The 72,089-nt window shown below is 42.6% G+C and overlaps 1 protein-coding gene across 11 annotated transcripts; it reads right to left on the bottom strand.

The window, feature by feature from the left end:
- Positions 1–39,995: 39,995 nt before the first annotated feature.
- LOC148032901 (alpha/beta-Hydrolases superfamily protein) lies at positions 39,996–61,403 on the bottom strand. 11 transcript variants are annotated; one of them, XR_015691671.1, is made up of 9 exons: positions 60,847–61,403; positions 60,230–60,274; positions 59,954–60,104; positions 59,773–59,854; positions 53,914–53,962; positions 53,698–53,795; positions 44,389–44,527; positions 41,138–41,392; positions 39,996–40,870 (listed from the first exon to the last, which is right to left on the bottom strand). XR_015691671.1 is itself a non-coding variant. In XM_087683580.1 (9 exons), the coding sequence occupies exons 1-8, from the start codon at positions 61,339–61,341 to the stop codon at positions 41,243–41,245; spliced, it is 1,209 nt and encodes a 402-aa protein (XP_087539706.1). In that variant the 5' UTR covers positions 61,342–61,403; the 3' UTR covers positions 39,996–40,870; positions 41,236–41,242. The 11 variants fall into 11 exon arrangements, 9 of the variants coding, with proteins under 9 accessions (XP_087539706.1, XP_087539707.1, XP_087539708.1 ...); XR_015691672.1 differs by having other exon boundaries at positions 39,996–40,804; XM_087683580.1 differs by having other exon boundaries at positions 41,236–41,392.
- Between the last annotated feature and the right edge of the window lie 10,686 nt (positions 61,404–72,089).

Genomic DNA, 72,089 nt, shown 5'->3' with positions numbered 1-72,089 from the left:
GTCTATCAGCATTTCAGACTCTATGATTGTGCATATTCAAGATGCAAGTACGCCAAAGGAGGCATGGGATACTTTGTCAAAAATGTATAGCACAAATACGCAAGCCAGGAAAATGCAGCTCAAGCAAGAGTTGCATAATGTGCAAAGAGAAAGTATGAGCATCAATGACTACCACATGAAGGTGAAGAAGATTGCAGATGCACTTGCTTCCATTGGGTCGCCAATGGAAGATGATGATTTAGTTTCTGTGACCTTGAATGGTCTAGGAAAGGATTATGCACAGTTCCGAACATCCATTTCCGTCCGTGAAAGATTTCCTGATTTTGAGGAGTTGATTGCTCTTCTAATTTCTGAGGAGCAGAGAAATGGTGGTGCATCTTCTTCAGGAGGAACTTCAAAAGAAGCTGTCTTCTACTCAAATACTGGAAGAGGTAGAGGCAGAGGTAGAGGAGGCCGATTTGGAGGCCGTGGTAGAAATCAGAATACGCAGCAAACTCAAGAAAACCAGTCCTATGAAGGAGGACGTGGTAACTCTAGAGGCAGGGGGAGCCAAAGAGGTCGTGGTGGATGGCAAAGAGGCCAAAATGCAAACAATAATGTTGAATGCTACTATTGTGGTAAAATGGGTCATATGGCTAAAGACTGCTATAAAAAACAGAATGACATCATGAATGGAAAACTGCAACAAGGAAATTATGCATCCTCTAGTAGACAGGGTGATGACAGAAATGAGCATCTGTTTATGGTGCAGCACATGAACAATTCTGTGACAAGTGCAGAAGAAAGCAACGATGTATGGTATGTTGACTCAGGTGCATCAAACCACATGACAGGTCATGCAGAATGGATGGAGGATGCAAGGAAAATGGAAAAACCAGGATTTGTGGAGACTGATGATGATACTGCACATCCTATTGTGCAGATTGGAAAAATTCCCTTGTTTATGCAGGATGGGAAAAAGAAATACCTGTCCGATGTATTTCATGTCCCAAATATCACCAAGAATCTGGTTTCTGTTGGTCAAATGGTTGAGCAGGGCTTGCAGGTCAGATTTAATCCTCATGGATGCTTTGTTGAGGATATGAAAAATAAAGGTCGCTTGATAGCAAAAGGAAAGAAGAAGGGCAGAATGTTTACATTAGATGCAGACATGTCTGAATTGAGTGCAGCAATGTTTGCACATGGGACCGGTGTAGTTGCAGATATTGATATCTGGCATAAACGCATTGGTCATGTTAATGTACATCGACTTAAATCAATGCAAGCCCAAAATATTGTTGCAGGATTGCCCAAATTCAAGGCTGCAGAAATGCATAAGGTATGTGAAGCCTGTCAGTTTGGAAAACAGGCAAGGAAACCATTTCCTAGACATGTTCAAGAGAGTAAGAAGCCATTGGAATTAATCCACTCTGATGTGTGGACTACTAAAGCTGCATCTCTTGGAGGCTGTCATTATTTTGTCACTTTTATTGATGACTATAGCAGAAAAGTTTGGGTGTATTTTATGAAAAAGAAAAGTGAAGTGTTTGGGTATTTCAAAACCCTTAAAGCTATGGTTGAAAAAGAAACAGGCCTGCAAATAAAATGCCTAAGGTCAGATGGAGGGGGAGAGTACCTCTCAAATGAGTTTGCAAGGTTCCTGCAGGAGCATGGCATAAAGCAGCAATATTCATGCAGTCATACCCCACAACAAAATGGAATTGCAGAAAGGAAAAACAGGCATATTGGAGAGGTATCTCATGCCATGCTCAATGAAAAAGACTTGCCAGATTTTTATTGGGCTGAAGCAGTTGCTACAGCAGTCTACATAATGAACAGGACTCCCACTACAGAAATACATGGAATGACTCCAGAGGAGAGGTATACTGGTAGGAAACCAGATATTTCTCATTTGAAAATTTTTGGTTGCATTGCCTATGTACATGTGCCAGATGAGCTGAGATCCAAGTTGGATCCAAAAGCTGAGAAGTGCATCTTTATTGGCTACTCTCTGTAGCAAAAAGGGTATAGATGCTATAACCCTTCTACTCGTAAGTTTATAGTGAGCAGAGATGTTATTTTTTATGAGATGAGTAGCTGGTATAAACCAGTAAATGTGATTGATGATGTAGATACACAAAATGGTAATGCTGCACAAAATTCACAGCAGCAGTCACAAAATATTAGTGGACCTGGAGCGTCCTCTAGCAGTGGTTCACATTCTTCGCCATGGACAGGCAGATTGAGATCAGGAGAATCTTCTCAAAGCAATGCAGATAGTGGTATGCAGGTATCACGAAAAGGAAAAGAGAAGGTTGATCAGCCCATGTTTGATGTGAATGCAGGTCACTCTTATGTGGATGGTGCATCCAGTGGCTCAGAACAGAGCATTGATGATGAGTTGGGTATTCCTTCTATTGTTACACCTGGAGTAAGGAAGACCAGGGATGTTTTGAGAGCACCTGGGAGTGAACCTACTTTGCGCAGGTCTACGAGAGCTAGGTATCCTGTGGATAGGCTGAAATATGATGGATTTACAGCCATTCACTATGCATATATGGTCAAAGTGATACAGGAACCAGAACCCACATCTTTTGAGCAAGCCATGGGAAAAGAAAAATGGGAGAAAGCCATGGATGAAGAAATGGATGCCTTGGAAGAAAATGCTATATGGGAGTTAGTACCTTTGCCTAAAGGTAAGAATGCAATTGGTTGTAAGTGGGTTTATAAGGTGAAGCACAATGCAGATGGTTCTGTGAACAGATACAAGGCAAGATTAGTAGTCAAGGGGTATGCACAAACATATGGCATTGACTATGAAGAAACATTCAGTCCAGTTGCAAGGATGGCAACTGTAAGAGCAGTCATTGCTATGGCTGCATCAAAGGGATGGTCTTTACATCAGATGGATGTAAAGAATGCCTTCTTGCATGGTGATTTGCAAGAAGATTTGATTCACTACTGCATCCATGGTTTCTTGTGGTGGTGGTAGTGGTGGCAACCATGAGGGGCGGGGGCGGTTCCAATTGGGCCTTCCCTTTGCCTTCCACCATTGGTCCTCCAGTCACTTCTGTTGCTGTGGAGCTGGTTCTAGTAGGCGCATCATCTAAGCTCCTTCTGGCTAGCTCTTCAGTGCGGAAGGGTTGCTTGACCAACAACCTAATGGCAAGGGCCATCTGCTCCTCCTTTTCCTCCCTTGTTAGATTTTACTCCTCCTCTTGTGGCTTCTTCCTTCGTTCTTCCTCTGTCCTTCGAGACACTTCTTCTGCCTTTTGCAAGCGTTCCTCCCCTTCTTCCTACTTCTTCTTTTTGCTTGGAATTTTCAGCAAGATTTTCTTTTGCTCCCCTCAGCTTGATGGGACCAAACCCTCCCTACCTTCTTGCTCACTAATGGTCCGCTCGGCTCGACTCCTCCTATTGTTGTTGTGCCTGGAGTTGAGTTTCCTTCTTTCTTGTAGCTCGCTCTGTCTTCTCTTTATGTGGCTCGCTTGCTTCTTTATGTTTGCCTTTCCAGCCTTTGGAGATGTTGATGGGATTTTGGGACTAGGGAGAGATGTTACTCTTGGATGGGAGATCTCTTTGGAGTCTCCCCTACTTGTTCTTCCCTTTTCATTTCTCCCACAACTTCTTGGATGATGGCCGTCTCAGTATCCCTCCGAACACTATCATGGATGCTTTTGATGCAGGTGTTTTCGGTGTGAAATGAATGTGGTGGTTGACAACCCGCCTCTTGCGAGTCTTTGGATCAATGACAATGTGTTGGATGATAATTCAATCCTTTTGCAGACTTAGGCATTTAGATTTACTTCATCCAGGGCCCCTACTACAATAGTTTCAAGCATTGACACTAGGATCCAGGCCATGAGGGTGTTGTATTGATGACTAGAGAACAGGGTGTGCACCATCTTGACCTATAGCTAGACAGTGGGGTCAGGGATATCTGCCAGAATTATCCCATCATTGGTGTGCACCTTTGTCTTCATCATCTTTAGCATGCCATACACATCTCTCTTTGGTCTCTTTACATGTGCGTTGGGCAACCCTAAAGCATTCTCCACTATTTCAGGATTAAGCACAACCTCTATCCTTTTGGGGAAGCCTTCTTTCTTGATGGTTACCATGCTGCTATTCTTCCTTGCGTTGAAATCTCTCAAGAACTTTGTGCATCTGCTATGGTTGAAATTTTTTTTGGCCAACCTTCTCTATGAGATTGCACTAGTTGGCTATTTATCTTGCTACACCTTCCTTGTTTACCAACTCTCCCAAATTGTTGATGCTGCAGTACTTTAGCCGGTTATAGACTTGCATTTCAGTGTGGCCAATTAGTACTAATTGTGCTCTTTCTCTGAGAATGGGAGTTGGCCTGCCCTCTTGAGCTTCTATTATGGTGTAATAGCTTACAATTAGCTCATTTGAGAGCACCTTTTTCAAAAAAGGAAAAGTTTAAGAACAACCACTATGGAATGGTGCGATGTTCTAGTAATAAGGAATGTAAATTTTTATCCTTCAAGTAATCCAAACATTCCAAGCACGAATTCCATTAAAGATTTTCTTCAAGTATAATTTTCCTTTATTCATCCTTTTTTACTTTTGAACATTTTTTGCTTTTGAAATTCGGTTTGAAGTTCTAAAGTTCAAGTCATGTATTATTTTCCACCTTACCCCCTCCCCCTCGGGAATGATGAAAATCCTTCTTAGGATTGGAGGATGAAGGGTTAATGGCATTAAGCACATGCTTGTTGTGCTTTACTTCGTCATGAGCCAATCATAGAAGTTGGGGTTATACTCCAAGTGGGTGTCACAGTCCATGTCATGAGGTCTAATGCCTACATGTGTAATGTAGGTCAAGACATTAGTTAGGAAGTCACCAGAGTTCATCGTGCTAGCGATGTACAATTCTTCCTCGGTCTGGATTCAATCAAAATAGGGGTGTTCCATAACATGTTCCTCTAACTATCAATTGCAACCGATGGCCAGCACTCTGAACGAGGTAGGAGCCACATAGGTTGGATTGTACTTGGAGGTTTTGATCGCCCGTCTTTGCTTAGCATTGGTCATAATTTGGTAGCCCTCTTGTTCCCATCGGAGATAAAGAGCATACCATTTATGCAAAAAAGAAGTCAAAGTCGGCTAGCTTTTTCAGTTCTTCTAGCTCCTAGCTTGCTGTGTAGAGACTTTGTTCCTACTGTAGGATGTGATTAGCCCCGTTATTTGCGAGCTTGCTCGAGAGAGACCTTGTTGGTGATCAATTCCTTTGCTACCATGGGAATCTTGACAAACATGAATTCAGACTCTTCCTAGGTGCATGGCAAGATTGTACATTTGTTGTTAACGGCTCATCTAGGAGACCTAAGTCTAGTTGTTCATAGCTCCTAGCTAGCACTATTATGCATATCCTTTTGCAACTAACCTGGCTTTATACCGTTATAGTGAATCATCTAACTTGCATTTTACTTTGTAGACCCATTTTTAGCCAATCGGTACTTTGCCTTCAGGCAACTTAAACAAATCCCATGTTTCATTTTTAGCCAGTGCTGCATATCTTCATCCATGGCAGCACACCAATTCTCATCTGTACAACTGCATCATCAAACTTCATAGGTTCTTTGAAACATGTTACTTTCGTCTAATGTAGGTGACTAAGTCGTCCCCGTATTTGAGGCTAGGTCTGAGGCCAAGGTAAGGATAGATCTAAGGTCGTAGAAGGGTCCAAGGCCTACGAGAGGTTGGGGTTTGGCTTAGCTGGATTAGTCCACTACTGATGCATGTCTCCTAGGCTATTTAGGGGGCTGTTTATTGACCACTTGTGTGATGGATTGGGTCTTACAACTCAGGCAATGCATTGTGTTCTACTTGCGGAGCAATTGGGACATTAGAAGTATCATGTTGAGTTGGTCTAGGGGTAGCTAGTTGTGGTTTTGGTCGATAGACTCGTTAAGGTTCTATGGGTTTGCTGCTTTTGAGTCAATTGGTTCGTTTTGTGGACAGAGGCTGGAGGGCTTGGATTGAGGGACACGTGTGCCACTCCTGGTCTTGGGCAACTAAATCCAAGTGTTGCCTTCGTGTAGCCTTGAGTGTGCAATAGGGCTTTGGACAACCATCACGGCTTGATGGTTCATCAGCTCTCCTATAATGCCAAATGTGTCTCCTAGGCCTATGGTGTGCAGTTTTGGGATTATGAGTTTGTGCGGATTGGCTTCTAGGCGACTGTGATTGTCATTTGGGCCCCCATTTGAGCTACTACTCCTCAATGGCTTTGGCTGCATGTGATAGTGGTTGCAGCATGTTGGTTGTGGTGGGTCGGGTTGAGTCGTGACCCCTTCTCATTAGGTTTGGCACTAAGTTGCTCTATCAATGGTGTTGCGGTCTTAGATGGAGCCACGCTGCCCTTGCTAAAAGCTATCACTATTCAAACATTAACAATGGCAAGGTGAATGTGTTGTGAGTCATAGTCAACATTGTAGTGTGCCTATTTCTTAAATGCATGTCCTAGCAAACAATTCCTTACTAGCGGCTTTGATGTTAGTAATTACATAGAAGATCATTGGTAGGCTTTCAATCTCAATAGAGACCACTATTTTACACTTTCCCAATAGTGAATGAGACTTCTCCTCAAATGGGCTAAGTTTTGTGTTAATAGGTTGCAATTGGGGCTGACCAATGAGAGTTAGTTGATTGTGCGTAAGGATGTTACAATCACCTCCCTCGTTAATGAGTGCATCAAAGCCATATGTCTTGTGACCAATTATTGATATACATAGGTATGCAAGTGCCACTCCTTCCTCATCCTCTTCCTTAATCTCAATGATGTTGGCTACTCTTACGTTTAAGGTGGGTTCAATATTAGAGGCTCATGTGGTGGTGGGTGTGCTGGTGTTGGTCAATTGCCAGTGCTCTTGGCCATCATGTAGAGTGGCACTGATGGTGGGATCCTACTCTTTAGTCGAAGCTGAGATATTGTGGCTTTCTGGACTTACTGGTTGCCCTTGCAACCTACTTATAATCCTCTTTGTCATTTGAGAACGACGGGTTGATGGTGGCTAATACATGCATCCAATCCTACTCATCCTCCTTCAGGGCAAGGGATATACTTCGTTAGTGGCTCGTAGGAATTGCTGACTTGTGAGTTTCCTTTCAACATAGCAGAGATGCATCTAGGTCGATTGGAGTGGTCTTTCAAGTATCCATCTCAACTCTCATAGCCTTTGATCTGTTGCCTAAGAATATGAGACCATTGCCCCAATCTTCTATCACTCGTGCGTTTCGCATCTAGGGTTGGCCTCACAGGATGTCGTAGTCCATTCCCTTCATGACTATAAAGTTCATTGAGAACTGGACTCTCGCTATCTTCAAGGGCCAAAATTTCAATACCCCAAATGGCCTAACTTTCATTCAGTTGGCCAACGTGTCATTAAATCTTGTGGTTTCCATAGGCGGGTTACCCCAAGCCTGCAGGACTACATGGCTGAGTACATTGACTCGAGCTCCCATATCTACATTTCCCTTCCTTGTAGCATCCCCTAATGCTATGACAAGTAGGACTGTATGTATTTCGGTGCCTTCCCAGAAAGCATTCAGGTGTAAGGACTTAGGTACTGAGTCTAGGGTCAAGCTAGGTATCTATGTGGTTGCAACATGGGGTCGGGTAGGTCGGTTGCAACATGGGGTCGGGTAGGTCGGTTGCTCCAAGTCCATTTGGTCTTTCTACTCACTGTTTTAGCACTTTCCATAAGGTTAGATTTTACCTAAGTAGTTCTCCCAAAGGTAGAGTCACAGGGGCCGATCTCAACCCTGTGAGAAGTTGCCAACTGCTTGCTTTTCATTAGACTCTACACTCTTTTGCTAATGATCTTGGGCTATCTACCCACCTGTGGCGTCTAGGCTCTGTCTATGTGGTACTATGTGGGGTGCAGATGCATCTCTTGATTTTAATTGAGTAGGCGAGATCGGTGTGCTCATGCTAGAGATCTCATCAATCTCGTCTTTGATAATGGTTTCTACATCCTTAAGGTGCTCTTCAGCTTCTCTCACCCACCCCTTGACCTTATCAACTACTTCCAACTGGTGCCGTGGATCATGATATTCTCCAATCTTGGCACTTCCCTTTTTTGTTGTCTTAGGAGTAGATGTCTCTGCTTCTGCATTCGTGACTTGCTTCCCCATTGGTAATGTGGTGGCACTATCCATTTTAAGCATAACCTTCATCTCACCCCTCTTTCTCCTTCTCCTTCTTCTATGGATTTTCTTCCCTATTGAAGCTATGTCAAGGCTGATAGGTCTAGGTAATGAAATACCAACATGCTTTGCCTGTGCTCGGGTCATGACATTCAGTGGAATTGGTGTCACTTCGCCATCAAGTGTCTCAACTCCGAATAGCTTCAATGGTACAAATGACATGATAGCCAAACTAGTGGAAGGTTTTTGCCTAGGGCACTCATCATACAAGTGTGTGATCTCACACTCAAGGCATCTCAAGTCAGCCCTGTCTGGATTGGCTTGCTCCCTTTTGGGGCATCGAGATGAGATGTGCCCTGGATGTGACCACAAGTCTGGCATGGGATGGGTTTGTCCTCCTAGAACTCTATCTCTTTCCTTGCCTAACACCATCATCATGGCGGTAGCAATGGTCTAAAATCCATCAAGATGGAATTACCCTCTTCATCGTAGGAGACATAAGGGTTTACGTATGCTTCATCCTCGTTCGGTGGCTCTACATAATGTATTGGAGCGTCGCTCGATGGATGGGTCACGATGGGTGTCCAGGTGGTCTAAGTATCCTTGTGGAATTGATATCCAATCTAGGGACAACTGGCTTTGAATCATTGGGTGCGGGGAGAGCTAATGGATCTCCCCTTCCAAAAGATAGTGGTCTATTCTCTAGGTTGCATGGCTATGAATATGGCAAACGCCTCTATAGTTGGCAATGCATTGCATCATGGCCATACCTACCACAATTGGTGCAGGTCTGGATCTAGGATCCATGCATTCGACTGGAAGGTGATTTCCTCCATAATGCATGCATTGCACATGAGGTCATGCGGGCCTTCTCATTATCTCTTGAAGCCTAGCCAACTCTAGCTTCACGTTCGCCAGCTCCTAGCTCTGGTCGACACTCTTTCCCTTGTCTTGGGTTCTCTAGCTAGATCTTGCACTATGATGATCATAGCTCTTTCTGAGGTTCTAGAGGCAGTATTGTCTCGGTTTGTGGGTCTAGAGCTCCTATCCTTGACCAAGTCTTCCACTCGTATGGGTTCTTCGAAGACCCTAGCTAGCACGTCTCTTTGTAGGGTTGAATTGCTTACTAAGGCCTTGTAAAGATCTTCACTTCAAATTCCACTTATGAATGGTGGAGACTACTCGTTTGCTAGGTTACTCTATTGGGATTCTCTTAAAGAGACTGCGCACATGGGTGACGTAGTCTCAAATATCCTCCTTGTCCTTTTGACTGACATTCCTTAGCCTATCGATGAGGTTGTCAGAGTATCTTGTCTCAGAGAGTCTCTTGATGAAGAGACTCTTGAGATTATTGAAGTTATTGCATTCATAGACTAGTGTACCACATCTGTCCTTTGTCTCCTAGGCAAAGTCCGAAAGCTTATGCACGTTAAGCAAGGTTTGTGAGGCCGTTCTCCTCGCATACTTGCTCAAACTGTGGGTTGTTATTGAGCTAATACTTGTCGAGTTTTTTAGCAACCACATGCATCTTGGTCTGGCTCTTAGAATTTGGGGTGATTCCTAGTCTTGCTAGTAACAAGGTTACCAAGGCTGATCTACTCTGCTACATCTGTGTTGTCTAGAAGTCGTGCTCATGAGCAACTCACTTAGCCTCTAATGCTCTCTCCCTTTCAGCATTTGATCCTGTCCTATTTCGATTGGCGAGTGCTAAGACACATTGGACTTCATGCATTTCTATGTCATGCCTCAGCTTTTGAGCTCGCTGCTCTTGATTGTAGGTAGCTATGCTACCTTGTAGCATTTCCTTGCCAACTTTCACTCTTTCTTGAGATCGGCTATGATGTCCTCAACTGGTCTACTGTGACGCTCCATTTTAGTTTGCAAGTCGTACCAAGTTATCATTTGTTGGATGTCGATTGGGAATTCTCCCAGGTCAAGCTCGTCATTTTTCAGATTGGTGTTAGTTCCTGATACATTGCCAGTTTCGTGAGAAACTAGGGTGTTGATCATATTGATCAAGTCAGGTAGAGTTGCATCCCTAATCGTGCCTATTGGTGTTGCTCCCTAGTGACTCTCGATGATTCAAGTCTCTCAGTATTCGATGATTGGGGTCCTTGGCCACTGTTCAACGTCTAGGGGTCTCCTACTACTACTAATGGGTTCGTTCAGCTTATCTCATATTGTGTGAATTCATTGTTATTTAAAACAATCCTCAATGTTATGGGCACTCATATGCTAGTAGTTAATAAACCTCAGATGAACAAGGTGAAAAATCTAGAAAATCAAAAGCAAAAGGCAAGGCCAATGAAAAAGTAGAATGGAAGACGAACACAAGAAGTGCATAAAAATCCTAAATCAAGGAGAAAGGTACACAAGAAAAAGATCAATTCAATATTTTTGTAAAAGAGCACGAGGAGCACCGTGATTTATTTTAAGAGCGTTGGGCTCTCACCCGTACAAATTGTGAAGGTAGATGAGCGGTAGGAAGGAAGCTAAGAAGATAGAAGGACAATGGGAAAAAGGGCCATGGCCAGCCATGTAAAAAAGGGGATAAGGGAATGACCACCCAAAAGGGATTTATGGCTTTGTATATAAAGTTCAAAAAGTGAATGAGAGCTCATTCTTGTGTGTGGCCAAAAGTAGCCCTCCTCCTCTTCTTCTTATTCTTCTTATTCTTATTCTTATTCTTCTTCTTCTTGGTTGCTTGAGCTTGTGCTTGAGAGAGGGGGTGTGAGAGTGTGAGGGAGTGAGTGTGTGAGGGTGAGGGACCGTGGTGGAGAGCTCTCCATCTTCTCCTCTCTTCTTCTCTTCTCTTCTCTTCTCTTGCTCACGGCAATGTAGCTTGGAGCATGGAGCTTGAGGATGGAGCTCGCTTGAATCTTGCACTTGGATCGTGGAGCTATCAGAGTGCTTAAGAGAGAAAGAAACTCGATCGGGCATCAAGGTAAGCTCACTACACTCGTAGAGAGGGGTGGTGCGTCAGCTATTTGAGAGGTAGTCATTAGTGCTCTCTTGAAACGCTTGAACAATAAGCGATCCGTGGGTCTTGGTGGTTGAGCTTGGGCTCGCCTCTACATTTTGATTCCGTTGTCGGGACCTCGGATTCAAGCTTGAGTGCTTCAAGCATCGAAGTAAGGGTTTCATCCCTAAACTAGAGCTTGAGGTAGGTAGGAGATTTAGGAGTGTTAATCATCGAAAATAAGTATTTTTGGGGTTTGGATGTGTGGATGAGTAGGCTAAAGAAGCATGAACGATATCTTGTGATTTTTGCTTGCATTAGGTAGGATAGGATCAAAATGTGTGAGCACACCGTAGGGTTTTTTGATGTTGTATAATAGGCTGAAACAAGGATAGGAAGGGAAAAAAATGAAATCTTGGGTTAAATGCTGGTAAGAGGAGCAAGATTAGGGTGAATGCAAACCTGGATAGGGCAATAAGAGGCTAGGAACGGCAAGGGAGAATTCATTTTGCACTTAAGAGATTAAGGAGAGCTTGAGAGAGAGAGAGAGAGACCTGTCGACCAGAGGAGATCGTGGCATTCAATTTTGGAGTTTTTCCTTGGATCTAGGTATGCAAAACCCTTCCTTGCTTGGCATAGATTTGATATGGAAAGCCTTGCAAGCAGTCATGGACCGAGCTTGAAGATATCGACCAAAATCGTAGTGCACGCTCCATCGCTTCATAGTTGAACCACTGTGTCCTAGTCCCGACTCCCAGAATTGGGCAATCAGACCATCCGACTACAAGGGTCCGGACCATACCTTTTGGTCTGATCAAGCCACTCGGCTATCCAGTCGGACAACCTTTCCAGTCGAACCACGTGGTCCGATTGGACCAAAATCCTACGTCCAATCGGACACCCACATCAATCGGGCAACCTTCCCAGTCGAACACTCATGGTTGTGGACTAGTAATCGGACCATCTTAGAAATCAGACCAAGCTGTCCGATTGGACCACTTGTCCGAGTCGGACTAGCTCAGTCGGACCGATTGACTCTATGAGTCAAACCACCGGACAGTCCGATTTCGGGAATCGGACCAACAAACCAAAATAAGAAAATACAGACCCATGACGAGTTCCATGGCTCAGAGCTAGCCAGGATTGAAACCAAAACACCCCGAGAAACCCACCCTGGCTCGTCAAAGCCAGCAACTAGAGGAAACCATATGGCTTAGAGGTAAACTCTATGAACCCGGTCACATAGCCGACTAGACGTGTAGCCCAAAGATTGGCCTGTAGACTATGATTCAGCCTTGATAGAGCATAGAGGGAGCATCATAGACCCCGCAAAAACCTTAGGAGCAAACAGAGATCGCACTTAGAGCCATATTAGGTCATAGAAAAGAAGGGGGGATAGCTAGAATTGCATAATCATTTTGCAGTTGCACCCCATACAATGATTTCTTCCACGTAAGTGCACTGGAAAAGGACAAAAAGCTTGATTTTGCACCATGCACAATAGAGCACCCAGCATTGAACGTACATAAGTTGAGGATTGTTTTCGATAACAAGAAATACATGTAGACTTAATAACTCAAAGGAACCCACCAGTATTAGGAGGAGACCCCAAAACATAGTTGGGTGCCTCAATAGGACCCACAAAGATGGCAGGGGGACTGAAAGGACAACAAGATTGAGGGCAAAGCACTACCAGAGCTGCTCGGATTGATCGACAACCTCATGGAGCAGGAAGCAAGAACAATGTCAGGAGCAAACACAGACCAGAGCTGGACTTGGGTGAATTCCTAGTTGCGATCCAAGACATGGTCAACAAATATGACATGCTAACTAGGACGGTGGTCCACAGAAAGCCAGTGGAGGAGGCAGTGGCAAGCCTGGAGGAAGAGAGGAAAGTGATTAGAAGAGCACTGCATGTCATAGCTGCCTACAACCGCAAGCAGAGAACTAGGAAGCTGCAACAAGACATAGATGTGCACATGAGGCTGACACATGCTAGCCTTAGCCGGCAAAATCAAGGTAGGACCAACCACGGAGAGAGAGAAAGCACTAGAGGCAAACCTCACGCTGAGCGAGCTTGTGACCAAGCATCTCATCGACAACACGGCTACTGAACAGAGAGCGGCAGCACTAGCGACCTCGCTACTCTCAGGCCTAGGAATTACTCTAAGGGGCAAAGAGCCAATCAAAAATCCCTGCAGTAGCTAAGCAACTGGACAAGTACCAGCCTAATAGCGACCTGTACAGTTTCATAGAGTAGTTCAAGTAAGTTTGCGAAGCCAAATGTCTCACGGACCTTGCACAACGCTCCCAAGCTTTCAGACTCTGCTTAAGCAATAAGGGTAGAACATGGTACACCAGCTTAGACATGGCAGAGCAGGCAAACTTTGCTCGACTAAAAGATCTCTTCATTACGAGATTCTCGAAAGCGGGATACTCTGATAACCTCATAGTCCGACTAATGAATGCCGGTCAAAAGGACAAGGAGGACATAAGAGACTATGTCACTCATGTGTGCAGCCTCTTCAAGAGAATCTCCACGCATGAGCGACCAAATGAAAGATCAATCTCCACCATGTTCATGAACAGAATTTGCAGCGAGGAGTTGTACAAGGCTTTGGCAAGTAACTCTAGCTTGCAGCGAGACGTGTTACCTAGGGTCTTCGGCGAAGCAATTAGGGTGGATAACTAGTTGAGAGAGAGAACCTCTCAAAGTTCGAACTGCAACAACTCCAGTTAGAGGACCTCAGAGAGGACCACCACCTCCAATGAGGAATCAACTCCTAACACGCAGGACAGGGGAAAGAGTGTAGATCAAGGCCAGGAGCTAACCGAGGTGAGGATGGAATTAGCACGACTACAGGAATTGGTGAGGAAACCAATGCAATCGCACGTCCAATGCGTGCATTGTGGCGGCAACCACCTCCCGGCCGAGTGCTGGGATCCTAGGTCTAGGCCTTGCATGAACTGTGGCAGATTTGGCCACAATGCCATGTATTGTAGGTTGCCTAGGAGATTCCCCTATATCCAATAGTACAACCCGCCATACCTGGGGAACAAGCCACAAAATTTCCTTGGAAGAGGAGCCGAGCTAGCACTTCCAGCACCAAATGATGCAAAGCCCATCATCCCTAGGATGGAGATCAACCCGACAGGCATAACCCAGCCACTAGGACCCTATATGACCCATCCACCGAGTGATGCTCCAATCCATTACGTGGAGGAGCCTAACGAAGACGAAGCCTATGTAAACCCTTATGTCTTGTATGACGAAGAGAGCAATCCAGTTCTAATGGACTACTGACCAGTACCGATGATGGTGTTAGGTAGAGGTAGGGAAAGAGGATTCGCAGGGCCGACCCAAGATCCAATCTCATGTTGGACTTGCGGTCTCACTTGGGCCACATCTCATCACGCTGTCGAGAGTGAGAATAAGAGAATAAGGAAAAATCCGACCTTAGATGTGTCGAGTGTGGCATCACTCACCTCTTTGCTAATTGCCCTAGACAAAAGCCATCCCCTAGCCTGCCGGCAAACATGCCCTCAATGCCCTTGGGGTTGTTCGGAGTCAAGACATTCAACAGCAAGGACACGCCCATCCCGCTGCATGTCATGATCAGAGCAGTAGGCAGTCATATCACTGCCAGGGCCTTGCAATGTAGATGCAACCTTAATAGGAAAAAAGAGCCGATAGAGAAGGAAGAAAAAGACTGATGCAAAGGTCACTCTTAAGACTGAGGGTGTGACAACGCTAGTGACTGGCAAGAAGGTCGCGGATGTAGAGGTAGAAACTACTACTCCAAAGACGGTAGAGAAATAAAGTGCAAAGGTAGGGAAGTATCCCCACCCTAGGCGCCAACTCCAGGCGATAGCCAAAGTCAAGGAGTGGGTAAAATAAGCCCAAGAGCACCTCAAGGATGCTGAACCTATCTTAGAGGACGAGATCAAGGATCTCTCTAGTATAAGCATGTCAGTCTCACCTGCATGGTCGAGGTCAAGAGATGCACCCATGCCAGAGGTGGTGCCACCTAGGCCAAGTTTAGATGCCACAGGCCAGTCGATCAGGAAAGACTAGTGTCCAAGGAGCACAAACCTAGGAGAGAGACAAACAACTAGCAATCTCCTCGCGACATTAGTGACCACCCAAGTGACCCTGAGTTTAGGAGACCTACTCACACAACACCTCACGCTATGGCAGGAGTTGAAATACTGGGTAGAAGAACCGATGGAGCATGCTACTGCACTGACTTACAGGATCATGATGCAGTCACACAAATACCCAGCTTGACACTACACTCAGTGCCAAAGTCACTACACGTTAATGCCTTTTGGAAAGGCACTGTGACGCACGCACTTTTGCCTATCCTAGCCCTAGGAGATGTCACATAGAAGGAAATCGTAGATACCAGGGTGCGAGTAAGTGTGTTGAGGCATACTGTGCTCTAGGCTTGGGGAAACCCGCCTGTTGAAATAGCTAGGTTCAACGTTATTCTAGCTAACGGAATGAAAGTAAGGCCATTTGGAGTCTTAAAAAATTGGCCAGTGAAGATTGCGGGTGTCGAGTTCTCTGTGAACTTCATGTCAAGATTGTGGGAGAGAAGGAAGGAGTCTCACTTGTAGCTTTCTTCCTTGCACACTGGGGGAATACACACAAGGGTGGAGGCTGAAAACTATTTTCCTATTCTTAGTTGTGTAAGCCAAAAAGAACTCTCATACAAAGAAATAGAAGAACCCTATATATGGGTCTCAAACCAAACTCAACTAACTAAGGTGGCATACTAACTGAACCATGAACTAGAGTAGATAAGGATAGCTGTCATCTAGCTATTATTCATGGGCGATGTACCAACCGCATCTGCAACTAACAAGTCAGTGACATAAATGCACAACGGTCACCCTGGCATATCACGAGTGGAGCTCGATATCTCAACACTCCCCCTCGAGCTCAATCCCAATTCCTGCACACCAAGCAGGTCTCTGAACTTGCGCAGCTTCTCTGCACCCAATGCCTTTGTAAATATGTCAGCTACCTGATCCTCTGTGCCGACATAAACTAGATCAATAAGACCTAGTAAAACCCTCTCCCGCACATAGTGATAATGCACCTCAATGTGCTTTGTTCTAGCATGATAGACTGGGTTATTTTCCAAGTGTATACTACTCATGTTGTCACAATAAATGACAACTGGCCCATCTATAGGCTGATGCATATCATAAAGTAGCTTATGCAACCAAGCTACCTCACATGCAGCCATTGCTGCGCCCCTGTACTCAGCCTCTGTGCTCGACAAGGCAACTGTAGGCTATTTCTTGCTGCTCCAAGTGACTACAGCACTCCCAAAAGAGAACACATATCCACTGGTAGATCGTCTATCAGAAATACTACCAACCCAATCAGCATCAGTGTATCCATGCAACTGTATCTGAACCCTAGTCTCATAAAATAGTCAATACTACAATGTGGACTTCACATATCTGAGTATGCGTCTAGCCGCATCCAAATGTGGTTTCCTTGGAGCCTGCATAAAATGACTTACCAATCCAACAGCATAGCTCAAATCTGGCCTGGTAATAGTCATATAAATCAAACTTCCTACTATGCGTCTGTACATAGTAGGGTCTTCGAGAAGCTCACCTGCATCTGCGCTCAACTTCACATTTTGATCCAAAGGAACTGAAATAGGCTTACAGCCTGTCATCCCATATTTGGACAGCATGTCCAATCCATACTGCCTCTGCAAGAGCCATATCCCACTTGGTGATCTAATTACCTCAATGCCCAAGAAATAACGCAGCTCTCCCAAATCCTTCATCTCAAACTTTTGCTTCAATAGCATTTTCACATGAATGATATCTTCATCACTATCACCTGTGATAATCAAAGCATCAATATAAATGACAAGCAGCATAATACCTTTCTCTGTTTTTCTCACATAAAGTGAGAAATCTGCCTTGGAAATCTGAAAGCCAATAGTGACAAGATACTGTCCTATCTTGTCAGACCATGCTCTAGGTGCTTGCTTCAAGCCATACAAGGCTTTCTTCAACCTGTAAACAAACTCAGGATGAACAACATGCACATAACCTGGTGGCTGCTCCATATAGACCTCTTCTTGCAAATCACCATGCAAGAAGGCATTCTTTACATCCATCTGATGTAAAGACCATCCCTTTGATGCAACCATAGCAATGACTGCTCTTACGGTTGCCATCCTTGCAACCGGACTGAATGTTTCTTCATAGTCAATGCCATATGTTTGTGCATACCCCTTGACTACTAATCTTGCCTTGTATCTGTTCACAGAACCATCTGCGTTGTGCTTCACCTTATAAACCCACTTACAGCCAATTGCATTCTTATCTTTAGGCAAAGGTACCAACTCCCATGTAGCATTTGCTTTCAAGGCATCCATTTCTTCATCCATGGCTTTCTCCCATTTTTCTTTTTCCATGGCTTGCTCAAAAGAAGTGGGTTCTGGTTCCTGTATCACTTTGACTATATGTGCATAGTGAATGGCTGTAAATCCATCATATTTCAGCCTATCCACAAGATACCTAGCTCTGGTAGACCTACGCAAAGTAGGCTCACTTTCAGGTGTTCTCAAAACATCCCTGGTCTTCCTTACTCCAAGTGTAACAATAGAAGGAATACCCAACTCATCATCAATGCTCTGTTCTGAGCCACTGGATTCACCATCCACATAAGAGTGACCTGCATTCACATCAAACATGGGCTGATCTACCTTCTCTTTTCCTTTTCATGATACCTACATACCACTATCTGCATTGCTTTGAGAAGATTCTCCTGATCTCAATCTGCCTGTCCATGGCGAAGAATGTGAACCACTGCTAGAGGACGCTCCAGGTCCACTAATATCTTGTGACTACTGCTGTGAATTCTGTGCAGCATTACCATTTTGTGCATCTACATTATCAATCACATTTACTGGTTTATACCAGCTACTCATCTCATCAAAAACAACATCTCTGCTCACTGTAAACTTACGAGTAGAAGGGTTATAGCGTCTATACCCTTTCTGCTGGAGAGTAACCAATAAAGATGCACTTCTCAGCTTTTGGATCCAACTTGGATCTCAACTCATCTGGCACATGAACATAGGCAATGCAACCAAAAATCTTCAAATGAGAAATATCTGGTTTCCTACCAGTATACCTCTCCTCTGGAGTCATCCCATGTATTGCTGCAGTGGGAGTCATGTTCATCATGTAGACTGTTATAGCAATTGCTTCAGCCTAGTAAAAATCTGGCAAGTCTTTTTTATTTAGCATGGCACGAGATACCTCTCCAATATGCCTGTTTTTCCTTTCTGCAATTCCATTTTGTTATGGGGTATGACTGCATGAATATTGCTGCTTTATGCCATGCTCCTGCAAGAACCTTGCAAACTCATTTGAGATGTACTCTTCCTCTCCATCTAACCTTAGGCATTTTATTCACAGGCCTGTTTCTTTTTCAACAATAGCTTTAAGAGTTTTGAAATGCCCAAAAACTTCACTTTTTTTTCATAAAATACACCCAAACTTTCCTGCTATAGTCATCAATAAAAGTGACAAAATAATGACAACCCCCAAGAGATGCAACTTTAGTAGTCCACACATCAGAGTGAATTAATTCCAATGGCTTCTTACTCTCTTGAACATGTCTAGGAAATGGTTTCCTTGCATGTTTTTCAAATTGGTAGGCTTCACATACCTTATGCATTTCTGCAACCTTGAATTTAGACAATCCTGCAACAATATTTTGGGCCTGCATTGATTTAAGTCATTGTACATTAACATGACCGATGCGTTTATGCCAGATATCAATATCTGCAACTACACCGGTCCCATGTGCAAACATTGATGCACTCAATTCAGACATGTCTGCATCCAACGTAAACATTATGTCCTTCTTCTTTCCTTTTGCTATCAAGCGACCTTTATTTTTCATATCCTCAACAAAGCATCCATGAGGATTAAATCTGACCTGCAAGCCCTGCTCAACCATTTAACCAACAGAAACCAGATTCTTGGTGATATTTGGGACATGAAATACATCGGACAGGTATTTCTTTTTCCCATCCTACATAAACAAGGGAATTTTTCCAATCTGCACAATAGGATGTGCAGTATCATCACCAGTCTCCACAAATCCTGGTTTTTCCATTTTCCTTGCATCCTCCATCCATTCTGCATGACCTGTCATGTGGTTTGATGCACCTGAGTCAGCATACCATACATCGTTGCTTTCTTCTGCACTTGTCACAAAATTGTTCATGTGCTGCACCATAAACAAATGCTCATTTCTGTCATCACCCTATCTACTAGAAGATGCATAATTCCCTTGTTGCAATTTTCCATTCATGATGTCATTCTACTTTTTATAGCAGTCTTTAGCCATATGACCCATTTTACCACAGTAGTAACATTCAACATTACTGTTTGCATTTTGGCCTCTTTGCCATCCACCACGACCTCTTTGGCTCCTCCTGCCTCTAGAGTTACCAGGTCCTCCTCCATAGCACTGGTTTTCTTGAGTTTGCTGCATATTCTGATTTCTAACACGGCCTCCAGATCGGCCTCCTCTACCTCTGCCTCTACCTCTTCTAGCATTTGAGTAGAAGACAGCTTCTTTTGAAGTTCCTCCTGAAGAAGATGCACTACCATTTCTCTGCTCCTCAGAAATTAGAAGAGCAATCAACTCTTCAAAATCACGAAATCTTTCACGAACGGAAATGGATGTTCGAAACTGTACATAATCCTTTCCTAGACCATTCAAGGTCACAGAAACTAAATCATCATCTTCCACTGGCGACCCAATGGAAGCAAGTGCATCTGCAATCTTCTTCACCTTCATGTGGTAGTCATTGATGCTCTTACTTTCTCTTTGCACATTGTGCAACTCTTGCTTGAGCTGCATTTTCTTGGCTTGCGTATTTGTGCTATACATTTTTGACAAAGTATCCCATGCCTCCTTTGGCGTACTTGCATCTTGAATATGCACAATCATAGAGTCTGAAATAGTGATAGATAGCCAGTACATAACTTTCCTGGCTCTCTCATGCCATGCTTTAAATGCCTGCATTTGATGTTGATTGGGAACATCAGAAAGAACTGGTTCTTCTTCATTTCCTGCAACAAATTCCCAATATCCTTTTCCCATAAGGAAATTTGTCATTCTAAACTTCCATGCTTGGAAGTTGTTTTTGTCAAGCTTTTCAGTTACAATCTGTGAAAGAGAATCAGACGCCATTACAGAACACTGCAAAAAATTCTGTCACTGCAAAAAACACGGCTTCACCCTCACAAGGGAAAATCTGCAAAACTGGCGAAAGTGGTATTTGACCACATAGTCACTTCCTAGTGACGATTTTGCATAAACAAGAAACAAGGATGATTCTGTAACTCCCAATGTCTCTGCACACAAGTATACGATGCAATTTCTGTGGTGACTTTTCACCGCGACCTGTAGAGCAGTGGTCGCACAGCATAAAACAGGGCCTTTTCCTGAGTGCGTGCAAAAAACTTACGCCTCCAAAACAGGCCCCGAAATGGCCTCAAATCCAAAAAACAGAGCAACCAAGGGCCAAAGCCCTTTCTCGTAGCATATACTGCCCTCTTGCTACACCACGAAGGGCGTCTCAATCTGAGACAATGCACTCTTACACTTTCTGGCTGTGCTACCTGCAGAGACTTGCTCCCAAAACAGAAAAATGAAAGCAACACTGATCTTCTGACCAAAACACCGCGAACTTGGCTTGCTTTCTTGAGCTCCTTACCACGAACAAGGCTCTGATACCATGTCAAGATTGTGGGAGAGAAGGAAGGAGTCTCACTTGTAGCTTTCTTGCTTGCTTAATGGGGGAATACACACAAGGGTGGAGGCTGAAAACAGTTTTCCTCTTCTTAGTTGTGTAAGCCAAAAAGAACTCTCATACAAAGAAATAGAAGAACCCTATATATGGGTCTCAAACCAAACTCAACTAACTAAGGTGGCATACTAACTGAACCACGAACTAGAGTAGATAAGGATAGCTGTCATCTAGCTATTATTCATGGGCGGTGTACCAATCGCATCTGCAACTAACAAGTCGGTGACATAAATGCACAACGGTCACCCTGACATATCACGAGTGGAGCTCGATATCTCAACACTTCATTGTCATAAAGGGAGTGGACTATGACATTTTGCTAGGATAACCCTGGATGAGGAACACTCGAGTCATTGAAGACTGTGGCAATGGTCTAATGTTCTAGGGAACCCAACAGAAGCGGTAAAGGTCAAGATGGACACTTGGAAGACGACCCTTGTCGACCTGGATGCCATCTCTGCCATGCTGAGGGGCGATACACCAATAAGGAAGTCTCAAGGACCCCTAACCAAATACATCCCTTGTCCTGAGGATGAGCAAGATTGGATGCATGTCCTAGCGACCATCGATCTCCCATTCTCAGACGAGGAGGAGATGTACAAACATGTTGCAAAAACCGCGAGTGTGTTAAGAAGGGAGCCTACATTGCCACTCTGTATGATGGCCAGGAGCTCAAGCTGCCCCGACCTAGACCTATCTCTTCCCATGTTCCTAGCAATAGGCTAGAATTGCACGAGATCCTCAAGTATTTGGCGGGAAAATTGACTAGAAATCCCACTGCTAATCTCAAGCCCCTTAGAGACCTCCTGGATGATCCTAAGTGGAAATGGGCAAAGGTGTATGACCTGAACTTAATGTACAATTGGGCCCTAGTTATCGACAAAGGATAGGAGAGTCTAAGGGATGATGAGTAGACAAGAGAAGCCGATTTTGATTGATGAGTATAAGGACTGCCACTCTAACAATGAGAAAACTGGGGAAGAAGTAGACATTGTAGAATAGGACACTAAAGGAAGGGTGATAGAACATCTCAAAGCAAACTCCAAGCCCCAAAAAGGGAGTACTTACAGGATCAAGAGAGGAGTCATGCGGATGGAATGCGATCGTTCCTAGCTGGAGCATGTGGGAGCAATAGATTACGAACAAGCAGGGATAGCCCAACCACTGGCAACACCCTTGCTTATTAGGATAGACGCACCCACTGAGATCCGACTACCAGGGAAAACTACTTCCTCTAGTGAGGATTGTGAGTTTAATTTTGAATCAAAGGTGAGTACAGAGAGTGACTTGGAGATATCCCAACCTCCGAGGATCAAATGCACCAAGGGGGACCTACCAGTTCACCTAAGGCGCAGGCGATCGAAGGAAAAAAGGAGAGGACAGATGAAGAAAGCAGAGGCGGAGCAGCAAAAGAAACCACAAGACCTACCGCAACACTTTATGAAGTTTAAGAGAGATGATAGAGTAGTGGTCCTGTTGGGAGAAAAACGACAAGGACAGACAACTGAGCCAATTGAGTGACCCGCCAAGGTCAAGGAAGTCAACTTGGTAGGGGAGGGCGAGAAGCCTCGACCGATGTTTATAGCTAATGCCCTGGCCGATGAGGAAGAGGCAAGTCTCATTGTGCTCTTGCAAGAGTTCATGGATGTGTTTGCCTGGTCCTTAGAGAAACTCAAAGGCGTGGATCCTAGAGTGGTGACACATAACATACCAACGGCCCCTAATGTAGTGATGGTAAAACAACGACCGTACCCTATGAATCCAAAACATGCCCAAGCCGTGAGGGAGGAAATCGATAAGCTAATGAGGGCAGGATTCATCTACAAAATAGAGCACACGGACTGGGTATCACTGATTGTGATAGTCATGAAGAAAAATGGGAAGGTAGAGTGTGCATGAACTACAAGAAGGTTAAGGCCGCCAAAAAAAAGGGATAATTATCCATTACCATACACAAAGCACATGCTCAAAAGGGTAGTAGGCAAGGAGGCCTACAGCTTTTTGGACGGCTTCTCAGGATACAACCCAGTGCAAGTACATCCCAACGATAGGCACAAGACTGCATTTGCTACTGAGTGGGGTGTTTTTGCTTACATTCTAATGCCCTTTGGGTTGATGAATGCACCTGCAATTCTTCAATGGCTAATGTGCACCATCTTCAAAGATATGCTTAGACGAGAGCTAGAGGTGTTTGTATATTACCTATGCTTGTACTCTAGTTGGGCAGAATACTTGAAGAAGCTGCGAGCAATCTTTGAACGATGCAGACTTTACAACCTATCGTTGAACCCTTTGAAATGCCAATTCTGGGTCAAAGTTCTAAGTCAAGCATGGATGCATCCTAGGGCATGTGGTGTCCAAGAATGGCATAGTCATTGTCGACTTGCCACCACACCAAAGGACTATAAGGGAGTTCAATCTTTCTTGGGTCACACCAGATACTATCGGTGCTTTGTGTTGAATTACGTATTGATTGCAAGACCATTGTATAAGTTACTGATAGTGTTCCAGTGGACTGATGCGTGCCAATGAGCATATGAGGAGTTGAAGAAGGCTCTTACGACTGCACCAATCTTACAAGCCCCAAACTGGAACATCACCTTTCACATGTATATAGACGCATCTAAATGTGCTATTGGAGTTGACTTGTGCAAGCCTAGGGAGCATAACTTGGACTGCCCTATGAGTTTTTCCAGCAAACAACACACCGACATGGAGATGAACTACTCCACCACAGAAAGGGAAGGGCTAGCCATGGTGTTCGCAGTGAAGAAGTTTCGACACTACCTCATGGCCACGCCTTTCACCTTCTACATATAGACCATCAAGCATTGCTCTATCTCGTAAACAAGCCATGCGCTACGGGATGCATGTCTAGATGGTTGCTTCTTCTTCTAGAATTCGATTTCTCTATGGTGGTATGCAAGGGCAAGCAGCACTACATGGCTGATCACATATTTTGCGAGCATGAAATGCACGACGTGTTGAGTGAATCACATGGAGGGATCGCTGGAGGTCACTTCAGCAGGCATATGATAGCCTACAAGGTGTTGCAATCTCAGTTGTGGTGGCCCACCCTATTCCATGACGTTGCTCAATTCGTGAAGCATTGCGACAAGTACCAAAGGACTAAAGTTCCTACCCGGAAGGATAAGATGGAGTTGACCCCTATCATTGCATGGCAACCCTTTGAGAAATGGGGAATCGACTTCATTGGACCTGTCAGTCACACGGCACAATACTCATAGGCTAGATACATCATCGTCGCAACTGACTATCTTATGAAATGGGCCGAGGCATGAGCCACCAGGAAGAACGACGCTAGGACCACATCAAAGTTCTTGTGGGAGCAAGTTATCTAACGATTTGGTTGCCCTATCAAACTAGTAAGCGACCAAGGCATGGCCCACCTACTCTCAACCTTCTTGGTCATCCATAGGAAATCCTCACCCTACTACCCTCAAGCTAATGGCCAAGCAGAATCCACGAACAAGATCTTAGTCAACGTCCTTACGAATATAGTTTCTACCTCGCAAAGTGACTGGGACAATAAACTTATGGCAGCATTATGGGCTTATCGGATGGCCCATATAACGGTTGTGGGACAGACACCCTTCAAAATGACCTATGGGACTGAGGTAATTTTTCCATTACAATTATTTGTCCCTAGCATGAGGATAGTAGTGCAGGAGAGATGGGAAGGGAAGGAAGCTTGGACCAACCGCCTCATGGAATTAGAACGACTCACTAAGACTCAGCTCCTAGCCACCCACGCCCTAATTTGTGAGAAAGCACGACACAAAATATGGTTCGGCAAGCATATCAGACAACGCAACTTTGAGCAAGAAGACCTTGTTTTTCTCTACTTGGTAAATGGCCACAAGCAAAAAATAAAATTCTGAGGGTTGGGACCTTTCTGAGTGCGCACCATTAGTAGGATGGGCAATGTGGAACTTGAAACCCTTGAAGGTGAGGGCATAGGCTTCTTTAATGGCAATCGCATAAAGAAGTACTACCCTCCCACACACCCACTGGACGAGCCCCCTATGTTGGAAGCCCCTGTCAATGTCCGCATAGCCACCATCATTGAACTAGAGGATGAGGATGAAGGGGTAGTAGCACCAACATACCTACGCATCACGGCCACCGCTCGACGCACGCACCTTTTTGATATCTTGATTGACGAGGGAGATAACTACAATGTCTTGACTCATGCTCATTGGACACTCATTGTTCAACCACAGTTACATCCCACCAACGCTAAACTTAGCCCATTCGGGGGCAAGTCATATACGCTCCTAGGGAAATGCAAGATCGTAGTCTCTATCGAGTCTGAGAGCCTATTAGTCATCTTCTATGTATTGCCAAATACAAAGGATGTAGGTCAAGAATCGTTATTAGGACGCACTTTTAAGAAGCAAGAACAATGCAACGCAACGTTCGAATCATGACAGCTTTCAACAAGGGCAACGAAACTCCACCCAAGCCTACCACACCACCAATAGAGCTACCTAGGACTAAGCCTAAGGAGGGGCATTGTGAGTCATCATGACCCACCCAGACTACAAAACCACTACCAACTAAGGCCATCCCCAAAGCCATCAAGCCTAAACTTAAATGGGTGCCAAAGCACCAAAAATGACCTACTTGTAGCCAATAAACACGTCCCCGCAAGGCTAATAACTATCATTCAAAACCTAAGCGACTGATCCGACACTATCGACATAGACGCACAATCAAGCCACAATGGATCCCCAAATATATGTTGCAAGTACAAGGATACTACGAAGGCAACACTTGGATATGGGTGCCCAAGACGAAATATCCTAGAAGCATGGTCCAACCACAACCATCACTTGCTACCCCATCTCTAGGAAGCCACACTCTTGCTGAGGCAGTGAACACCTAGAAAACTCGAGCGGCCAAGACTACAAAACCCGCAACGATTGCAGTCAAAAATTCCCAACCAATCTATCGACCCAAACAGCTACGTGATACCCCAGAATCATCTAAGTCCGGAGAGCTTGGAACCCCTGGCTACACAAGAAGAGGGCAATACACCATCTATGCTACTGGAGTCACCCTCAACACCCGAAAGTAGCACTTGACACACGGATCAGATTATGGAGCTACCCTTAGAAACACCGCTTTCAAGTCTGCCACCCCTCGAACCATTAGTGTCTAGCTCAATTCCACCCCAACCACCAACAGGTCTTAGGCCTTCCTACGAGCGACATTCATTTCTATCGGTCGCCAAGGACCTTGCTAAGAATACGGGAGATGACTTGTTGACTTGCATCAAGCTCTTGGATAACACCTTTACCACATTCTCTAGGAGCTACAAAAGACTTGACCTCAGCTTGCTTGACGAACCCCTTGCTGCTGAGGTTCATTCCTTATCCTGCACTTGGGAAGAATACGAGTTCATGACCGTAATGTCCCCCAAAGTCTCAAAGGAGTTGATCGATAATGGTGAAATCTCAAAAGAGCACGCATTCATCAGACGACTAATAGCATCATATTGCAAGCCCCAAAGACGTGCGGCGTCAACTATTGAGCTTGAGGAACTTACTCATCTCGTTGACTCTGACACCTCATTCCTACAAAAATGGTGTAATCTACGTCTCCAATGGGAGAAATGGCGTTGCCAAATAATGACTAATTCTGAGCAGCGACGTGCCATCAAAACAACCGAGTATGACCCGACTTACAGAGCACCAACCCCTTTCAGGGTCTTGGCCATCACTCGACACAAACACCTAGATTACCAAGTGTTGACCTACCCGGACATTGATTGCATCCTTACGGAAGAGGAGCTACATGTGGCTAGCCGCATCAACTCCGGTGATTTTCTAACCGCTGTCTTAACTTACATTACCCAAGTATGCATTAGTCCTCGTAATCTCGATCATCATGCCCACTTGTAATACAACCCTGATTTCTATGATTGGCTTCTACAAAGTAAATAGCACCATAGTGTGCTCAAATTTCTAATCCTAGGAAGGATTCTTCTCATTCCCAAAGGGGTAGGGGGTAAGGTGAAGTAAGGTGAAGGGAAAGTAAGGTGGAATCAAGGAAAAGTGTCATAAAATCCTAGAAATGAATAGAAATACTTGAAGGAAGAGTCTATTTTTATGCTTAAAGCATGTTCTTCTTTCCATAAAAGCATGATCAATCCATGTTTATCCTCCAGCAAGAAAATATCTCAAGAATACTAATGGTGAACCATGATACATGATAGGAGCCTAAGATGGCAGGGCAAGATAAAGGTAGCAAGCTTCCATTCACGGAGGAAGAACAAGCTAAGTATGGCTCGATGGTAGAAACGAGGGGCTACAACCAGCTCACATTCAAGCACACCATAAACCTAGAAGACTCCATCATGGAAGAGCTGCCCATAAAACAACTCGTGGATCAGTGTAGCCTACAGAAGTATGTAGAGAAGGTCGGGCAGCAACTACAAAAAGTGTGTAGAATTTTTTAGGAGCTTCAATGCCAAAAGGAATTGTGGCATGGTGACAATCAGGAAAGGGGAAGAAGCCCACCAAGTGGAGGTGGAATTGAGCCATGTGGTGGTGGAGAAGGCCCTAGGTTTGACTAGCAAAATAGAGCGATGGCCAAAGAGAGACGTGTATAGCATGCTAGGGATGAACAAGGCTACCATACACACAGTGGATGGGATAAGCCTAGTAGATATCCCAAATCCTAAGATCAAGCTGCAGGCAAAGATGTTCCACGCTCTCTTTTCTAGTCAAAGGTACAATGCCCTTATGAACAAAATCAGGGTGCCGCTATTGGAGAGCATCGCAGCAGAATCCTTAGATGAAATAGATTGGAATTCCTTCATGCAAAACACTATTGAAAGCTTAACAAAAGCTTTGACCACTGGTAGATCAGTGGCCTTCACAGCAAGACCAGCTCGAAAGAAGTCATCCTCCAAGGCATCCACCATCAGGTTCATTGGAATCCTAACAACCATCATCCAAGAGGCCTTGAAGGACACAAAGGAAGGTGGAAATGGAGTAGGGGAAACCCCTGACCAATTGTCTCACCATGAATAGGTATAGCCAAGTGAAAGGACTATAAGTGATAAGGAAGAGCAAGAGACACGGTCCAACCAAGGAGAGCCGAAGGCACTGACGAAGGGAACCCCATCGAAGCTACAGAAGGAGTCAAAAGAAATAATGACAAGGGAGGAATGGGCCGAGTTGAGGAAGGCCCAAAAAGAGTCCAAGAGGGCCGAAGATGAGAGAAAGAGAAGAGCTGAGAAAGAGGCAGATGAGCTAAGGAGAAAGGAAGATGAAGACATGGCGGAGGCCATGCACAAGTCTGTAGAGGAGACCCACGGCTCCAGAGGAATGCCCACCTTGCGCCCACGGCACGAAGGCGAACCAAGCGGCAGCACTGAAGTAGCCCCAGCCATTGCGGGGAAGGGCAAAGCCCCATTGCATCCCCTCCCTTCGACTCTCACATCTCAAACTGACACCACCACCTCCACCACACAAGAGCCAGCGTCTCCCATGGACACCACTCAGCTCATGTCCATGATGCAGTTCTTGGCCATGAAAGTACAAGAAATGGTGCTAGGGGCAGGAGCAAAAAGGCTGGCTGCGACGGACATCGAATCCAGGCAAGATCCAAAGCAGCAAAAGTTGGAAGCATCCACCACAGCACCGCCAATGATGCCCCTGACTATGGACTATGATGCCTATGTGGCTAAACTCCTAGCCCAACTACAAAGTTCTAAGGAAGAGAAGAAGGCCGCTACTATGGAACTAGAGGCCGAAAGAGAAGTTGTTGCGGCCCTACGGCTAGAGATGACACGGCAAGCCGCTAAGCATCAAAAAGAAATTCGAAACCTGAAAGAGCAACTCGGTGCCAAAGAAAAGGAGGCTCAGGAGAACGAAGATCACCTAAGGCAAAGACTAGAGGATGAAGCCCAAGACCTGGTGGCGGAGCAGCATGACCACAAGTTACTCATCCAACAATATGCAAAGCTCCAACAACGAATGGCACGGGTGGAAACTATACATGCAGAACTACGAGAGAGCCCGCAAGAAGAAGACCAGGCATCAGGATAACGACGCCAAGAATAAGGGGATGCCTTGGTATTCCAGCTGTGGTCGGCAATGGAAGAGTAAGGAAGGCTGGAGAGAGAAATAGAAACCGTTTCGGAAATGAAGGAAGAGGCCATTGACAAAGCCACAAGAAGCCTTCAAGACAACCTAGAGAACACTCGGGAGGAGGTGGAGGTACTAATGTCCATGGCCATGACCAAAAGAAAGCTGCATCAGGTAGAGCTAGAAAGCTGCATGCAAACTACTGCAGATCTGTCAAAAAGGATCGCAGAAGCCTACCAGTAGTGCTCCGTGGCTGAGCAAGGTAGGAGGATAGTAGAAGAGTAGCTGAACCACCGGGATAAAGAGAAGACCCAAATGATGGAAGTGTGGAATGAGTAACAACAGGTGGTAATGATGTTGTCTCAAGAGATGGAGAGAGATAAGGAAAACCTAGAAGAAAAGGCACAGCTGTGGGAGAGGCGCAACTTTGAAAGAGTACGAGGACTGACAGAGCACCTGACAATATTGGAGTGTGAGAGGGTGCTCGCAAAATCCAGAGCTAAGGCCACTGAAGCGTACTCCAACACGCAGAGGCAAGCCTTTTTTAGCATTGTGCTTCATGTCACACAAGTTGAAGGTGAGGATTCAATCGAGAGAATGAAGAGGAAGTTGGAATTGACAACCAAAGCTTTAAGGTATGGCCTGCAAGAGCGCACACTCCCAACCAGCACGGGCATAACCAAGGAGCAGCAACGTAGCTACTTGCGACAAGCCAGCCTCTCCACCGATGAGCTCAGGGAACTTGGATTCGAGGAACATGAGCAATCCTATCCACCTCCCATCCAACTCGCTATGGAACAAGACACCAAGGAAGGGCCGAACTTCGAGTAGGCATTTGAAGAAGAATCGCAAATTAGGGAGGCCAGTCCGCCCTTACCTGATCTATCCCCAGAAGAGCCACAGGGTGCCTAGGTTCTCGAGCGTGTTATTGCTGCAAGAAGAAGAAGACGAGAACTTGTGGAGCAAGCCCAGCAGAGGGTGCAAGCATGGCCACATCAGCTTCCTGACAAGCACATGCCACCATGCGAGGATCACCACCCCATCAACAACTGGCCGTAGGAGCTGACTATCTAGCAACAACGGGAGCTCCAATCCCGACTCTTTCAGTTCTCCTTCCTCTACCCATGAGTCTTGGACCGAGTCTTACCCCTAGAGATAGTGGAAGGAATCATTCGTTTGGGCAATACTCTAGCGAACCCATGGGTGGAGCATTATAATCACACAATGGAGGCGAGAGCCCACATACTACTAGCAGGACAAGGTCTATCAGGTTCCCAAAACCTCCCAAGGCTACAAGGCATAGCCAAAGTGGCAGAGAAGGATTTGGAACACCAATTTTGATGCATGGATGGCCTTCTGCGTCACACTATAGGAAGAATGGAATGATCCCGTCTACATGCCCTACCCTCGCAGACACGAAGTGGATTATGATAGGGGGATGCATGGCAGGTACGACTTTTCGAAGATCTACAATGTCAATGCAACAACTCCCGAGGAATGCATGACCTTTAGAGCAAGGGACTTGCACCCTTCCATTAATCGCTTCCTCGAGGATTTCTCTTCATGCCCAGACCCATCCTTCATAACCACTTGTAATTACCTTAGGATCATTAGGCTTCTGCTTAAACAAAAGCCAGTTGAGGAAGCCCACCTTCCTCTACTCTTTTTTTACATTAACCTAGGAATAGATAGCTGCGCTATGGCTAGGCTCATGATGAGGGCAACCCTGCTTCCCTCGTTTTGTATGAGAATCCTTGAAGACATGAATGATAGCCACTTTACGAGATGCAACCATTCTTTTTTGTCAACCACACCTCTCAATGTGAAGGCTAACATCAAGGAATACCTGCAGAGCCGCGCCTTTTTTTACTAAATCCCTAAGGCCACCTCGCGACTCGTTCGAGGAAGATCAGGGTAGAGCCTGAGAGCACCCCTTGCATCCAAATCTACATTCTTTTTAAAAAAGCACCTTGCACGCCACAATCACTGCACCTAGGGTTTCCATACCTAGCCCCGTCCCCCATGACACATGCTTAGGGCATAACAAGGGCAAGACACACCTAGGGAGGTAACACTCGCCTATGGTTAGACCTGTCACCCTAATCTCCATGCACTGCATCTTTTGTATGCACCAAGTGGGTCCTCAAGTGTGGGACACCACCGAGGACTTGCCCAAGGTAGATCCATCTCCCAATTCCACAAGCATCAGCACACCACGCACTCCACGGTCAAGCAAACACACCCCAAGTAGTGCACCTTATTTTCTTTTCGGGTACAAACAAAGGCCCCAATCACCAACTCCAGAGACCCCATCATCCATGCAATGTACTCCCCCGTCTTATGCGGCATGTCACCACGCATGCACAATAAAGCAAGGGGCAGACGCAACAGCCCTAGTCAAACAGTGAATGAAGAAGCTCATTTAGAATAGCACCAGAGAAGCCAGCCATGGAGGAGCAACCAACGGATTCGTCCAACTTTATCTTCAATTTCAAAAATGGATCCAAATGTATGTCTCTCTTCACACAGGGATCCGTCCACCTTTATCTTCAATTTCAAAGGCATAAATTCCTCCAACACCAGGGCTCGTTCCCAACTCAAGGGCTTTCCAGCTCCATAAATCCCTCCAACACGGCTTATATACAAACTCAAAAACCATATGGCTTCCCCACCAACACCATTCGACTCACCGTCCAACAAGTGTCATGGGACTGACACTCAGCTAGGAGGGGGTAATGTTAATCCTCAAACGAACAAGGTGAAAAATCTAGAAAATCAAAAGCAGAAGGCAAGGCCAAGGCAAAAGTGGAATGGAAGACGAACACAAGAAGTGCAGAAAAATCATAAATCAAGGAGAAAGGCGCACAAGAAAAAGCTCAAGTCAATACTTTTGTAAAAGAGCACGAGACACACCATGATTTATTTTAAGAGCATCGTGCAAATAGTAAAGGTAGATGGGCAGTAGAAAGGAAGCTAATAAGATAGAATGACAATGGGAAAAATGGCCACAGCCGGCCATGTAAAAAAGGGGATAAGGGGATGACCGCCCAAAAGGGATTTGGGGCTTTGTATATAAAGTTCAAAAAGTGAATGAGAGCTCATTCTTGTGTGTGGCCAAAATTAGCTCTCTTCTTCTTCTTCTTCTTCTTCTTCTTCTTCTTCTTCTTGTTGCTTGCTTGAGCTTGTGCTTGAGAGAGGGAGTGTGAGAGTGTGAGGGTGTGTGTGAGGGTGAGGGACCATGGTGGAGAAGCTCTCCATCTTCTCCTCTCTTCTTCTCTTCTCTTCTCTTCTCTTCTCTTCTCTTCTCTTCTCTTCTCTTATCTTCTCTTCTCTTGCTCGCGGCAATGGAGCGTGGAGCTTGAGGATGGAGCTCGCTTGAAGCTTGCACTTGGATCATGGAGCTATCAGAGTGCTTGAGAGAGGAAGCAACTCGATCGGGCATCAAGGTAATCTCACTACACTCGTAGAGAGAGATGGTTTGTTGGCTATGTGAGAGGTAGCCATTAGTGCTCGCTTGAAATGCTTGAACAATAAGCGGTCCGTGGATTTTGGTGGTTGAGCTTGGGCTCACCTCTACAGTAGTGTGCTTCTCAAAGTGTGTTGTGCGAAATCAGGCTTTCAACTTTTCTTGTGTACATTAAATGTTCAATTGATACAGTGTGTGAATTCAATCAGAAATAATATAGTGCAACACACACTTATCATGATCCTTTCATGTGGGTGCCAACCACTCTAGCTAGTTCATTTTGGTCTCTACGGTGTTCTAGACGTGTGGTCTGAGCAGTCGTAGTAGCAGGTCCGGTCAGTTAGTCCAAGTCTCTAGAGGGATAAGCAACTAATGGTCAATGACCATAGTCGTCCTTGGACCGACAGGTTGCAATCCTTGAGTTTGTCGGCTCTATGAGCTGTTCTATGCATCTAGAGGTCTACTGGGGTGTCGGCTAGCTTGGGCTTAGGCTCTTCCTACTCTTGGGTGGGTTGGATGTGCCAGAATTGTCATTTTGTAAACTCGTCCGAGTTGTAGTATTTGAGTTGCAATGTTCGAGTTGTATCCATATGAGTTTGACTTGCTCAAGTCTGAGTGGACCTACGTCCGAGTCTGTGTGGATGGTTGTTCAAGGCCGAATTAGGTCCAGGTTGTCTAAGTCAATCAAGGTCATCCAAGGTTACAGATGACATCCGAGTGTGGTGGCCAGGGATCCAAAATGACAAAAAATCCCCTAAATACCCCTTGTGGCTATTCTGGGATTGCCACTAGGGTCTTGGGATCGACAAGCATCATTTGACATTCAGAGAATACCTATGGGGCTCAGGGATGCAAGAATGTGAATCAATGAATGAATCTGCACTCTTGTCCTATAGTTCTCTCTCTCTCTCTCTCTCTCTCTCTCTCTCTCTCTCTCTCTCTCTCTCTCTCTCTCTCTCTCTCTCTAACTCTAACTCTAACTCTCTCCTAAATGAATGCACACAAATGAGCTCTCTCCCCCTCTTCTTGGCCTCGTAAAACCCTTCTCTCTCTCTCTCTCTCTCTCTCTCTCTCTCTCTCTCTCTCTATACTGAATGTACACAAATGAGTTCTCTCCCCCTCTTCTTAGCCTTGTAAATCCCTTCTCTCTTGCCATGTAACTTCCCCATTCTCTCTCTTTGCTGTCTTAATGCCTTAAAGCTATTTTTTTCCTATTTTGGGCCTGATATTATAGCAAAAACCCTACTATGTGTTTCTTTGTTTTCCTTGTTTTTCCCTCACCTAAATGCATCCAAATCACAAGTAACCACTTACACTAATCCAAGCTACTTACCTAAATCCGAAAAACCAGAAAAATTTACTTGCAAAGGAGATCGAATACCTCTTCAACTCCCTCACTTTCTACCTATCTCAAGCACAAGTTCGGGGAAAACCCTACTTCAATGCTCAATTTGGAGCATGCAAGAACTTAAATCTTGAACCCATTGTTCTCGGCAATGGAACCAAAATGTGGGAGCGCATACTCAACTGCCAAGACCCATGGACTACCTATTGTTTCAAGTGTTTCAAGTCGTGCAATGGCTACCTCTCACATAGTCGTACCTGCTCTCACATCTATGAGTGTAGTGAGCTTACCTCCGTGCTCGATCGAGTTGCCTCCTCCCTCAAGCACTCTGCTAGCTCCATGATCCAAGGTGCAAGCTCAAGCAAGCTCGATCCTCAAGCTCCAAGCTCCATACTTCATTGCCACGCGCGCAAGACAAGAGAAGAGAGAAGAAGAGAGCAGAAGATGGAGAGCTTCTCCACCACAGTCCCTAATTGCTATATGGATTGCAAATTGAAAAGAAACCTAAAGGAAAAAATACAAAGAATTGGACCTATGCTCTTTAGTCTACAACAAAGGGAAAGGTGCCTAAGACAGAGTTAACCAATACAAGACGAACTATCAAAGCTTGGAAAGGAAGGAAATATCCTACAGATACCTATTCAATTTATGCTTTGGTTAAAACATAGAATATAGAAGTGATTGTAGAAGAGAAGAGAAAGAAAGATTAACGAAATCCTTGCATTTTGAAGAGAGTAACTAGATGGGATGAGAAATCTGCACTTTCTAGAGGCTATTCTAGAGGGTATGATAAACATGTTTTACATGACAATGCAGATATGCTAGAGATGGTGCAAGTGCATATTGATGCTGCTATGACTACAAGTGCAGATGCTTGAGTGCTTGAAAATGCAAATGAAGCATTGATCATGCATGCAACTATGGTATTAAGTAAGGGTGCATAGGATATATGTGCTTTGTCTGATGATTATGCTTGGATAGCAAATGTAGAGGATATAGTGACCATGATTGTGGATGATGCTTTATCTAAAGATCCATCATTTTTTAACTATATCACATATACAAAGACAATAGAGGATGTAATACTTGAGGAGAGTATACATGCTTTGATTGATGACGTGGATATGTTCTCTTTCTATGCTTCGACAATACAAGCAATGAATGTAGTGGAAACTGTGACTCGCGATGCAAAGGAAGTGAATGCTTTGATAGATAATGACGATCAATTGGTTTCTAATCGTATGATATCAAAAAAATTGCAAGAGATTATACTGGAGGTACAAACTATGCATGATATATTCCAGTTTATGATCCATGTGACTACTTTCAAGAGGATGACTTATGGGAGATACTAAAGTAGACCTTTAATCCTGGCTGACGCCATGTGTTGCTAAGCATGATATATGGGCTGTTTGGACCAAGAAGAAGTGTTTGGGTTGTATATATGATTTATCGGGTGATTATCAAGTGGTCGTTTGACCTAGGAGGAGGATATGGATGTGTGCTATTACAGTAGATAGCTTGGGGAAATTTTGATGATTTTAGAATCTCTTATAAATTAGAGAGGTTTGATGGTAGGTGACACTTCTAGGATGGGCTTCTATACTAGGGAAGAGGCCTACCAAGTTTGGCAATCATCCGAATTAGTATGCAGGAGTTACACACTCGAGAAGGTTGATGTTTGATAAGGACAATTGCATACAAGAAAAAGAGTTTCAATTTTTTGGGGGGCTAAAGCTTTCAAATTTTGATCCAGAAGTCTTCACAAAAGTTATACATTGAAATTGGCTACAATTTTGCTTCAAAAATCTCAACGATCTGAGTTACAAATCAAAAGTTATAAGCAATTTTCTACAGGGTGGTCCTAGTTGACAATTTTAAAAGCAAAGAGTGACAAACCAGGATGGATACAAAGTACTAACATCGACATTTGAATAAAAATGCCACATATAAGCGGGATGATATAGATTTGAGGATCCCAATTGCAAGTAAAAAGATATTTAAGAGAAGAGAAACAGAAGAATACACATTGAAAGAGTTGACAAATGAGACACCACATGATGTTATTGCAAAAAAGGAAAAGAGCTTGTACAAGATGAAGAAGTTGGAGCTTAATAGGAAAACTTTGAGTTGACAATTGATCTTGGAGATGATGATGAGTAGCGGTGGCACATGCTGGAGGATGTGTAGGTTTGGAGGGGGTGGATGTCATGTGGTTACATGTTCAATGAAGGAAAAACAAGGAAAAGACATCTATATAAGTATTCTAGATATATGCTTATGGGATAGTTACTCATGATCTTGACACACTTTTCTATTATCAAAACTAGTCCATATATATCCCCTAAGAGAGTTGGCATGGTAGTTTCTCTAGACAATTCATCTTGTCTTCTCTCTTGATTTCATCATAGTGGCAATTGGTTATCTTCTCATAATCTCGTTCTCTTGTTCATCGGCATGATCACTCCCCTCATCATTTTCATCATCATCCCCTTCACTTTGAGATGGTATCATTAGCTTGGTATTTTCTTGTTGATGGAGATGAGGTGAAGAACAAAAAGAAATTATTTGATGAAATAAATTAAACCTTTTTATTCAATCCTAAGTTCTTAATCTCTCATAACACCCCTTTCACATACAATAATTCTTGTTCATTCAAGAATCCATACTTCGATTCTTTCGAGTTTGGGAGAGGATGTGTACATAATGTGATTATTTGATAGCCAAGTTTTGGGTATTAAATACACACTTTATTAATGATAGGGATATTATACACTCTCCCCCTTAGAGAAATTGAGATGTCCTCATCTCACAAAAAACTAGGGTATTGTTTCAAGTGGCATCCTCTTTGTGATAGTCCTTTCACTAGACGAGCTATTGTCTAGAGTTTGATTCCTATGGATTCTTTCTCTTACATCAATTACTCTTTGAGGTTAAAGCTGAAGGACTCCTTGGCTTGGCATTACAACTTGTTAATAATCAAGAACATGTTCAGGATTCGGTACAAAACCCTTTAGCAAGCTAACATGGGAAACTTTTGGATTTTCAAGTGTTCTAGAAGTTATAACTTGTATGTGTTGATCCCTAGGCACTTGTAAGGTCTATAGTACCTTAGGATTAACCTCTTGAATTCACCCAAGAATACTGAACTCTTCTTTGGGTAAACGTGGAGAAACACCATGTCCCCTTCTTTGAATATCTATTCAAGTCTTTCACTATCTTGACATAGGCCTTTTAAGAGTTCCATATCAGACAAACATGGAGAAATACCATCTCCCCTTCCTTGAAGATCCATTCAATTCTTTCAAAATCGACATAAACGTTTAGAAAATCCTTAATAACGTGAATATCCTATATTATTACTTTAACTTACTCACCCATCTCCTTTAACATTTTCTTATAAGCTTTTACCTTTAGAGTGGGATCAGAGAAGTTGAGTGGAGTGAGGCAACCTTGCCCATACAAAGCCTCTAATGGAGTCATCTTGATGCTTGATGATAAGAGACATTATAGTAAAATTGTATTGAGGGTGAATATTGCATCTTCTTAGGCTATTTGCAACACGATGCTATTAGTATGTTGTATATGACCTGATTGACTCATTCTATTTGGCCATCAGTTTATGGGTGGCAAGTCATACTGAAGCACAGCTCTATTCCAATAGCTCAAATAATATGTTTCAAAATGAAAAAGTAAATAGTAAATCTTGATCATGTGCAATCTTTTTGGTAACCCATGAAGCTTGAAGCAGATCTCCTTGACAAACAATATTGCAATGTCTAAGGCCTTGTAGTTTGTCTTGACAGGAAAACAATGGGAAACCTTGGTTAGCATGTGTACGATCACCATGATAGCGCAGTTCGGTAGCGTACCATCTTGGGGAGAGTTGTATCCTCCCTAGACTGAGGGCAACCCTACAATGAAATCCATGCTAATGAATTCCCATCTCATTTTAGCAAGGTCGAGTGATTGAAGATTTTCGTGCATCTTAAGAATGTCAAATGATTAAAGCTTTCCATGCATCTTGACATGCTCTACTTTGGAGTTGCTTTCACTTTCTTGCAACCAAGGTATTCATGATATACTTAAGTATATCACCTCTTAGCTTCTCCCAATGGCAACTCTTCTTAATTGGTATTGGCATAGCCACGGTGTCTTAAAAATGAAAAATCACATGCCTCCCAAAGTATCTTCTTCTTCACCAGGTGGATGTATAGCCTTCTTTTGAAGTACGCAAGCTCTCTCACAATAGAGAAATCTTGGTATTTAAGCCTTATTTTGAGAGACCTTTATGATCAATTAAGCAAGTAATGTCTCCACAGTTTGTGTGTGAATTGTAACTAATAGACTCTTTACACATGCTCCCCTCAATAGTTTATACATAGTTTTCCAAAGTACAAACGTATCTCATTCATAGCTATATATAAAAAGTATGTAAAGCATATAAGCGTTCAATGAATAATACATAATATGTATGAGTAGTTTTTAAGTTGCACTAGCAAAACCATCCTTAGGAAATACATGTTGCATTTTATTAAGAATACAACCCTCACTTATATTGTTTACATGGTCTTACAAATGTGGCGAAGAAAACCCCAAATCTTGCCTTACTAACGCAAGGAAACATACTTCAAGTATTCAATACCTACATGTCACAACCTAACATCATTTCATAGAATTGGCTATGAAGACATCATGTGCAAGGTCTCTAAGGCAATGGTAATGTCACTAACACTATGATCAACAACCATACATCTATCATCCATAAAACCATCAACTCATGTTTTAAGGTGTGAATGTTGAATCTTCGACAAATAATCTATGCTCCTATTGTTTAGTCTTTTGAGCATAAAAATGCATGAAAATAAATGCCTATGCATTTGCATGTCACTAAGTTTTTGTGTGATCATGAATACATCATTTTCGTCGAGTATCAATAGGGCACAATTCATCGATTAATCCATACAAGCACATTGATTCATAAGTTAGCTTAATTAACTATACAAGCATATTGATTTGCAAGTTAGCTTAACTTTGAGTCTTCATGTAATATGCATCTAGGAAATTGAAGGAGCTTAAGTAGGTTGTGAACACGAAGGATGATATGTAACAATATTAAAGTTACCTCTCTTTGGTTGAATTTTCTATCCTAGAAATGAGATCTCTGTTTGTCTTTCCATAGCTCTATTGTCTAATAATAAACATCTTATGTCAACTTTTTGGAATTATATAAAGTTGTAGATTATTGTTGTAGAGAAAAGGTAAATGCATTCAGAATGTGAGGCTTAAACGTGTACACAACTTGTTAATAGCTATAATCAGTAATCGTAAACTCTATTATAAAATGGCCATGGTCCAAATGATCAAAGAGATATGATAAGGATGTCAATTACAAACATAATCTTTTAAGACAACTCATGTGGTTCTAATTTTTTACAATTAGGGGCAATCCTAAGCAAACTTTCAACTTACTTGTCCACCGTGTTCTAGTTCATAAGCACACATACACATCATTTTCTGAGGGTTACTTTGGCATGGCTTATTGTAGGGAAAATTATCAAAATACCCTGCCATTTTTAAATTTTAAAAATCCCCAAAATACCTCTCAAATTTCATTGCGAAAACACCCATGTTTGTTCAAAATTCCCAATATATCCCTCGATCTTTCCGGTCAAGATCCCCAACATGCCCCTAAAATTTTGCCAAAAGCCTAGTCTTCACAATTTTACAAAATTACTAAGTAACGCAAGTTTTAAAGTTTTCGCGAGGGCAATTGTGTTTCATTAAATATGGGAAAGATAGAATGGCAATCATTCATGGTATTATGCACAAGCAAGATACAAAAGCTTATGATTTAGAGGGAGAAATGTCACTATTCTTCAGCTTATTCAAAACTGGTTCTTGTTTAAGACGTCCAACATGGGTCATCACATGGAACAGAGTGGACTAAAAAATTTCACAAACTACAGGGGCATTCTAGCAAGTTTACCTTACCCACTAACCATGCCCATTCATAACTGGATTGTCGAACACAAGGCATTTCCTTGCATGGCCATTCGGATAATATTCAACAACACAATTCTTCTAATATAAAATCAATTAGCAACAAACTGACCTGTTAAATGGTCTAATACATTGCAGTGTAATACTATCATTTACAGATCACTTCATGGCATGAAAGATCATGTGATTATTCCAAATCCTAGTCCATAGAACCCAGACTTCTGTCCATCTAGAAAAGCGCAAGTGATAGCAAATTGTACATGCTTTCATACTGATCAATTATCCAGAGTTCCTATACCCTGCAAATCTACCTATGACGTGCACTAGCAGGAAATTTCAACAAGTTCTTAGTCCCAAAGCAGCCCCAAACCCTCTCATGCTGAGAGGGAGAAGACAATTAGCCTTTTCCTGTGATGTGTCTTCCACTGGTGGAGCCCCTTCTTACACATTAAACCGGAGAGCCTAGAATTCAGTGGCAGAGTATACTTGCATAATTATGCAAGTTCTGCCATCAGTGTGCGTCTGTTTGTTGTTGTCCCCAAAAATCAATTGAATGACCCCTTATCCATGGCACACGGATAACCAGCCTTTAGATACTGGCTCCAGAGAGTTGATGCACTTTAATCACTGGGTATCCAAATGTATTATTCTGCAAAGTTCGACTCAACAAATAATTATCTTGTGGGTCTGGGAGTACCCACGATTGAACTTGCATTTGCAACATCAGGCACTACTTGACCACCATTACTGGATTGCCTTCCCCTGAGCAGAGACGAACTATGACTGATTTGCCTTCCCCTGAGCAGAGACAAACTGTGACTGATACAAAGAAGTCCTAGAGAGCCAACACACTGTTTCTTTGAAGCCAATGATCTGATTAAGTTACTGCATAAGGGGGGATGCTGTCAGTTAGTCATCAGCAACTCCTAAACATGCAATCATATGGTGATTCTGCAGAAGAAGACAAATGGATCAAAGTTGTAAGCCAACAAACACACATGCACATGCCCACAAACACGTGTATACCAGTGAATTGTTGTGGCTATGCAAGTAAAAAGAAGCTGTAACACTGAAACTAAAGATAGTGGGTTGCAGGTAAGGCCCTTGCCAAGTAATGGTAAAAAATTCATTCCATTGTAACGTAAACTGCAAAGTGCCATGCATGTCATTTATAAAACAGCAGACTTCATTTTTTTCCTCAAGGTACTTTTGTCAAACCTGAGCTAATGCTGTCAGTATTTAAGCATGTATTTTGAAAGTGACGTAAGATCCAAACAGCCTTGAACTTGACATCTCAAAGAGATCAAGAGAAAGACCTAGAATCTATAAAATTGTTTTCTGAACCCACATGCGGACTGCTTCAGCAGCATCTTCCCACGCACTATCCAGCATTATGTCATGTGCTATGGAAGGTAGTATAATTGGATCAGTTCCATAAAATGCAGCAGTCTCTTGTATTCCTTCCATGTCCTGCTGATATAGGGGTGGAAAATATCATCAAAACTTCATGTCAAACCAATCAACATCCATTTGTTTCTTGCTTAAGAGTGCACTTGTGATTCTTGCAGTATTGTACAAGGCTGCAGCATTATGCAAAATAAAATGTAGATAATTTTATACCTAAGAAGAATATCAACAAAGTACAAGTGCTCAACAGTCTAGCTAGAGCTAAATGCAAATCAGATCACATAGGATGGTCTAATGGGGAATGGTGCAAAGACACCAAGTTTTTCTGTTCTTTTTTTCTTCTTTTTTGGAGGGTGGATATGGGGGAGGTTTTTACTTTTTCTTTTTTCCGCGGGGTGGGGGGGGGAGGGAAGAGTTGGGGTTGTGTTGATGGTGATAGTCCCCCTGAAGCTGCTCCCAATGGCCTCAGGAGGAGGGATGGATGATGGGAGACCAAATCTCCACCAAGGTGGCATATAGACGAAGGCTGTCTGCTGAATGTGCCACCTCGAAAGTTGAGAGGCTACCAACAAGCTTCTGCACCTCCATGTATGTTCAGTAAGTGTCCCTCCAAATACTAATGGAGTGGGTAGTGCCAGCCTCCCAAGCTGCCCATTGAATGATGTGCTTGCAGTCACCACGCTACAAGCCCCCCCCTATACTTGAGGTGCCTATTCCAAATACATAGCTATCTTTCAATCTCCTCCTAATAACTCCGGTGCTAGCACCTTAACGCAAGCGCTGCTACACACACAACAGATTGTGCAAGATGAGGAAGGAAGGGTGGTCAGTGTTGTGGTAAGAATCCACCTCAATGAGGGCCTCCAATCCCTCCATGACAAGGTTGACATTCCCAGAAGCCCTCCTAAAGAAAGTGCTTCCAAGTCTACCCACATGGCACAAGGCCTCGGACCACCAACTTCACTTGCAAGGCCTTGCTGAGCCACTAAAATGGCCTTCTAAGCTACCATGTTATATCAGCAGGCACTACCACCCAACTGCCATGGGTGCCATTGCTAGGGCTACTATCAGCCTCTGTTGCTGCCCTGCCCTACATTGTTGCATTTTGATTCTTAGTAGCTAACCCCATCTTCTCCAGCTGTTGCTGCTAGTCTTCTCCCCATCCTGGAGACTGCATATGTGGTTTCACACTGCTTTCCAGCATCATCTTTGGCATCTACAGCAGTTGCCTACTCTAAATTCTTCTCCACTTCCACGAGAGACAATGACTATTGAACAGTCTCTACTCCTTGAGCACCCTTCATCCAGATCTCATCCTTTCATTCATCAGTCATTTAACATTCATTCTTCTATTAATTTCTTCTTCTCCTCCCTTTGCATTCTTGTCTGAGTCCACCATGTGTTAGTCATGTTCGTATCACTTACTGTTTAATTTGCAAACCCTAGCATACCTTCACAAGCCTAGCTTTGGTGAAGGGTAAATGATCCCCAAGCCTCCCTCTAACATGTTACTGGTGTTTGCCATGACACTTAAGCTCAAGAGTCCTTGAACCCATCCAAGCCAAACCAAAAGAAACTCTGAACCAAGAGACGAAATCGAGTTGTGCATACTAACGAGAAACACTAGCGAGAAGCAATGTATCAAGTGATCACTAGCAAAACCTAGTTCCAACCAGGGCATTGCCCATTAAGGAGAGATGGATAGTGCCAGATCGGGTCAATCACTGGTACAAATAGTTGGGCAAGCTGAAACTACAATTTCAAGGTCCACTTAGAATATAAGGTATTTGACTGTATACCCTCTACTCCCCCATTCAAAGCCCAAATGAGCTCCCCAACCTATGTTAGAATCAAGATCTATAAAAAAAACCACCTACCTTACACTACTTGATTTTTGTGTCCACTTTCGTGTAAAACACCTCAAAAGCCAACATCACCAAATCATCCTCAACCTATAGCTTGTTGCCTACATACTCAAGTCCAAAACCTTAGTCTCGATCTATATGCACAACACAACCTAAGACCCCTCAAACCACAAGCTCTCAAACGGAGGAAGTAGGACATCACCTCCACAAAGAGTAGAAAAACGCATGGAGCCAAGGGTCATATCTGACTAGCCTCTCAGGGAAAAACTCCTCTCCCTTCCACCCTTGTATAAACACCCTATTGCTACTTGTCTCGTAAGTGTTGAGATACTCCTAATTGACTATTGTAGCATACCTAGCCCGACCATGGTACCCTCCAAGAGGTCCCATTGACCCTATCATAGACTTTCTCAAAGTCCAAAAGCAGCACTATGATCCCCTACCCACTATGAAGTGACCTCAAAGAAGGCAAAGATCTCCAATGTCTAGTAAGAGGGGATGGAGTCTGCTGCTTATCATCTTTGCTGGGGCCTTATAGGCCATTGGCAAAAGTGTGAAGAGGCACCATTTAGTGAGCTCCAGTCAATCCTCCCCAAAGGGAGGAAATGCAGTAAAAAGCCATCAGTAGGGGCTGTTTCCCCTCCACCCAAAAGGTGAAAAAGAAGGCCCTAGACAACACATCCTCTCTTGGGCACTTCTGCCCATCTTGCACCTAGAAAGCTCGGCACATCTCCTCCTCCGTGAATCCTTAGAGAAGGGACCATCACAATGTTTCTTTTCCACACCCAAACAGGAACAGATATGAGGAAAAAAAACTCTACCCTCCTATACTGACTAGGGCAGCTTGCATGCGCATTTCTTGTATCTGCTTACAAGGCCAATGATGGGAGACATTCCGAAGAACAAAAAGAAAAAGCAATGAAATCTCTTAAAATTAACAACTATCTCAAGACTAGCAAGATTGATAATGGTAAAAAATTGTGCCTTGTGGAAGAAAGCGTATAACAATCCTTTAGCAACTGATAGAACCACTAAAAATATGCACATAATCTAATGTGTGCTCTTCTTCCTCTAGAAAGGTGACTATTCGCTCGCTTTATCAACATTGCAAACTTCAATTCACACATACTACAAATTCTTGGCACAAGCCATCTTTGTAAATAACAAAATAAATTTGTGAGGGTTGGAGAACATTACCACAACAAAATCACTTTCAGCTCCAAGAACAAGAATAGGGACTGTTTCAACAGATGGGCGTGGAACTGGAAGAGAAGAGTTCAGTTCCTGTAAATTAAAAATCGGAGCTTTCGAGCTCTTTGCAAGGAGGCCTTGGTACCTTTTGTAGTTTTAAAAAAACAAATGTGAAAAAATATACCTCTCTCTCTCTCTCTCTCTCTCTCTCTCTCTCTCTCTCTCTCTCATAAATATGTGTATATTGATGTTGGAATATTTACATCTGCCTCTCTCTCTCTCTCTCTCTCTCTCTCTCTCTCTCTCTCTCTCTCTCTCTCGTAAAAGGTAATTGTATTAATTACGAAAAAAGGTACAAGTTTACATGATTACAAGATACACGATGGCTCTAAGCCATCACATGCAATCTCTCTGGCTCTCTAAAGCCCTAAACTCCAAAAGAGTTACAAAAAGTCATGGCAACGACGCAGAGAAAATTGCCATATGCCAGGGAAGCAAGTCCTCCCGAGGAAGTAAGTCAGAGTGCCGAATGAGATCTATCTGCCAATGCAAAAGGCCTTTAAGTCTAGCAATATGTCCCTAAATGTAGGCTGAATCAAAAAGAAAAGCATTCCGAATGGTCCAATTGTGCCAACAGCCCCAGTATCTAAGAAAGTGAAACAAGATCTTCATATGTGATGGAGCCGGTGTGGGGTATTTGGGCCGCGCAAAAGCCCAGTCAAAAGGGCTTAGCGAGAAACCAACCACTGCTCTCCAAACTGCTGACAAGAATGACCAGATTTTCTTAGCAAGAGGGCAAGAAATAAATCGATGACAGGCTGATTCCACACTGGTGGTGCAAAAGAAACAATTGCCGTTGGAGATTCGACGCTTGGAAAGGGCTGAAGCAAGAGGAATACCACCAATCATCACCCTCCAAAGAAAGACCTTGCATTTGAAAGGTGTCTTGTTCATCCAGCCCTCCATCACAGTTGCCTTCCACCAAGACCGAGATTTACGCAATCCCCATACAGTATTGGCTTTAGTAACCAGCCATTGATGATCTGTAATCAGCAGATGATACACCTGGTTAGCTGAGGCCTTTTCCAAATTCAGGTGACCTACAAGGTTCCAGTCCTGCCAGGGACGATCCGAAGCAAGGGCAGGAAAGGGCTATCTACTCTGGAGTACCATCAGAAGCTGTCCCCATAAATCACGGTATCCACGAGGGATCCTGAAACGCCTTCTGGCTGTACGAAACGATATCAAGACTTTGCAACTAGCAAGGGTGGCATCTGCAACAACTGAAGTCAAGCCCAAACGTGCCATACGATTAAATTTTGGTCTGAGCTCATGTTTGCCTTCCCAAGAAAGTAATCGCGAGGCTGCCAACAGTTCCTGTTGAAAAGAGTTAGCAGCTAACTGATCCTCAACTGGATGCCATTGAGCCTTTTGGAGAACCACTTTCCAGGAACATACCAAGTGAGCAAGCAAGGACGATGAAGGACTAGAAAACCGAGAGTCTGCATTAAGCACATGCCACCAGGAGCTCTGAATTTGAGTATTACCATGCACCCGTGATTCTCAACGGGCTATCAAGACCCACGAGTGATGATCCAAGCACATGGCATGAAAAAGAGACCAACGGAGTGCCAGCATATGAGTTAGCCCCACCACCCATGCGTTTGGGGGTACATGCATGCGACCAAGAGATCCATGAAATACCTGTATGTAAGGAGTCCTTCTTCCATAACATGAATCGAATGCACTAAGTAAGAGCATTCAATGTAGTAGTAGTCCAAGGCAGCAATGGCAAGAAATATGTGAGCATTGGCAACATAATTGTCTGAGCCACTTTGAGGCGAACATGGAAAGGCCAAGCCTATGACTTCCAATACAGAAACTTAGCTGTCAGTTTCTGCGAAATCCACTCTAGTAGTTGCTTCGGCCGAACATCAACACCCAAAGGGTACCCTAGATGCCTGACAATGGAACCACGGGGAACAACCATTCCCTGCCAGTCCAGTGACTGCAAATCTGACTCCGTGCAACTAAGAATGGCTGATTTCAAAGCATTGATATGAAGACCAGAAGCAGGCCCAAATAGAGTCCAAACATCTAATGCTTTGAGAAGATTATCCTTATCCGCATGCAAAATCATAAAGCTGTCATCAGCCAGAAATTGACTAATGAAGTGCTGTCCAAAAGGAAAAGACAATCCAGCCAACTGAGTAGAAGCTGCCATATGAGATAACATTGAAAGCACCGGATGAGTCGCAAGGGCAAAAAAGAGCGGACTCAAAGGGCAACCCTGTCTCACAGAGCGTGCAAGGACAAAAGGCTCGATAACACCACCATTCAGCATAACTCGCGAAGAAGCCGCAACACTAATGGTGTAAATCAAACGAGCCATCCGAGTACCAAAGCCCATAGTAGACATAAGGTCTGCAATGAAGGACCAGTCTAAATAATCAAACGCCATTTCCAGGTTCAGTTGAATCAATACCACCTCCTGATTAGAGTGCCTCGCATAGTCAATAGCCAGTTGCACATTCAAGACATTATGCAAAATGTTTCAGTCCTTAATAAAACCATATTGAAGAGGATGCACAATGGCGAGAAGATGCTTATGGAGCCGATTCGCCATTACTTTGGAAAAGATTTCATACAAAGAACCCATCAAGGAAATTGGTCGCCAATGTGTCAACATCGACGGCGAAGGAAGTTTTGGAAGCAGTTTGATAAGTCCTTTCCACGAGGAAGGCATGAACCCCGTTTCCCAAACCTGCTGAAACATAGCCGTCAATGGTTTCACCAGACTGGTAGCAAAGACCTCAAAGAATTCATTGGTGAGACCATCCCAGCCGAGACTTTTATCCTTGGGCAAATGTAACAAAACATCCATAACCTCTGCCTCAGAAATATCTGTCTCCAAAGTAGTTTGCATGTCATGTGGAACCTGATTGTGAGCCAAATCATAGAAGACTGAGCGAGCATGAGTAGTTTGGTCCGAAGACGAAGGAGTAGAACCAAGAAGGTCTAGAAAATAATTCCTACACATATTCATGATAGTCTGAGGATCAGTGACCATATGACCTTCTGCATCCTGGAGTCTAGTCATATTCTCTCAAGCGGGAGATCCATGAAGAGCACGAAAGAACTTATGAGTTTGACAAGCACTATCTTGCAAATTCTCTGTCAAATTTTGCAATTTGGCCTGTTGGTAAGATTTCAACTGAAACTCTTTAAGAAGATCAGCCAAACGCATAGCCAATGGCAGCAGAAATACATCATCTGGAGTCTCCACCAGTAGAGAATGAACCAAAACCAGTAATTCCTCTGCGGCGTGTCGACGCCGCCGACAAAAAGAGACATGACGGATCCCATACTGCCGTGCAACCTGCTGCACATTAGAGAGCAATCGTTCAAAATAAGCATTGCCCTCAGACGGGAAGTCCAATAAAAATCTATCAATCAATTGCTGCATATAACCCTGAAAGATTGAATGCTTCGAATAAGACAAGTTGAAACGCAGAGGGAGTCTATCTAGAAATTGCTTAAAAGGTGCAATGGGTTGTGCAAGCATTTCAAGCTGTAGAGGAAAATGGTCCGACAGGTCGTATTGCTGCAACACTTTCATTTCCAGGATCTCAGGGAAAAAAGCATCATCCTGCATGATGTACATGCGGTCCAACCGCAACCATGTAGATGTATACTGTGCCGAATGAAAAGTAAATCCTGTCGAAGAAGGGTGTAGCCATGACCAGAGATCTTGTTGAAGTGCGGCAAGAGCAAATGCATTCCACACACGGCTTTCCGAAGTATCCATCACCGAATGCTCTAATGTGGACTGCGAAGGATCAACACACATTAAAATCCCCCATCAAGAAACCCTGTCTGCCAAGTGACAAGGAGGCCTTCAAAGTATTCCAAAGATCCTGGCGAGATAAAGGGTCATTTGGAGCATAGAGCCCAAGTAACCATAAGATCTCTCCTTCAAATAAAACTTCAATCACCACAAAACGACCATGTACATCATTTTTTATAAGAACAGGTTGATATTTCTCATGGACAATCATAAGCACACCAGAATAATGCATGGCATGAGCCCCTGCATAAAACAAGCAAAAGCCATGGCAATCCACAACTTTTCCTACTTCGCCGTGACTCTTGTGCTCAACAGCACACAAGACATCCCACTGATTCTCATGCAATAAACTCCACATGGCATGTTGCTTATTGCGAGAACAAATGACTCTCACATTCCACATGGCTATCTTCATGTATATTCAAAAAGAAGATCAAGAACGAGGCAATACTTGCCTCGATTTAACCTTCTCTGCAAGAATGTCAAGGATTCCCTCGTCCAAGAAATCAACCAACACGGCAAAAGAGTTCCAACGGGCAGATTTAGAGGTAGACGGTATATCCACTAACTTAGGGATGGAACAGGGATAACGCCGATCCCATGGGGTAATCACATTAACTCTAGCATCGAAAGCCAACTTAGCAGGCGGGCCCTTCAGACCATCCGATATACTTTCCTCATGGGCGGATTGCGAGGAACAGAAGAAACCCTAGCATGAGAAGGGGGCTCTGACGACATGTCTTTCCTGTGCATATAAGTACGCAAGGAATCTTGAGAAGCATTAGGCACAATATCCGCCATGCCAGCATCAAACCTTTTATCTTTTTTGGCACGTACATCCACCCAATCATTACCACGGGAATCCAAGCCCGAAACATGTTGTTTGCCTTTATCCAAAACTTTAGGGGCCTGGGTCGCATCTTGCGACGGAGCATCAAGCACCATATCTTCCCTGGGAGGCAAAACATGCTCCGCATCTGAAGTCTATTGCTTTTCTGGACATTCAGCCATAAAATGCCCCAATTTACCACACGAAAAACAGTGGCCTGCAAAGTTACCCCATTTCAGTCGAAAGTGCAAAGGATGCATGCCAAAGCAATTAAGACGTAACCAAGCAGGCCTTTTCCGAGCCGTGTCCCATAACATACACAAACAGTTACGATTCGTAGCCCTTAGGCTCGGGGGGACCAAAACAGTGCCCACAATGGCCATGGCATCCTTTAACAGTGACCAACAAACAGCCAAACAGTTTTCCACCTCAACCCACACCGGGCATTCATGTTGAAGCAAGCGCTGAAAATCTGCCATTGGGCGCCATGGCACAACATGGACCAAACGGCGATCAAAGAATAGTGGCAGTTTAGACAGCAGATCAACACACTGCTTCTCGGATTTCAATAGCACCTCATAAAAGCCTCGCGGCCCTACAAAAATCTCTTCAACACACTCTCCTTGTAGTAGACTGTGCAGCCACTAGCAAATATGAGCAAGCACTGGAATCCTGTCAGTGAAGAAGAGTATAATAGCGCGTTCATAAAACACCGAGAAGGAGCGCAAGACATATGTCGGGTCCACAGTAGCTTCCAGAACATCTTCAATTCCAGAGTCGGAAAACGCTTCATGATTATGTTGAACAACCAAGCAGGGTGTTGACAAACTCCAACAAATGCTCCCAATCAACATCCCGAGAATCCACAGAATCAGAAGCAACCTGCGCATAAGAACGTTCCTGATGATTCATTGTCTCTTCCGAAGTATGCTTGATGCGTTTGCCCGCAGGCTGGAAGTCAAGACCAGGGGGCATCTCCTCCGTACACGGAACCATATCCTCTGGTTCCTCTGTATCAGAATCCGGACCAAGGGCTGCCACCGTTTGGTCGAGAAATGCCATATCCAAACCAGCCATATTGTATCACCACTTGTGCAGGATGGATGCTGCACCAAAAGCTCACAGAAGCCAAAAACAGCACAGGCCTCTCTCGCTCTCTGTTTCTCTCACTATATGTCTGCTGTGTCACAGATCTCTGACTGCTATGATAGAAATCTGCACCTCTGTAACACACTCTCTCTCTCTCTCTCTCTCTCTCTCTCTCTCTCTCTCTCTCTACAGGAGCAGATCAGCTCTCTGATCTGTGCAGGGTTGCAGTCGCGTGCTGCCAGGTGATGTCTCTCTTTCTCTGACTCGGTACAGCAAAACGCACAGGGCAGACACCCACGGACAGCAGACGCAACGAGCAGTATTCTCAGCTCTGTGCGGTCTCCTTCCAGAGCTCGCGATAGGACAGAGCACAGCTCCTCTCTGTGCTGTATGTCAAAGGCGCCTCACAGGCCCACAGGTATACAGTGCGCCATGGACAGCATAGCGTTTGACGAAAGGCGACTACAGAGTGGACGTGCAGGATCAGAAACTGAGTCGAGGAGGTGCCGGAGACGAGCAGGAGATGCAGGGAAAATCGCTGCAGCAGGAATCTCAGGGCACGAGTAGATTCGCCATCGCCATCTCCTCGCTCTCTCTCTCTCTCTCTCTCTCTCTCTCTCTCTCTCTCTCTCTCTCCACGGCTGCCTCAGCTCTGCGCGCTGACACAGAGCAGGACACCGCAGGCTTGCAGGCGTCGACGGGGTCAACGGAAGGTCAGGTCGCCATCGCTCCGTCCGCGTCCTCTCTCTCTCTCTCTCTCTCTCTCTCTCTCTCTCTCTCTCTCTCTCCACGGCTGCCTCAGCTCTGCGCGCTGACACAGAGCAGGACACCGCAGGCTTGCAGGCGTCGACGGGGTCAACGGAAGGTCAGGTCGCCATCGCTCCGTCCGCGTCCTCTCTCTCTCTCTCTCTCTCTCTCTCTCTCTCTCTCTCTCCAAAACAAAAGATCACCCAAGAACTGCAAGGTATTGTCATACAGGTGGGCCCCAGAAAGAGAGGCGAAAAGTACTCCACACTATGGAGTAGCCTCGACAAAATCAAAGATGGCTGGCACAAAAAGAAGCATGGAAACAATTTGAGATATTTGCCAAATCCAAGGCCAAGAGATCAATAACATTAAAGAGGTCATGAATGCTTTACATAATGAGGCAATGCAATAATTGATGAGGAAAAGAAAAACACATGCATGCAAGTATGATGAGATGCAAGCACATTTCACCTCATGGAAGGTAGACATTAAAGCATGCCTTCAATAGAGGGAAATGGTAATTGAAGGATTGACCAATGCAATGGCCAGCTACAAAAATCAGTTTGATTTCCTTGTTAAGCTAAAGAAGGCACATAGACATTAAACCTTCATTGTGCTCATTAAACAACCCCAAAACTCACAAGTACTAAGTGTGTCCATCTGTCCCATAAGCAAACCCACAAAAATTTGGTTGGTTCCATCTCAATAAATAGAAGTGTGCACCGACTGCTGTCACCTTCTTTCAAACTACTGCATTTACTGTCTAAAGCAGACCAACCTGCTGTCACCAGCTCTTGGAGGAGGACTACATCAGCACTTGACTCATTCTTCTGCCACCCTACCTGCTGGTCACAGCTGCAGCTTCTTGCCATCATCTGTTCGGGCTGCATTGACTGTTTTCAGCCTCTAATCATCTCCACCCTGCTGTTGATTGACTCCCAAGATTGCTGTTCAGGCTGCCTTGACTGCCACATCATCATTCTTTCAGTCAACTGCTGCATGTTTGTGTTTTCAGTATCCTTCATCAGCCAGAGACTGTGGCTAGGCAGTACATTGCTGTCTTTAACTTCTCCAACCTCAAAGACCCACTGCATTTTGGTTTCCAGCCTGCTCCCCAGCTGTTCACAGTCTTCTACATCAATCTAATACATTGACTGCCCATGGCTGCTGTGTTTCATCACTCTCAGCTCCAATATACTACATCTTCATTGTACCTCGAAATAATGGTTGATGCACTCGTGATCATCACAGGAGGACACTCCTCCCTCAACCCACTCCCATGAGAGCCATCAGCTATTTAACTACTCTAGCTTTATTCATTTATTCATTATTCAGCATCCATTATTAACTTTATCTTCATTCTATAGATTTGCCTTGCGTTAGTATCTTCATTCTATAGATTTGCCTTGTGTTAGTATCTTCATTCCCTGTGTTTCAGTCCTGGTTGTACGCTCTGTGTGTTTTCCTTTCCAAACCCTTGCATACCTCCACTGAAGCAAGAGAAAGGAGAAATCTTGCAGTATACACATGGAATGTTAGCAACACTTGGAGTTATTTCTACAATGGTTACCTTCTATTTTCTTTCCAATGAAAAGTTATTGAGATACCCTACAGCAGCTTGCGTTGGGGCTTATTGCAAAGCGGTTACCTTCCATTTTTCCAAGAGCAACTTATTGAGATAGGCAAACTCTTTCAAGACCATGCAAATGTCTTCGTGTCAGCACAATTAAAGAAGAACGAGAAGAGAAGAGAAATGGCTCAAAGTTTATGGACAGTTGATCCCATCCTTCCCAAGCAATCATTAAGGAATTCAAAGTTTTGAGTTTATTGATCAAAATGACATTGGTTTTCAAATACCAATTACAAATAGAATCAAATCATGATCACAATCTCAATCTCAAGGCACCTTGAGAAATGTAACAAAAATAAAACGAGCTAATTACTTATAATTACAACAGAACAATCACTCACTCTCTAAACATTAGGATGTGAGCTTTCCTTTTTCTCAAAATAGCTACTTTCTAGGGATGAGTGCCTGTTTTTTCCTTTCAAAATGGCTGCTTTTGAATGCTTCCTTGGGATGTGAAACCAGTTTCTTAGAATTTCCCAATTTCATACATTTAACCTTCATTCAAGAAATTCAAAATTATGCATGCAAACCTAGGTTGCATTTTAGCTGCAAACACATCATCGTCAATTTTGTGAAGTGCACTTTCTTGGAATGTGTGCTTTCCTTTTTCTCAAAACAGCTGCTTTTTCTCAAAATGGCTGCTTTTGAATGCTTTCATTGAATGTGTGTTTTCATATCATCAAAACAACCCCCTCCTAGGATGTCACAATTCACAGATTTAACCCTTCATTCAAGAAACTCAACTTTGGGCATGCAAACGTAGGCGACATTTTAGCTCAAAACACACCATCATCAACTTTGTAAGCCAAAACAGGAAAGGAAAGATCAATCTGAAAAATCTCAAAACAACAGAGTTAACCCACACTAAGACCGTAAATATACTGCATACTAAATTTATCCCAACCCTACCTCTAGCCTTGCTAAACTCAAGCCACAAAATGATATGCTACTCAAATATGTGCAAAACAACAAACTTTGCATGACACAATTTTGTGCCAAAACATGTTTTATGACCTAAGAAATCATTTTAGACATAGTCTACATATCATTCAAAAACTTATTTATGCTACATAATAATGAATAATGTTTCACTATGACCCCTAGACCATCCCAGCGAGTGTGTGGATGGCTAAGTGAGAGCTAACAAAGACAGGTAGGAATATAAGCACCTACTTTTGAACAAGAGATGTCGGCATGTCTTTAGAGAAAAAGGTCTCCCTACATAGTGAGACATTGTAGGCAAAGGCCTTTGCTGCAAAGCTCAAAGTCACCTGTCATATATAGGCTAGTGGTTAGCCTACATCACTCACTTTTAATCTTTTAGTGGATCCACATAAAAGAGCCATAAGATCATCTAGCAAACCTTCACAATAAACTCCAAGCACTCACCTTGATGGATGCAAGTGGCCTTCTCATTAAATATCTTTGCACCACTTTTCTAACATGTAAGAGAAAAAAATTCACATACTTTCACAAAGGTACTTATAAGAAATTGAGATACAAGACATAACAATTATTTGGTAGTCATAACATTAAACAACTACTCCTTGATGTAGATAAGAACATAATTAAAAACGGAAAAAATCATCAAATAAAGGTGTACGAAAACTTCATAGAGAGATTTAATAATATGCACAATCTGCAGAATTAGCAATCCAAAAGGTAATATGAAAGCTTCAAGCGTTATACATGTTACAATCTTTTGATAAAGCAAACCAAGAAAGTCATAATAGACGAAAAACTAACAAAATTCTATCATTTAAGCAAGCTAAATAAACAACACTAACGTGTTAATTAAGCAATGCCATGCCACAAACTAAAGTGCTAAATTAATTAATGTGACATGTACTAGGGAAACATTTTAACGAGATGTGACCATAAATGTATTATAGCATATACGCATACAGGGTTCAAGGGGCAAGACTAACAACAGATGTAATTGGCACGTGTGACTAAGGGTTTAGGCCTTGTAAAACACAGGGCAGTCATTTAATCCAAATGTACAAGGGCTACACCCAAGTAACTGGGTGATGTGGGAGGCATGCACACACTCGCTAAGGATTAATGTAATTAATCACAAGAAGTGGTTGTCCCTCTCTCTTTTCCTATTTAACTGCTTAAACCCCAATTTGTATATCAAACCAGTAAGTGTTAATGTCTTATTTATCATCAGAATCGAAACCTAGAGTGAATGGGGATTAAGGAAAACTTGGAAAAATGATTGTTTTATGCTTCAAACATTTGAATCGGTAAAAACAATTGCAGCAAAAGGCCCACGACTGTTCCAAAAAAGTCAACTGCAGATTGACTACTCAATTGCATTAAATGTTGCGCTTGCTTCTGAAATTGCCGCATGGATTCAACAGCAGACTCATGACTGCATTTGCTGCAGAAACAACTGTCCCGGCCACCTGTACAAACAGCCATGACTATGCAGGAAATTGACACATGGCATAACAGAGGGAGTACATCTGCTGTACTTGCATCCATGACAAAAAATTTACTGCTATCACTACATTAACACAGAAAATCCATAGGTGTTACACACAATAACATTGCAATAGCAAGCTAAAGGGCATCGAGTGTGAAAACAACCCAAGGACATGTATTTTTAATGCTTAGCTTTGGCATTATTAAGTTGTGCACTTGTGAGGTACACATGTGAAATGCAAGTCAATTAACTGATAGTGAGACCTTAGTAACCCTAATGATCAAATGGATGATATTGGCAAAAGGTGTAAAAAGTTATGGGTACTAGGTGGTATCCAATGTCAAATTTTGGCCTAGAACATTTCATTAGCCATTAGTGTCAATGGTGCCACTAGGGAATTTGCATCCATTAATTAATTAATGCCAATTCTAAGCTAATTAGTGCTCTGAATCACTTGCGTGATAAATTAGCCAAGACAATTTAATCATTGGCCAATCAAATTACATTTCTAAGCCATAAATAACTATTAAATTAATTTTAAAATTATTATTATGAAAGTTAATTTAATAATTCTAGAAATTGTTTTGGAAGGCTGCCACTTGGCCAAACTTGCCCATGCAAGTGGAAAAGACATTTTTTAGGCTGGGGAGAAAGGGGAGAGTTAAAGAGTAAAAAAATAAAGCAATAATTTAATAATCAGATCCTTATTCTTCCAACTCATCATCCTCCTCTCTCCACACTCTAAAGCCTAGTTCATATTACATTTGCATACAAAGAAGGCACCACTCTTTCCTACACTCAAACAAATATTTTAATGAGAGAGAGAGAGAGAGAGAGAGGGGGTCATTCCAACCTTGTGCAAGCAAACACACACACACACACACACACACAGAGAAGATTACCATTACTACTACAACAACTAACATGCCATTTACAACCAATAAGAGACCCTCCCGGAGCTAGTGACATGCCCAAAAGGGACTGCGATACTAGGAGACAATGGTTTAAGGGCTGTTTTAGCTAAGCAACATCATATTCAAGGTGTTCCATCAATGGAGACAGCTCTTATGGCTGTCGAGACAAGGCAGCTTGCTGATTTTTCATTTTCTCGCAATGGAAGTCTACGTTTTCTCTTCTCTTCAGCATTTTCTCTCGTCCTCCGGCCATCTCCCAAGCTATCTCAACAATTTGAGCCATCAAAGCAAGAGATTTCAGTCAATCATTGCTGCAAACACTAATTTACTGTAAAAAATAGGGTTTTGACAACTACCTCAAGATGTGTGCTCAAAATTAAAGGCCTAGGACTTGAATTCCAACATTTGAAATTGAAGAATTTCGAGGAGATTCAAAAGGTCAACTGTTGGAAATAAAGGGTCACCGTGCCTTTTATTATGTTCAGGTGTGAACGCACCCTTAAACTTTGTAAGTTATATATATTCAAAACCTAAAATGTGGTACACAAGTCATTGTATTGAACATCTAAGTTGTAATCAGAGAATCACCACCCATCCACTGAAACCTCACTTAACATGTGGATTAATTTCTAATCATATGGTTAAGTAAACGTTGCACATGCGAGGTATAACTAGGGTTAGAGTAAATTTACGAGCCCGAGACCCGAGAAAATTACGGAATGTCAAAGGCAAAAGTTGCTATAAGTTATGCCTTTTAGACTTACGAATGCTCCTACCACTTTTAATCATATGATGGATTGCATTTTCAAGCCACATAGAGAATTTGTGGACATTTTCTTTGATGACATGATTGTCTATTCAAAGAACTAGCCAGAGCATAGAAAACACTTGGACATTGTCTTTAATGAACTACATGAGCATAGGCTGGTTATCAATGACAAGAAAAGTGATTTCTTCTTGCATGAAATCCACTTTTTGGGGCATATTGGATTGGCTGATGGTATTCGCATGGACCTTGCATAGATTGAGGCAATACGATCATAGCTACCTTTGAGGAATATATATGAGATCCACAGCTTCTTGGGTTTATGTTCTTACTACAAGAAATATGTATGCAGGTTTTGCTGAAATTGCATCTCCATTGCATGCTTTGCAAAAGAAGGATGTGCCATTTAGATGAACAGTAGTGGAAATTTTAGCATTTAAAAAGTTGAAGGAAAATATGACTTCAAATCCTATGCTTGTGTTGGCCGAACTAAGGAAGTCGTTTCTAGTTCAATGTGATGCATGTGGTAGGAGCATTGGAGCTGTTCTTATGTAGAATGGCCGAGTTGTGGCTTATGAGAACCGAATTCTCCAAGGTGAAAAAAAGAATTTGCAGATTTATGAGAAAGAGCTCTTTGCTGTAATTCATACAGTCTACGTGAAAACATTATTTGTTAGAGGCTGATTTTATGGTGCAAACAGACCATCAAACTTTGAGGTACTTTCTGACACAAACAAAGTTGTCCATAGACGCATATGAGATGGGCACATTTTCTCTCTATGTTTCACTTTCAGATTGTATATATTGATCATAAAAAGAATGTTGTGGCTGATATACTATCATGTAAGCCACAAATTTCAGCCGTCAGCATAGTTTATCACACTGAGTTGGATGCCATGAAAGAGCAATATGTTGCTGATTCGAGAGTTTGGGCTCTGTCAAGTTCAACAGAGCAAGGATCTGAAGTATTGTCTGGTGCTCAAGGGAAAGGTAGCACTTCCACTCCTCTAGTCATAGACAGCTCTCCTATGTAGTGGATCTCAGATATATTCAGCATGCATCCAAGGTACTATGCTGATAGTATGTTTGCCATGAGGTCACTACTTAGTGTACTAGTCACTGTGAGATGTATGCAAATGAGTATGAATTTCACCCAAGCACAAGAACTATACTTTTGCATTAGCTTATGATCAATTTGGCATGAATTTTGCCTCAATTTTGAGATAAAAATTCTCTTCAGTTTCAGCTTAGTTTTTTATCAACTTGAGAACCGTTTATGGTCACTTTTAGGATCAGTTTTGCATCAGTTTTTGCATTGATTATTGGTCAGTTTTTTCAATGAGTTTTTGATCGGTTTGAAGTCACATTTGCAGCAGTTTGTGATCATTTCTTCTTAGATCAGCAAATGATCAGATTAGGCTCAGTTTTCAATCCCTCCTATCTGACATTTAAAGAGTTGTGATGGGACATTTGTTGCATTGTTTGATTGGGTCTTTGACAAGGTGAAATATCCCACTCCTACACATCCACATATGAAATATATTGTTTCATTTTCTTAGATTCTAGGGCTGTTGAAACAACTAGGTCACTCACATTGCCTTCATTTTCGAATCTACCTCCAAGGTTCAAAGTTATGTCGCTAGGCCAAAGGGTCTTCTCCATTGGCACTTACATGCTAGCCTTGGGAGGACTTAAGTTTCTTGGCATACGGCAATACCTTCTACTTCTCTACCGAGACTTTGGACTTAGTTTCTTCGCATACCGCAATTTCTTCTACTACTCTACTGAGACTTTTATACTTCTCAAATGATTAATATAATTGCCCATTACCAAAAAAAAAAAAAAAAGAGAAAGGGAGGTTTGTGAGAGTGAGCTGAGATGCGGGGGGGAGGGGGGATTAGCTAAGTAGGTAGACTACAACGGCCAAACAAGGAGGCAAAGTTTCAACAATCGAGAGAGAGAATAGAAGACAAACAGTACATTGTGGAAGACTCCATGAAACATTGACCCCACTAGACTTTCATGGATCCATTCTGCCCATTCAATGTTGTTATGGGTTAATCCTTTTGGGATTTCTATTTGCGGATGATCCACAATACTCATGCAACACTTAGTGTCCAACCTCCCAAACACAGCTCTCCAAAAGTGGCTATTAAATTTTCTATACCAATTTCAAACTCTATCTACTGAAATACTCCATACAATCAATATACATTCTTTATGAACAATCTAGCCAATTCTCAAGTTTTATCCACAATTATCCATAAAGATCGTGCCCCTTCTATGTCCTAAGTAATCCAACAATAAAATCCATAGAGATTCTCATATTCCCAAGTGGTTAGCCAACAACGAACTAGCAAATAAAATAGTCACCCATAAAAAGGCTTAGGGTCAAAACAAGCATGTGACAACTTCTAGCAAATTGCCCTTTGCTTTGCACAACCCTGGAACCAAGGAATGCACAAAGGCCACATTAAGGTCGTGATGCCGAAGAAGAACATGATGGTGTCTGGCCCAAAGCAGCACACAATATTGACAAATAAAAGTCTTTAAAAAGACTAGATCCCTAGATGGAAAGGCAAGTACACTAACTCCATGCTCAGCCTGGATTTGTCCTCCACTATAGAAAAGGGTTGGTAGAAATCTTGAAGAATGCACACCTCCTAGAAAGGAGAGGTATGCCTAACCTCTTCTAGGAGAGGTATGGCTAACCCCCAAGATTAAGCCAACCACAAGATGGGGAAATGGAGAACAAAGAAGTATGTCATATACAGCCAAATAAAGAGGTGAAGGTACCAAAATATCAGTACAAAGCATCCCCAATGTGGAATAGTGTTTTAATGAAGAAAATAAAAGACTATTAGGGTAAAGAAGACCACACGGGTAAAGCCCTTATGGTCTTCCATAAGGGTAAAGCCCTCCAAAAAAGCTTGCCTGCTAAAGAAGCACAAAGTCACCATGTGTCAGCCTAGGATCTTGTACATTGTAGCCTATGCAAGTAACTTTATAATAAGCCTTCTAGAGTATCCAAGCCTAACATGTATAGAAAGCAAGTACAAGCTTGTGGACTGACTACTTATTCACCCTCACAGAACCGCACAAGCTAAAATTACAACTAACACACCTGAAATACATACCCATTCCCTGTAGGTGGAACTGAACAAGCTAAAACTGCAGCTTCAATTCTTGGGTAAGGCTCCTCCCAACCTGGGGAACAAACTGTTTAAAAATAATGTGCTGGCTTCTGCAGTCCAGGTTATAATATAATATAGTTAGAGAGGTATTACTGGGCTGATAATTCTATCATGTGAAACATACCTTTGCTGGATAATGACAATGTATCAGGGTTCAAATTTGTTGCATGGGCCAAATACTGCTGGACTATCAAGCCCCCAAATGAATGCCCAATCAAGATGGGAGGGACAGGTACTTTGTGATGAATAAAATGCGCAACATCCCTTGCATGCGACTACTTTTAGGAGAAGAGCTTAAAAGTCAAACACAAAGTAGAGTGTCCAATCTCCAGAAACATCCAATAAATCATATATATGGCTCTCCTACTGAAACACAACAAATCGACATGGACAAAATTACCTGAAGTGTTCCAGCAGCTCGTTCTGAAGGACAATCACTATCGCCCTGGAATGCACAGGGCATAAAGTATCTGTAAATACTGCAATTCTAGATGATGATGTGACTATTGTGGCTTATTGCACTAACAGTAATTCACATACAAAACAGTACTCCACCCAAACTAGCTATCACAACCTTTCACATGATTCTGCCAGTCACATAGTGCACATAACAAGTACACGGCATAATGAAAGACTATACAGGCTTTTCAGGAATTCTGTGCAGAGAGCTGTTTAGTATAGCAGCTTAATGAAATGTCCGCATATAAGTCTGACCAATTGCAAGTGCACTTGGTGTGGATAAGCCTAAGATGATGTTAATGGTTGAAAATCTATCAACTGAAATTCTATGATCTTTCAACTTAGAGATTCTATAACCAGCTCTGGATTTAAGAGAAGTTGTGATGATAATCCAAATATCTAAAAACAAAGTTCCCACATCTGCCTAGACACTACAAATTAATAAAGAGATTGTGATTTTTCTGCATCAGCCTGCCAGATCAATGGAGCATCATGAAAATTTGGAAATGCAATTCTACTTTTCACCGCCAAAATAAAAGAAGGGCGATATGATTTTACCTGGCCAAGAAGACTCAGAGCAAAGCAGTGGTGACCCTGTTCAGCGAAGAAAGGAAGCCAATGGACAGCCCAACACCAGGCTGCATGGTAGCTGCCATGGAGGAACACGATGGGGGGCTTGCTGCTACCGGAAGACCCTTTCTGTTGCACGATGGCCTCCATCTTCAAACCAGAAGGAAGCTCATGGAAGGTGCGGGACTGGCCATCTGCGAGCTCGAATGCAGTACCGGACGTCGAAGGGGCGGGAGGGTTTTCTGCAAAGGCAGCTGTGCAGGGAGGTGGTCTTCTACGCAGGGGCTGAAGCAGCTTCTTGAATGAGGTAGATTGGTGGAACAGAGAGACAGAGAATGACCATGAATGAGAGGCAGGGACGAACCCATGGCAGGACTGGCGGAAGCTTGGCACGCGCGGGCCTTTGAGGGGGTGGTAGAATGCTCGCTGTTGGTGATGACGATGATAACAATGATGATGAGTTGGATGGTGCAAAGTCCCCATTTCTTCAAGCTTGCCTGCCTTGAGGAGTCCGAGTGTGTGTGTCTTTGATTTTTGAGTGTCTCTCTTTTTGATAGTGTCTCTTTTGTTTGCTTGCTTTTGCTTGGATAAAGTACGTCTTGGTCCCACGAGGCTTCATCTTGCTCGCATTTGAATCTAGGAATCGATAAATGGATATCTTGGGAGTTGTTCCCACCAGGTTCCCAGTGGAGAACAGTTCTCCAAAATGTTTGCATTAGAAAACTGATTCCCAGGAAAAAAGCAAGCTACATAGGATGGTTTTCCAAATCCCCAAAACCAAAATAATTATAATACATTCAAAATCTCTACCTCTTCATCGAGGCACGTCAATGGGTCTAAACTAGCTTGCTCCTCGTGTTGGCACCTTCTCTGCAGCTAACCGTGTGCTCAATGCCAGGAGTTGCCTACAGCTCTCATGCAACTTGCATCTCCCCGAAGAAGGATTTGATAGCACAATAACTGCTCATATCAGGTGAATGCTATGCAGATACACAATAGGACAACTATCCCTACTTGTGCCGTTGATGAGCAGTCCTTGGTTTTTTGGGTGATCAGGAATAGCTGGAGAGCAACATTTGGCATGAGTCCTACCAAACAACAAACAAAAAATGTTATTGGGACTCAGTTCTTGATTTGAATGACAACCCTGAATGTGAAGTAAGCTTTTTCAACTTAATGATACGCGCCTTCACCAAACAAATATGTCAAAAAAGACACAATTCTACTTAAATAGAACACAACTTAATGATACACACCTTCACCATTGGGAGAGAACAAAGATGTCAAAACAGACATAATTCTACTCAAATAGAACACAATCAACATAACCTCTCTAATCAAGGTGTCCAACATGGCTTGCAAAAAAATGCATTTGCAACACACACAAGGGTACCTTTGCAACCTGTGTTGTGGAAATCAAATTTTGGTTGTAAGCAAATGGCATGTATGTATGGTCCTGCATGACATACGGGATGATTGGCTTATGGCTTAGTTCCTTCATGTAAGGATGCAAAAAAACCAAGAACAAAGAACTAAAAAGCAATGTTGATCATATACACCTTACACTAGTGAGATAAACAAGGAAACCTAGAACTCATTGTGCATATCTAACCTACGAGGGCAATAAGGCAACATCCCTTGGCACTAAGAGTGTTAAAGACCTCACCATCCTAACTAGGCTCCAGGTAAGAAGTGTCTTTCTTGAGAGAGGAAATTCCGACTTCCATCCCCCATGCTTTGACCTAATATGTCTGATTGATGCCTTGATAGCAAGAGAATAGCCAAACACAATGCCTAAGAGAAGCTTAAACATTTTTCACTAAATACCCAATGGCTCATCACATAATATGACTAATAGATGAAAATAGAATATGCAAGGAAACTAGTGTAAGCCATACTAGTGGACATGGGAACACAAAGAAGGCTACATGGGGACCAAAGTTAACTAGGTTTACATGAGCACAATGAGTTCATAAACTTAGAAATGAGATGGAGATAGAGCAAATTCAACAAATCCTATACTTAGCATGAGGACTTGAACCTGAGAAATAAGTGGAGGGTGTTGGATCAAACGTAGACCTTAAAACTTCAAAACTCCTAATCAAGTGGCGAAAGAAATAGTATCACTCTCATTACTTCAATTTTAATCGGATTAGGAGTGATGCATGCTCAAGGCACTAGTTCAAAATTCCAATCATCACAAAACAAGTTGATAAGTACAAAGGAGGGGATGATTGTTGAGAATATAGGCATATGAACTCTCCTTATGCAAGAGTGGATAAGGGCAGGCAGGTGTGAATGGTCTTGAGGGGAAGGGGAAACCCTAACCCTAGCCAGTTGGGGCTATATAAACAACCCATGGGTCTACATCAACTGATTGAGTGAGGTGACCCTAGTTATACTCATAAGCAACTTTATAAGCAAGACATGTTCTTGTACTTTGTGCCTCCTCTCCCTCTTGTGCACACACTTCAATGTTGGCTTGCACTCTTATTTCTTCACATGATATAAGAGCCACCTCTGATCCTTAGCTTCTCTCAGCCTCATTACTCCACTAAGTGCACTTGAGTTGTTCATGTCATCTTATCCTCTTCTTCCACCATAGCTGCTTGTTAGATCCCTGACCTTGGAGGGCTTAGGGAGGACAAACTAGGCCATGTCTCTTCCTTCTTTCTTTTGGAGAAGTGTCCAGTACCTTAGGGCGCAGTTGCACGTCACATTAGACCCCAACATTGGTGTGCATTCAGCCCGTCATTGTTCATTTTGCAGATCAAGCGCAGTTTGTGGCAACGAGAGGATTCGTACAACAGTACGCACTATAGAGGGCACTATCCCAGCGGCCATCATAGGGCTTTTGTAGCCCCTATAGTAGACCATCTCACCCTAGGAGGGTTTGGCTTAACTCTCTTCCTACTGCCTGCTGATGCAGACAAAACCCTAACTGTGGGTCATAGTCTGCCATAGCCAAAAGCTTGCAAGCTTGGGCATTTGACGTATTTTTTAATATGGGCATTATCAACAGTGATTCTAATCACTAAAAAACCTTTGTTAGGATCAATTATTGCCCTGGGAGCTCAAATGCAGAGGTTTTTCTCATCTCATGGGCACTACTAAGCTTGCGACCTTTATTATGAGTAGAAGAATGGAAGTTGGTACAAGTGCTTCTTAACACTACTAATGTATATAGCTGGCATTTCTTACTATTTGCTGCTGGTAAATTAGAGAAATGAGTATTATTATACTCTCCTCTAATTCATCCCATAGCATAGAGTTGATTGATCAGCCTTGTTCCATTAAGAACTCCTCTAATAAGCCACATCATCAGGAGGAGCTAGAAGTGCAGTCTAAGTTCACTTCACAAAAGCCAAGGAAAACAATCAAACATAAAAAAAGGGTTGTTCAAAGGCAAGGACCACCTAAGTCCTATTTTGAAATACTCCATATGTATGATTTTCAACCATTCTCATCCTTGCAATTTTAATTGTAAAATCTACATTATTTTCGTTCTTGCACTAGTGGCCCTTTGTAAAGGATTAGACACTGCTACGTGCACTAAACAAGTAGTAAGACCTTCCTATGGCCTCAGCCTATGCCAACCTTTGTCCTCAAATTCATAAATCACCCATGGCTCAAAATGATGGAGAGAAGTTATTGGCCTCTCATTCAAGGGACTAGAGATGTTGATTCTACAAATCCTTTTGATGTGGAGGATGATCAACATGCTCAAGCAATAATCATGTTACACTTAGATGAATCCTTGATTCATCATGTTGATCAACTCTCCATAGCCAATGAGAAATGGGATGAGTTTGAAAAGCTCTATGGTGCTATAGGTAAAAACACTAAGATTTTCCTTAAGATTAAATTCTTTAGCTTGGAATATAAAGAATGAGAAGAATTGGGAAAATTTATTTCTCTTATGAAGGGCCTCATGGCACAACTTTCTTCAGTGCAAACACCAATCCATGATGAGGATGCTATTGCCATTCTTTTAAAAGCTGTCAAAAAGGTCTTTCCCACACTTGTAACAACTCTTACTAATATTCCCAATCCTACCTTAGCAATTACCATCCAATCCTATTTGGATGAAGAAAAAAGGAATCACAAAGAAGGAAGCACCAGTCAAGCATCTACTTCAACATCCCATGACCAAGTCTTGGTGCATACACAATTGTCAATAAGTGTACTTTTTGTAAGAATAAAGGGCATATTGTAAACAACTGTTGGAAAAAATACCCAGAAAAGATGAAATTTAATGAATGCAAGAAGACAAGACATATTACCCGTAAATGTCATAACCATCCTAAAGTACCTAAGGAATTGGAGACCAACTTTGCCTCCCAATCCACCAATGATTGACTCTTCTGAATCCTGTATCCTTTTTGCCTATAACCATCCTTGTAGCATGATCTATAAAGACATCCTATTTTTGGGTTAAGTGGGCCATTCTCTTATGCTTTGTATTCCAATGCCACCTAGCATTGATGGGGGGTGTTGAGAGTATAGGCATATGAACTCTCCTTATGCAAGAGTGGATAAGGGCAGGTAGGTGTGAATGGTCCTGAGGGGAAGGGGAAACCCTAATCCTAGCCAGCTTGGGCTATATAAACAACCCATGGGTCTACATCAACTAATTGAGTGAGGTGACCCTAGTTGTACTCATAATCAACTTTATAAGCAAGACATGTTCTTGTACTTTGTGCCTCCTCTCCCTCTTGTGCACACACTTCAATGTTGGCTTGCACTCTGATTTCTTCACAATCATCCATATAGTTTCATTGAATAGTTTGGGCAAGTCTATGAGGCTAATAACCTCAAAAATGTTAACAAGAGAGCACAAGCCTTCAAGCTATGTCTAGGGGAAAATGGTAGGACTTGGTTTACAAGACTTGACAATATGAATTAAAAAATTTTATTGTGCTCGACCTATACATAAATAGGTTCTCCAAAATGAGATATGTAGATAACCTTATTGTCAAGTTCATGGATGCGAATCAAAAAGATGAAGGGAAAATCAAAGACTACATCACCCATATGCATAGTCTTTATAAGGGAATGCCTACACAGTTGAAAGACCTAATAAAAAGGTTGTAGCTAGAGTCTTCATAAATGGAATAAAAAATGATGAACCGTACAAAGCTCTACCGAGCAACTCTCTCTTGAGATGTGTCTGACTGGTAGATGTCTATGAAGATGCCATAAGAATTGATGACCTCTTGAAAAAGAGAATGATTCCTAAATAAACATTTAAAAGAGAAAGAGACGGATCTCTCTTAGGAGGTGTCAAATCTTAAGATGGAGCTTGCTAAGCTCCACAAGGTCATGAAAGGATGACTTACAAGGACCGTTATCCAATATATACACTGCAAAGGCAACCACCTTATAGAGGAATGCTTGACCCACCACCAAGATCTTGCACCAATTGTGCAAGGTAGGGGTATGATGCGTCCAACTATAGACTACTGAGCCTTGCCCTCAAACCTATCAACACGATTCCTACGCGAGTCAATAATTCCCCTATGTTAAAGGACCTCCTCTAGCTTTATCCATGCTTAGCAATCAGAGACCATTAGCACAAAGGTAGACACCAACATGGTAGGGATTGTAACCCTACAACAAAGTGATGCTCCAATTCATTATGTGGAGGATCCACTCAATAAAGAACCATATGTGCATCCTTATGTCTCATATGACGAATATGGCAATGTGATCCTCCTTATGGATTATAGACCAGTTCTAGTGATGGCATTAAGTAAAGAAAGGGGACATGGACTGGGAGGTATACAACCTCAAGAACCAATACCATCCAAAAGAACAATGTAATGAATGTGGCATCATGCATCTATATGTTGATTGCCTAAGTTGGAAGGTTTCCACTGGTAAGGCAATAATCACATCTATGTGCTTAGGTGTCTTTAGAGTAGAATGCTTGGATGATGAGGCAACTCCAATATCATTTTATGTCATGACCTAGGCTGAAGCAAAGATAGTAGGAGTGTCAATATGAGAACCTAGCAAACTGATCAAAAAGGAGAAAAGAGAGATAAGGAAAAGCCTCAAGATTGACAATGCTACCATGCTCACAACTAGAAGGCATGCTACAAATGTTGAAGTAGAAACTAAAAAGAAAGGGAGCATTAAGCTAGGAGAATATATTGACCCCAATCATCAGATATAAATCATGGAAAAGGTCAAGAGGCTTGGTAGTAGAGGTCCAGGTGCAATTGATGCAAAGTTAGATCAAGATACTTAAAGTATTTTGAGTATAGGACCACCATCATCCCCAACTTACCTCGCGTCAATGGGAAATCCCTAACTCACATACCTAAAAGCAATAAGCAAAATTGATCGTGTCCTTTCAAGGGAAAGGTCATGGAACTCAAAGGTCTAAGAAGAATAAGTATGATAAAGTAGATGCACATTTATTAGCTACCTTAGCATCCACCCAAATATCATTACCTCTCTGGCTACTGATGAAGCAAAGTTTGGTGTTTTCACAAGCCTTCAAAGCTTGAATAGTGTGAAAATATATGGTGTTAGAGGTTGTGCTGGAAGCACATGTAAGGAATTGTATCCCATAGCCAAAGAGGGAAGATTGTGTTCAAGCTGAAAAGCTATAAATCAATGTACTTGCAACTTTTGAATCAATCAAGTCTTTTTCATGCCACTATGGTTCCACTATCGTTCTTCTACTTTCCCTTGTAATCTATTATCCTCTTCTTGCTGAACCATGTTTTCCAACATGGTATCAAAGCCTCTTTCCTAGAGGTTGTGAGCTTGCAAAAGCTTCCATAGGTGCTACTCAAAGTTCAGGAGCTCAAGCATTAGAGGGTTGTTGTTCAAGAAGTCCAAGGCTTGATTTGAAGGCTTACAAAAGCATCAAGTGCATTGGAGATATAGAAGAGGTTTCCTTCAAGCAAGGTATAATCAAATTCATCCTCCATTTGGTCATTATCACATTCTTGAGTGGTTGCCATTGAAGATATAACCATTAGAAGGCTAGTTCAAGGTCAAAATATTTGGGGTTTGTCAAGTGCTACTATTGAGTAAGGAGGCTACTTAAACCCTCTACTTAAGGGGCTGCTTGAGTCAAGCTTAGGGCTTGCTTTCATCAAAACTTTGGGAGTAGCTTGTGAAATCAAGTAGAGGGGCTACTTTTGTGGAGCAAACAGAGAAAGAGAAGAGATAAAGAGATCCATTTTTTCATTCTTTAAGGGTTGAGACCACAAAATACATCAATCTACTAATTGAGTGTGTTAGAGTTTGAATCAATGAGGCAACAAATGCATCTTGGAGGCCCGCTTAAATTTGGCACTGTCAATGCAATCAATAGCAAGTTCCAAGAAGATACTACTTTTCTTTAAGACTTTGAAAGCTTAGACACTAAGTTCTAACAAAGGCCTTGCTTTAAACCCTCTGTTCATACCTCCTTGCTTGAACTAGTTTAATGTAAGCCATGTTCACACTAAACCTATTCCCAACTAGTTTGATCTTTAGCCCTGTTCATGTACTAAGAACTAAACTAGTTTGGTTTCTTTATCCATTGTTCACATCACAAAATTTCTTTTATAAGCATTGTTCACATATCCACAAAGCAAAAGCCGAGGTATTGTGTGTGGGATCCACAAAATCTCTTATTCTTGTAACTAGAGTTAGACATTGTTGTGTAAGTCATTAGTACGACCTTTCTGTTCCCAAAATGTCAAAAATAGAAGCATAACAAAATTTAACAGTGATGGTTTTCATATGTGGAGGATGAAACAATATATCACCTCATCTAGAAGGACCTATGGAGTTATTTGAAGAAGTGGAAGATCCTAATGATCCACAATAGAGAAGAAAAAAATAATTAGGCATTAGGGATTATTACATGGGCCTTTTAGATGACATATTAGGGGCAAAAGGTGCATGGGAAGAGCTTGATAAATCATTGGTTCGTTAGCAAAAAATTTAAATAATTGATATTTTGATGGATTCCTTTAGATTGAACTTAAATAACTTTGACTCTCTAGCATCACTTATTATCAAAAAATTTAAAAGCCTAAAGGTGCAACTCTCACCCATTGGGAAAGATATTGAATAAATGAAGCAAAAGTTGTGCTCCTAAATAATGCTAATAAATGAGACAAAGGCTATGAAGAAGTTGTGGCTACACTATAGAATGTACTAAATAGAAAGCTAAATGTAGTGGAATCTTCTTTATATGAGCAAGAGAGCGAGATAAAGGCAAAGAGCCAAGAGGCTACAACAAGCCCTTTAGCAATTGCACTCTATAGCAGCAAAGGATCTTCCAAGATTGTTCATAGGACATGCAAGAAGGTCGGACACAAGAAGCAAGATTGCTGGAACAAAGGGAAACCTAAGTGCAAGAACTGCAACAAATTTGGACACATTGAGAAGAACTGTTGGAAAAAAAAAGTGAACTATGTACAAGCATCATCATCCTCTTAGCAATGTAATGAAACTATTTTCTATACTATTGTATTGCATATACCTTGTTTTGAGCTAGACGCCTTGTAGCATTCAAGGGGGGAATCTACATCCTTAAGTGCACTTTTCTAGAGGGACAGCTAGCACAAAGGGGGTGTTAAAATGTATGGTGCTAAAGGTTGTGCTATGAGCACATGTAAGAAACTGTATCACATAAGCAAAGAGGGAAGCGTGTGTTCAAGCTAGAAAGTTGTAAAACAATGTACTTGCAGCCTTCAAATCAATCAAGTTTCTTTCATGCCCGTCATGGCCTTAGGAGACACAAGTCGACAGGGATTGTTGACACTAGTCTCGAGAGATAAAACTGAGATGCATGCAGTCCTACCAATCATGGCCTTAGGAGACACAACTTGACGATGGATTATCAACATTGGTGCTAGTGTAAGTGCCCTTAGTCACACAATCTTGTAAGCATGGGGCAACTCCTTGTGGTGGAGACAACTTGTTTCAATATTTCAGTTGGCTAATAGAACAAAAGGTAGAACTTTTGAAGTTTTGAAAGGTTGACTAGTGAAAGCTACAACAAGTGTCCAATCTTTAGTGAACTTGCCATCATGAAGGGAGTGGATTATGACATCCTAATAGGTAGATTGTGGATATGGAGTGCTCAAGTAATTGAGGATTGGGATAATGGACTAATGGTTTTTGGAAAACCAAATTAAGGCAGTCAAGCATAGAGATGGACATGTGGAAGGCTTCACCAATTGACCTAGATGCCATCTCTACGATGCTCAAAGGATACGTGTGTAACATGCCTAATTATAGCCCTCTCACCAAATACATTCCCTTGCGCACAAGATGAGCATGATTGGATGCATATACTTGCAACCATCAACTTGCCTTTCTCAAATGATGAGGGTGATTATAAAAAAGTGATCGAGAAAGCAAGCAAGTAAGAAAAGGTTGCAACCATGAATGATGCTTTGAATGGAGATATACCCTTAGTTTCACTTTGCACGATGGCAAGGAGTATGATTAAATAAAATACTCATGGCATGACTTTTCAAGTACCTACTAACAAGCTAGAGTAGATCAGAGTCATTGAGTTCCTTAAAGGAGTATTGAACAACAAGCCAAAAAAATAATATGAAACCCCCAGAAGAGCTCTTAGAGGCTCAAAAATGGAAGCAAAAAAATGTGCATGACCCAACCTCATGTAAATTGGGCCATTCTAGAAAAAGATTGAGTTTTAGTTAATGAGATAAATAAATCAATAATGAGTCTTCCAAAGAAGACAACTTAGAAAATGAGAGCATTTACAAGATGAATTTGAGGAGGAATGTCCAATGTTGAGAATGAAACTATAGACTACAACACAGATGGGAGCATGATTGAACAAATTATCATAGATTCTAAAGTTGAACAAACTTAGTGTGTTGCTCATTGATAGAGGAGTCATCAAAATAGATTGCAATCAAACTTGACTTCAGTACCTAGAGATAGTTGAATGTGAACAAGACTTAATGAAGCCAACTTGGTAGCCATGTATGATTTTGAAATTGAATTTGAGCTAAGACACCTAAATACCCTCATCTAGTGAAGGATGCAAATTTGACTTAGAATTCAAGGTCATTTCAAATAGTGATCTTGAGATTCCCTAATCTTCCAAAGCTCAACACACCATAGGGGACCTTCTAGTCCACTAAAGGTGCAAAAAGTTCAAGGAAGATTAAAAAAATGAAAGGGAAGGATTTATAAGCTAAACAATAGAGAAAGCTGCAAGATCTCCCAATGTTTTTCATGAAATTCAAAATAGGAGGTCGTGTCGTAGGATTGTGAGGACCAAGACAGTAAGGACAAGCCACCAAGCTAATCGAAGGACCCTCCAAAGTCAAGGAGATAAAATTGGTTGCCAAAGGGCAAAAGCCCCAACCCTTCTTCATAGTAGGTGACCTAATGAAGGTGGAGGATACTAAGCTGCTAGATCTATTGAGACAACTCTTTAATGTGTTTGCTTGGTCGATGGAGGAGCTTAAGATAATTGATTGTTTGCATCTTCACACACAACATTCTAATGGTAACACCACACCAATAAGACATTGACCTTATGCAATGGATCCCAAGCATGTATACCTTGTCAATGAAGAGATTAACAAACCTTGAATGTCATATTCATTTATGAGATTGAATGCACAAATTGAATATCATGAATTGTCATTGTACTAAAAAAGAATGGCAAGTTCCAAATGTGCGTCAATTACTAGAAAGCCAATGCCATGACAAAGAGAGGCAACTATCATCTCTTATACATAGAGCACACGCTAGAGAGAGTGGCATAAAAGGAGGCTTACAACTTTATCCATGGGTTCTTTGGATACAATCAAGTGTAAGTCTACCCAAATAATAACCGCAAGATGATATTCATCATTGAATGGGGAGTGTTTGCTTACATAGTCACACCCTTTGGCTTGACTAATGCTTTTGATGTCTTTTAGAGGTGCACATCTGTAATCTTCAAGGACATGCTAGATGAATTGGCTCAAAATGTTCATAGATGAACTTTGAATCTACACCAATTAGGAAGAATGCCTAAAGAAATTGCAACTTTTGCATCTACACCATTTGGAAGGAATGCTTCAAGAAATTGTGGCAAGTCATGTCGATAGTATGATCTCTTGTTGAACCTCCTGCCGTGCAAGTTCTAGATTAATCATGGTTGCATTAGAGGGCATGTTGTATTCAAGAATGGAATATGGACTTCTCAAAAGTCAAGGCAATATTTAAACTCCCACCTCCTTCGA

Source organism: Lygodium microphyllum, chromosome 8 (genome assembly GCF_053477565.2).
Source record: "Lygodium microphyllum isolate KBCC chromosome 8, Lygodium_microphyllum_v1.1.10, whole genome shotgun sequence".
In the NCBI taxonomy this organism is placed as follows: domain Eukaryota; kingdom Viridiplantae; phylum Streptophyta; class Polypodiopsida; order Schizaeales; family Lygodiaceae; genus Lygodium; species Lygodium microphyllum.
The sequence above is the reverse complement of the archived record's forward strand: the minus strand, read 5'-3'. Positions and strand labels throughout refer to the sequence as shown.

Bases quoted from the DNA above. Each gene is read 5' to 3' on its own strand.
- LOC148032901 (XM_087683580.1), bottom strand. From the start codon at position 61,341: ATGGGGACTTTGCACCATCCAACTCATCATCATTGTTATCATCGTCAT. The intron at 60,275-60,846 runs GTAAAATCATAT...TGTGCATTCCAG, and splicing joins CTCTGAGTCTTCTTGGCCAG to GGCGATAGTGATTGTCCTTC. The intron at 53,796-53,913 runs GTGAGTGCTTGG...TATATATGACAG, and splicing joins GGCCACTTGCATCCATCAAG to GTGACTTTGAGCTTTGCAGC.